At 36.1% G+C, this 72089-nt stretch overlaps 1 protein-coding gene across 1 annotated transcript; it reads right to left on the bottom strand.

The window, feature by feature from the left end:
* Window positions 1-17542: 17542 nt before the first annotated feature.
* On the bottom strand, window positions 17543-66633 carry LOC129267735 (MAP kinase-activating death domain protein-like). The gene is made up of 23 exons (XM_064105071.1): window positions 66556-66633; window positions 65549-65884; window positions 62613-62753; window positions 61718-61916; window positions 60897-61054; window positions 59068-59100; window positions 54816-55012; window positions 54034-54290; window positions 53141-53240; window positions 52039-52216; window positions 51387-51768; window positions 43898-43960; window positions 41259-41396; window positions 31478-31672; window positions 30697-30965; window positions 29518-29674; window positions 28824-28944; window positions 25242-25306; window positions 23313-23464; window positions 20529-20636; window positions 19856-20020; window positions 18892-18967; window positions 17543-17706 (listed from the first exon to the last, which is right to left on the bottom strand). Exons 2-23 carry the CDS (start codon window positions 65870-65872, stop codon window positions 17543-17545), a joined length of 3642 nt encoding a protein of 1213 aa, XP_063961141.1. The 5' UTR covers window positions 65873-65884; window positions 66556-66633.
* Window positions 66634-72089: the final 5456 nt, after the last annotated feature.

Below are 72089 nucleotides of genomic sequence, written 5' to 3'. Positions count from 1 at the left end.
TGGTGTTAAATTTAAAGCCAGTGGACCAGCAGACCAATTAACACAGAATAGTTTGGTGTTGGTGTCTGGTACATTAGGTATCACCTTCAATGATAGAGTTGGTGTTAAATTGAAAGCCAGTGGACCAGCAGACCAACAAACACCGATTAGTTTGGTGTTGGTGTCTGGTACATTAGGTGTCACCTTCAATGATAGAGTTGGTGTTAAATTGAAAGCCAGTGGACCAGCAGACCAACAAACACCGAGTAGTTTGGTGTTGGTGTCTGGTACATAGGTATCACCTTCAATGATAAGAGTTGGTGTTAATGTTAAGTTTCAATGGTTGTTGATTCTAATAAGAATCCTGATTGGTGTTCGGTCAGTCATATGAAGGATGTTTGAATGGAATGGCTTTCTTGATTGGCCACTGGAATACTGTTAGAGCTGGCAATTTTTACATCTGAAGGGCATTTTGGCTTTTTAAAAAGCATTTGATTTTAATGAAGTAGTAATTTACTAAAATATATTTTATATCCTTTGTCTCTTACTTTGATACACCCTTCAACATTATTTATAGCACAAAGTAGCAGTAAATGGAGAAAAAATACAATTCTTTCAAAAACATAAGGATAATTATGTTGGTGATGATGATGATGATGGTGATGATGACGATGATGGTGGCGGTGATGGTGAAGATTGTGACTATAATAATGAAAATGATGATGATACTTACTATAAAATGACAAATATCCTACATGTACAGCGCAAATATATTCATAATACCATGTTCTAAACCAGGTCCTTTTCAAAATTCCTGCTCTTTGAAGTGCAAGGCAAGCAAATTTAATCTTCTTGATCAACTAATTGGGGCAAGTACTAAAAATTAACAAACCTAGAAGTGGCTAAAGCAAAAAGGTGTATACTTGGCAATGTAAGTTTGGCAGTTCCTTTCGGAATACTCCCCAGGGAGTGGGAAAGTACATACATTGTTTTCTGGTATGCCAGATCCTGATGACCAGGGGTGGTATTCTGGAACACTGTCATAACTTTTGTCATAAATTTTGTCATTTCTCTCCGAGATGTGACACCGCTATGATTGTCACAAATCGGTATTCTGAACATTGTCTTTTTTACCTGTCATATCTCTCAAAGTTCCCGCCCATCTTTTCAGAAGCAAACCAATCAAAATCATTGTTAGTTCCCGGTGGGAGGCCTTCTTGCCAATAGGAAGGCCCCGTGACAGGTGGGCGTATCCCTGATACAGTAGCTGGCATCGCGCAACTGCGCGAATATTGATGCGCTTGATTACAAAGAGAGACAGGGAGTTATGAAGGATTTTAGAGGAGAAGTAGAAAAAGAAGGAAAACAGAGAAAAAAAGGAGGAATTAATATGTAGGGCCTAACTAATTGTAGCATGAAAATATGATTTTGAAAATGGTCATGGATGATGAGTGAAACTAATACCACAATCTTATCTAAATAATATCATTATATGCTTGACATTCAGTCGGCAGGGTATTGGGATATTTGGTACTAAAAGATATGACAAAATTTATGACCGCTACCCCCCTGTCATAAGTTTTGTCATATCTTTTGCTTGTATAAAAGGATTACGCGCATTTAAGGCCGCATATTTTTGGTGGGCGCTCAAGAGAAGAGACAAAATTTATGACAATTTTTGTGACAAAAGTTATGACATCCACCAGAATACCGATTTTGTCATATCTCTGAGAAAAGATAAAATATGGAGAAAAGACAATGTTCAGAATACCGCCCCAGGATAATAATATACATGTATCTAGAAAGCACTTCGAAAACAGGAACATAGCCATTCAAATAGGCAAATATAGCATTCTAATTATCATAATACACATAAATTTAATTATGGCTCTCTTATTATTTGTCTTAAGGCGACCGCACACCTTACGATTGGTCTGCGACTCAATTTTGGAATAAAACGTAGTAGAATTTGATGCTAATATTGAGACTTGGAATGTCTTACTGTGTTATGTTCCAAATCATCGTACAAATACCTATGTTCAAATCTGTGACTATGCTATCATTCTTCTTAGAATAAAATCAAATTTAATATCTAGTCGTAATGACGTCATAGCAGTCGTAAGATTGGCTACGATTTGAAACTAATTTGGCCTTTACTCTAATATAAAGGCTTGCAATCTTTCAAAATGGTTATATTAGTATTCTTTCAATTAATTTTAATCTCAAATAAAATGATATGTTCCATTCACATTTTCAGAAAATGAGCAAAATGCGATTTGTTCCAAAATCGGATCGCGAACAGTCGTAAGGTGTGCGGTGGCCTTTAAACTCTGCTTTCTTTTTTTTCTCGTTGCGAAAAAAAATATTCCCAAATATTTGAATAGAACTCATAATAAAGAATGTGAATGAAAAAAATAACTTTAAAAAAATACACATATACATGTATATGGAATGATTACCCGATAGAGGCTGATTTTTAAGATGTATTGGATCATAAATTATGACTCTCAACCCTACCTAAGAGAATACAAATGTTTTGAATGAACTCCACAATAAAGTTATTTAAATATCAGGGGGAAAAGTGGGAAAATATACCCACCACTTTGGAGTGAAAACCCAAGTTTTCACTGAAATTTCATCACTAGAAATACAGGTCTTGATAAATCAGTAAATTCAAATGAATGCATAGCACAAATTACCATCATGGAAAATAAAGTTTTGTTTAGGCCCGTTCAGACAGTTTGAATATACATGTATGCTTAGATAAATGACATTGAAATTACGTCCTTGAAGTATCGATACACAACTATTGCCTTATCTCATTGCAAATATTTGTTCAAAGATGAGTATAAATTTGCATCACTTCGAAAGCAATTACACCCTATCTTCATAACTAATTCATGAATATCTTTCCTTGTTCAAATGTAGTTGATAGTTAATGGCTGCTTGATGAATATTGAGTAAAAACTTGGCATCACTTGAAAATTATCTTGGCAAGTGTGATTAAATTCAGTCAGAATGAGGAAATGCAGACTGCTGACTGCATGTTGAAAAATAACTGGCAAAATTCTAGTTATCCACCACTCAGTACTACAATAACTATGCTTTGAAACAAAGTCTATGAGCTGACATCGTTTGGGAAGGCATTTATTTCAGACCTCTTCCGCATTTGGACCACATTCCAGTCCTGAACAATATTTGAACAATATCCTAGATCTCCTGTGAATTTGGACCATATTCCAGACCTTAGTCAGATTAGGACCATGTCCCAGATCTCTTCCTGATTTGGACCATATTCCAGACCTATTACACATTCCAACCTTTATTCCAGACCGCTTCTGAATCTGGACCATAATCGAGACCTGTAACACACGTGACATATGATATTTATTTGAACAGACAATAAAGTCCTATTCACTTTAGCCAGATGTCCTGGGCTACAGTTTTATAATCTGACAGTCCATACACCGTGATTAAGTGTCAATAGGGACTTGCATAATATCAAGGGTGCTATAAAGTATTTCAGCAAAGGAGGGCTGTTCTGTCCTTTAAAAAAAAAATCCTTGTTTTACTGAGTTAGACTGGATCAGGTTATGACAATATGTCCCCTTTAACTCTGCATGAACTCGCGCTTGCGTCCAGCCATCCGAGCCTCGAGTTCCTTGCGTGTGATCGTCTCGGAGTTCTTCGCGGCAGCCAGGTACGAGAAGACGCACAGCATCGCATAACCGATATCGTGAGCCATGGCTGAACGGAACTTGTGGCGGACGACATTCTTCTGCTGAGGATCTATGGACAAAAGCAAAAGAAACACTAATTATTAAAGCTTTCGTTGATTCACTTGCACAAAGATTTTTCACGTTATACAGAATTTGTGACCTATTGGCCCAAATAGCAACTTCATTTCTTAAGGGTATGGTTCCATATTTCGGGGCTACACATCCTTACCCATTCCAAATCTGAGTGCCCCTCCCCCCTCCACAGGATGGTATGTAGCCTGCTCAATTAAAATTAATATTGTCCACTGGACTCGAAAAATAGTGACACTATGCATGGGCACACGATGCCATAATGATCACTCACTAAACAGAACTTCAATAATCAGAAAGTTATCAATACTTACTGCACTCTACAAGCATGAAGATGTCCTTCTTGGTTTTATATTCTTTGATATCCTTCAGTTCAATAAACGCCTATAAGAAAAAGAAAAATATATCAAGTCAATTATACACAGTGAAAGTGAACCATAAAATGTAAAATTGATTACATGCTATGAGCAGTTGAGAAAAATGGAACTGTTTTTCCCCATGAAAAAGTGCTCATAAAACAGGACAGTATAAAAAACAATTGTATATCTTCAAAGTGACACAGTCGGTCTTCAAAAAAAGTAAAATAGTTGAAAATGAGATTTTCTGTATCAAAGAATAATGGGTCTTCTTCATATTGTGATAATGAAGATGTAAAGTATGATGACAGATGAGATACAAGAGTTTCTTCTTTTTTTCTGAAAATGTTGAAGTTTCACTGAGAGTGAACCGCGAATATCAAACCTTGATTTTCCTTAGATATTCTTTGAAGCTCTCATTGAATTTCTTTTACATTCAATCAAGTATTTTGAGTGGGTTATTGGTGAACAATTTTGAGAAGTTACAGTTGCGCTAAAAAGTTCATGAACCCCACCACAAAACGCACTCCTTCATGCCGAGTGCTGAATGTAGAGAGCAATACTACAATGTTTGGCTAGCCTAGAAAAACAAACTTTATTGAATGTAATATTTTATCACCTGACTTCACATTGTAAAATATCGAAAAGATGGCAGAAATCAAATACTGTTATATGTTCATTTTCTGGTGGAGTTCACTAAACTTTTGAGCACCACTGCACCTACATGTATATGTACACAGGACTTTGTAGAGGGGCATTACTTGGGCCTCTACATCAAGTGGCCTTTTTTTGACAAATTAGTACAATAAACTGGAACTTGGACAGATGAGACATGTAGACATTTATAATCGCTTTCGACATGGGTCACAGAATAAACACAAATATCCTTTACTGACGAATACAATATATGTGATAAGTTCAATGTAGAAGGTTATACTGACAATGATCTACTAGCTTTCTGCATGGGAGGAGGGAGGTTGGGGCAAATATGATATTGGTAATATTCATAAAGATGGGGCCTTAAAGAGAGAAGGGAGAGGCAGAGGTGGAACAGGTAGGCCCTATACATGACTAAAAAGGAGACTTTTTGGAAGAGAGAGAGAGGGGGGAAGTGGAGTTGGGACAAAACTAACAAGGCAGAGTTGGATCAAATAAAATATTGGTAAAGATTTTAAAGAAATTGTCTTAGAGGAGAGAGGGGATGGGGGGGGGACTATATATATATATATAATCATTGATTTTTTATCACAAAGATATATATTAATAAAAAAGAGAGAGGGGAGTAACCGGAATCGGGACAAAATTGAATAGATGGCCAATACAATGTCAGTAATGATTATAACCAATCTTGAAAGGCATAACCTTTCCTTAGAAGGAAAGAGAGAGGACACAATTTAAGAAACATGATATTTATAATAATTATAAAGTATTCCTCTAAAAGAGAGAAGGGAAAGGGACACAGTTAGGACAAATAACAAATTGGTATTGATTAGAAAGGTATTGCCTATCTAGGAAAGCGTAAATATCAATACTCAGACAGTACAATAACTAATTAGATGACTGTTACAAAAGCAAGAGGCAGATCATGAAGATCTAGCCAGGTTCCACAAACAGAGCAAGTCTTTTCTAGAAGGACGCAGAGTAGTATTAAGGTCACCATTATCACAAATACAGCCCACTGGCATATCTACACATGTAATTCAGGATGAATACAGATTACACAACATACATATATTTCTCTTGAGACCCACTGGCCTTAATTAAGAAAAGTATATTTTAATATTGTGATAAGACTCCAGACTTCAAAGTAGACACCCAAAGACTCATGATTATTTTCTTTCAACATTGTAAAGGGGAAGTATTACTGATCAGATAAATAATGTCCCTATCAAAAGAAGTGAATGAGGCTTGCAGAAATCAGCCTTCAAAAGTGATATATTTTCCAACCATACTTCTGCCTTCATCAGACCTCCGTCGAGCTACATGTACTATAGGAGGGGTGTCATGCCTGTCATACATAGCTGACAGCAGCTACTACACGTGCCATTCAATTCGCACACATTCGCGTCTTACTGTTTTTTAATCTATGTTCACATGATTGTGAAAACATTGTACAGATAAGCTAAAGTGGTAAATAGAATAGCCTGTATCAAATGTTGATCTAGTGGCATCACATCCTGCTAAAAATACAATATATATCTGGGATATCGCTATTTTGCTATTTATAAATTGATGTCAGATTCTTGAAGTTAATTTTTCTATTAAAAACTAGTTAATTTTTCTTACATATAATATGAATAGAAGCACAAAATGGTAAGATTCATATACTGATTAGCATGATTTAAGTAGGGCAACAGGTTTTTAATATTGTTCAACTAAAACAAAAACAACATATATATGTGACAATTCAGCATAACTCAATACTAATACATTTACATGTATTTTTTTTAAGGCTGTACATTTGTATTAGGAGTCTGAAATATCACAATTCATACCCCAACTTCATGGAAAGACCCATATAAAATAATAAATATTGACTAATTAATCTTTTATTTGGGCAATAAATGAAAACAACGACCTCTCAATCATGTTGAGACATAAAAAGCCTATTAGTATTAGTTTCCTTTGAACTTTGCTTTTTGGATAATAGTAGGATTATATAGTCTCAAGATCAATTTGAGGCAATAATTTTTTCTATAAAACTCATAAGTAGTCAATATTTGTACTATAAGGCAGGTCCAAGCTACATGTTATTGTCCCCTCTGAAGCCAAAATTGAATCTTTGCCTAAATATAACATATTGTATGTCATTTTAAAGATTATACTCTGAAGTTTTTTGCCCTATATTTTTTTTCTGAAATCTTAAAGTTAATGAATGCCAAGGTCACGATTCCTAGAAATCACTAATTAGCGTGATGTACGGGACATCACATTTTTTGATCTGCAGATAATGCAAATTATATATTTAAAAATATTTCTGTGGGGACTTGTAGTGCTAAGTTAATGCAAACATTTGAGAATTTTTTTTTTGAAAATTAATTAATTAAGTTAATTATCATGTGTCCAACAGGCAGTGTCCCATAAGTCACAATTTAGCATATGTTTTTTAAGATTCTAATTAAGAAAAAGTTGAACAGTTTTCTTCACACTTTGGAGAGTTCTAGTTTATATTACTATACATCCAAAAATTAAAGTGAATTTACTGAATTAATTTCATGTTTAATTATATCAGCTAATTAAAGATCCAGACCGGACCCGAAAATGAAATTGATAAATTATATACCAATCGAAAGCTTATAAGCTACTAAATACAGCAAGGTATGCTTTATGCATTTTCACCGCTTCCCAGCTGAGTATTTTGCTTGTGAATATTCCAATTATCGGGCTTCGAACCCCGCTTAGAAAATAGGCTTTATTGTGCTTTTCACCTGCCTCGAGACCGTGACGTCACGTTGTGTAAGAAGCGTCGTGATTCCATAGGTTTGTACACAGAAAAACTGGGTGATTTTTTGCTTTCCAGATAACGCATTTCATTCTCTTCACTTCTATCACAGAGGGATATCACATATATTTTTACCCACAAGCTTGAATTTATGAAATCTACAGTTTTGAACTAGTTTTTGCCATATTTTATTTCCTGCTTATTTGGCGCAGATTTCAATTCTATCTGCATTTAGATTATGTATAACAACTTTTCCTGACATAGCAATTTAGGCCCAATAAGAGCCAAACAAAAAAATCACAAAAAAGGTAGTGAATATTTGTAGGTTTACAACAATTTGAACATTGAATAATTTTGAGTGCCATTTTCATCTGAAAACGAAAAAAAAATATGGATTCATAACATGGAAATGGAAGAAAATACCCAATGCTTTTGTACACAAACCTATGGAATCACAACCCTCCTGACACAACGTGACGTCATCATTTCCAGGCGACGTGGGGGGTGCTCAATCGAAGCGTACTTTGGAGGAGCAGTTTCTTTGATTTTTATTTAATATTTGTCAGAAATGGAAGGAGATATATGTAATATTTTTGGTATATTTGTATTGTATGAATCATTACCTTTATTTTGATATATGACTGTTTTTACACCGGTCAGGGTCTTTAAGCTTTGTGACGTACGGGACAAATGTGTGACGTACAGGACGCACCATAGGATTTCTATGTAATTCTAATTAGGTTTATTTTTCAATTAGGAGCAAAGATAAAGTAAAATGAGATAAATAATATTATATCAGTGGTTGAATATTGGTAAAAGGCTGATAATAAAGTTATGATTTGTAATAAATAACAAGGGTGCATACAGTATATTAACATACTTGTTAACATATGTTATTAATTAAATCTTTCATAAAATATAAGGTCATAAAGTTTCATGTTTTGTTTGTTCATATACCAGTAGAAATATATATCAATCATAATAATCCATGTAAAACTTACTTACTTTGGTTTACATCCAGTTAATTATAAATTTTGATGAAAAGTCACTTTTCCCATTCGTTTAACACATGGAATTATTTGTAAGACATCTTTCATAATATAAGGTCGTAAAGTGTTTGCTATGTGTTGTTTCAGTGTATGCTAGTAAAGAAATATATATCAATCATGATAATCCATGTAAAACTTAACTTACTTAGCTTTACATCAAGTTAATTATAAATTTTGATGAAATTTCACTTTCCTCCTTCGTTTTACACATGGACAAATGTCCCGTACGTCACAGCGCGGATGTTTATATTTTGAGCTATTACATAATAACAACAATGAGTTCTATCATTTCATTCATGGCTAATGAAACTTGATAAGATACAAGATGAAAACATGATAATGAGAGATTTCCAGCTTATTCCAATTCACAGAGTTTTAATGACAAACCTTTTTTTCAAAAAAATCAGCTTTTGTCTGGTCCCATACGTCACAGTGCATATTAATTAAAATATTACATCGTTAATGGAATTGTAGATCATTAATTTTTTTACTGAATAAAGAGGGCACAACTGGCCTTCCAAAATCCATAAAAGATTCTCTGTTATGCATTTATTTTTTACGTTACACAACTTTAAAGTCTCTAAATGTCCCGTACGTCACAAGTCAAATAGCTTGGATCTGCCCTATACATAATGACATAAATACATACAGACTCCCACTCAAAACAAACAGACAACGTACAAACAGATATAAACATTTCGCATTGTAAACACATCGACGCAAATTCACAAGGGCCTTTATTGAAAACAAGAAGGATTATTTGCAATCTAACTTCCTTCTTGAAAACAAATGGAAAATACTTGAACACAAAACAAATATAAAATGAAAACGTGGGGGAGAGGGGGGGGGGGATTAGTTTTTTCTTTGAATTCAAACCCATCAAGAGTGGGGTGGTGATAATTACAAGTACTTTGGTAAATAAGCAAAGGTGTGAATTACTTAGGAAACAAAATATATTAACATATAGATGTGCACTCAATTTTTTTTCTTGGAATAAATAGAATGGCGCATTATAGTAGCGATTGGAATCCCCCCGTCTCCCCTACTAATTTAAAGTGATTGGTTAACATTGGTTTGACTTTTAAAAAATCTGAGCTAGAAGGTCACACTTGTCACCTGTGTCTGTGATATGTTACAAAAATGAAGCCCAGAAAAAAATTGCGTTCGAAAATAATTATTTAGTGCTTCAAAAATTGAAATATAAAGTGACCAAAAACACCATCTTAATATCATCCCATACACTTATGTGTACTATTTAGGCGTCTATAAGACGCCTATTTACAAAATCGGGGTTTGCCTTGTAGTTTTAGCTTTTCATTCTCAATAATGGTTGTTTTCAGGGTTTATTAGTTCTAATACATGCACTTGTACACATGTTTTATCTTGGTTTAAGAATTTTTTAAATCGGCTGCTCACAAAGTTAAACAATACCTTTAAGGGTTGTCCAGGGTTTTCATGCAGTAAAGCTAAGAAAGCTTATAGTGACAACCCCTGCAATTTTATTCAGTGATATGTCATGGTCATAGAAAATACAACTTTGTTAATTGTTTTGCTGGTAATAAGAGACAGTTACTCTTCTTTTTCAAATATCTCTTTGATACAAATGAATTATTTTGTTACATACCGTGTTTATTGTATTATCTTTGTTCGTTTGTTCATGAAGGAGTTGCATAGATGAAATGAAATTTTATGTTCATTCACACATGATCTTCATTATTTCAAAGAGAGGAGCATTATAACTAACCCTTTTGAAATTATGGGGGAAGAGAAATATATTTCATCAAGAGGAAATACGTGTCACCTATCAAAGTCTATCTATGTGAAGTGTACGGTACTCATAAAAAGATAAGTAAGTCCTTTTGTTTTCGTCAGTTTCACTTCATTCAGTGGCTCTCAAGCCTGCCATTAATTTTCCTTTGTCAAACGAAACCAAAAAAAAGCATCAGGAACTAAACTGATGTTATGTGGAATTGTAAAGGTTGTCACTTTAAAGAGAAAGGGACATTTGTGGGAAATATATAATAATTGTTGTGAGCTATCGTTTTTTTTTAATATTAATGCATCAATCTATGAAAGAATGGTACAAGATATTGAGTGCTTTTCAAATTACATGAATTAATTGGCATGAGCTTTCATTTTTTTTATCATATTCATGAAAATATCAATCTATGAAAATGGTACAAGACATTGAGTGCTCTTCAAATTCTAAATAATTGGCATGAGCTATTGCTTTTTTATGATATTTGTGAACTTCAAGACTTTCAATCTATCAAAGACATGTAGAAAACATTGAGTGCTCTTCAAAATAAAGAAATAACTGTCGTGAGCTCTCGTTTATTTTATCTATGAAAGAATGGTAGAAGACATTGAGGGCTCTTCAAATTCTGTTATTCACAATAAAGAAAATTGTCTCCTTGGCCTGGTATAATGATGACAGGAAAGAGTGCTTGAAATTGCGAGTGTTCTCTTCAATTAATCAAAGTAACAATAATAATGCACAGTTTTTGTAAAGCATTTGTCACATTACTAGTAAGTTATCACAACTTCAAAAGGACTTTGATGGCACAGTATTGTGAATCTAGCCAGAAGTTAAAGGTAAAAGAAAGAAGTTGCAGCAAAGAATTATCTCATTAGAAAGTCTGTTTAAATCAATGTTGATTGTCACCATATTATCATAGATCGAGATATGGTACATGTACATCAATGTAAATTTATCTTTCTGAAATCATGAAATCTTAGCTAAAACCCAATAATTCTGATGACCACTAACACAGACAAGCATACTGTATGTGGGCCAGTTTAATAATATTGCTTGGAAAATACCCAACATTTGATGGAATTCCATCCTTACTTTGCTCATTTCTCAGCATTTATACATTTTCTTCCAGAGCTATTTGGCACGTGTTTTTTTTTATTAATACAAACAGACACTTGGGTAGTCATTTCATTGGATTCTGTGCAAACTCATTTTGAGATCATTACCACAACTGGCATTTATCTTTTATGTTAATTTAGATGTCTCCTTTAATGCTATTTTCCACGAAGTAGGTTATGTAGTCTGATTTCTAATGCACACGTACTTTGGTTTCATTTTTAGTCTCTTCTAAAAATAACACTTTATTGCAGACATGGAGGAGAAGACGCTCTTCAATCATATCAGTGATGGGGTAGTCTGTAAGCACAGACTGAAATTTGTAATGCAGTAATTTTTTTAGCATGCAAGAAGACCACAAGATGGCGCTATTCTGGTCAGATCTGTAAATCATCAAATGAGTTCTACAAATTAAATGAACACTCTTTTCTTTGCAGGAGTGCTCTGGGTTTTTTTTTTTTTTAGATTTTAAGGAGCACCCCTTGTTTTTAAGGAATATAGGTTTATCAATGAGTACTTTTTAAATATTTTCTTATTGTAGGATTTACCTACCCTGCTTCAAAAGGTACGGTGCTTTGTTTTCAAAGAAGCACTCTGTATTTTAAATAGTACTCTGTTTTTAAAGTACTCTGATGCTCTTCAATCATATCAGTGATGGGGTAGTCTGCAAGCAGACTCAAATTTTATAATGTGGTAATTTTAGCGTGCAATAAAACCACAAGATGGCGCTATTCTAGTCAATTTATTAAATCATCAAATGAGTTCTACAAATTAAATGAACACTCTTTTTCTTTGCAGGAGTGCTCTGGGTTTTTTTTTTAAGGAATACTGCTTTTTAAGAAGCACTCTTATTTTTAAGGAATATACAGTATGTTTATCAATGAGTACTCTGTTTTTAAAGAATTGTTTTTATTGTAGGATTACTCTGCTTTAACAAGGTACACCCTGTACTTTGTTTTCAAAGGAGCACTATGTTTTCAAAATAATACACTGTTTTTAAAAGAGTACTCTGTTTTTAAAGGAGTACTCTGTTTCCGTTTATATCTGCTTTTAATGAACTGCCTTTTATAGGATTGTTCTGTTTTCAAAGGTACTTTGTTTTTGAAGGATTACTCTCTTTTTCAAGGAATACTCTGACTTTAAAGAAGTGCACTGATTTATTTATAGAGCACTCTGTTTTTAAAAGCATCACTTTCTTTTAAAGAGTACTTCATTTTTAAAAGATTACCTATTTCTAAAGGAGGAATCTATTCTTAAAGGAGCATGTTCAACATCATAAGACGACTATTTCACCTGAAAGGTACTGCAATTACAGTTATCATTTTCAAAACCCAAATCTTGCACTTCAAGCTTTTTCCTAGGCAAACGGAAGAACTAAATAACAAAAGAAATGTGTAAGGTTGACAGTGGACTGTTACACCACTGCCTAATTTTTGTGTACACTATTGTACATCATTTTCTTTTCCCAGCCTGATATTGTACTGTTTTTTGTTTTTTTTCATAATTTACTACCCCCCCCCCAAAAAAAAAGCAGCTGTCATCATATAGCATTTGGCTAATTAAAAGTAAAATAAAAGCAAATATGAAATACTGAAATGGGTACACATACATGTAGAGTCTAAGCAATAAGACATACTTAGAACATTTCATGTTATATATTTGTTGTATATATAAGGGTTAAACGTTCAAAGTAAATAATAATCAACTAATATTTGCATCATCATATACACAGTTGCACCAAAAAAAGCAGAAAGAATTCAAACTGAACATAAAATACTCCAAAACACCAATATGCAGAGTGATGTGCTAATATGCCTGTCTGATCACAATTTTCACAAACTTAAGCGGTGCACACAGAAAGCAAGACACAACACGGATAGGGTATCTTGTGTCTGGTCCAACTAGGGTCTGGGTAAGTGTTTGGTAAAATATAAACGAGAGGTTGGAAGAAAACCAAATATATCAAACTAGGTTTCAAAAATATACAACGTGGGGGTACTGTACGTAAGTTTACTGGAGGCGCGAAGGGTCCACAAGACACAGTATACAGTGTATCAAAAAAATATATATGAATGTATAATATACAGTCAATCGGTCCTACCTCAGATGCCTTCATTTGTGTGCACCAAGAGGGGTAAAGTTAGGAAGGAAGGAATGATAAGGGTTAGAAAAAAATAGGTCTGTCATGTCACACAACCTTTGGACTATAAACTTCACTTCCGTTTTTTTTTTCCACCTTTTCTTTCCAAATCTTACATTCGCATTTTTGTTTCGTTCCTAGCACTTGTCAACCCATGCATAGCTGCCGAAAACATTCACGAAGCTGGCGTCAACTTGCATTACAAATTTTGAACGATTCTCTCGACATCTTTCAAAAATTCCTACATTGTCAACCACTTTAATAGATTTCATAAAATGAACAAAACTTCCAAACTTCAATACAATTTGAAAACTGGAAATATCAGAATTTCGACCATAATCAAAATATCCATTTCTTTCTTTGGTTTGTAAGAAGTCTAATATGGATTTCAATTGAGATGTAATCCATTTTGAATAATAAAGCTCACCTTTTTTGTCAAAAATTTCATTTTGAATTTATTTCCTGTGAGCCAGCATACCAAACACAGTAAACCAGCCTTTTTACCAAACCGTAGACTAGTCTTTGATCTCAGACCTTAGAGGACCATTCACAGATGACACGGCAAGCAGCTTGTGTGGCATGACACAAACCCAGACGACAATGTGACACAAATAATTAAAGGAAAGCCTGGAACTTAGTCTAAAGCATCATGCTGTAAAAATATGTACATGCATTAAAATGAATTTCTGTTTCGCATTATTGGAACATAACCCCTCTTGTGCAATCTTGAGGTATTGTATATCTTCAACTATAACTAAATACGTTCAAATAAAAAGCAGAAGGTCAATGAAATAGAACTTATTTTCCACTATGGATTATTTTCTATCATTGAAATCAAAGACTGAAATGAATTCAATTAAGTGATAAAACAGAATGTAGCGTTTACCCCCACGAACAATAATTATCAATTAAGGTTTCAACGCGAAAGCGGCTGTAATAAATTTGAGGCAAATTATTATTTGACACACATACATGTGAATGATCTTGTACACGGAGGATGAAGGAATTAAAAGTAGAGGAGAAAGGATAAAAGGGTAAAATTACCTTTTAACTCGTATAGAATTAATAATTTGTTTATAATGGCTTTTTGGCTTATAATGGAGGGGGCAAATGGGAAGAACCCTCATTTCGGCTAGTACATGTATAAACCTATTAAACACAATAAAACAAGCAGAGAATGATCCGTTTAATCATTCCACAACAAACAATAAGTGTGCATTGATTCCCAAACCTCAAACTTCATCATGTAGCGGTTTTCATAGAATTTGGCTAAACTTTGAAATTCAATAACTTCATTCTTTGATATCAGATTTTGATGAAATTTCCAGGGCTTTGCTTCCTGAATTTTACTCTATTCATAATTACTTTCCACCCGGAATACCCCTTTATTCTTAAAAAAAGAAGAAAAAAAGATTATTACATTTTTCAAGTCTGAGGGGGGTTCATAAAACAAGTTGCCAGTGAATAGTCATGCAAAATCCTAATATCAGGGCCCCGTCTTACAAAGAGTTGCGATTGATCCAATCAATCAAAACTATGGAAAGCCAGCAGATTCAACATATAAAATACATGTTTATCTAAAAAAATATTCTAGATATGAATGTATATCCATAAATTCATTTAATTCTTCACAATTTGGTGAGATCTCCTTTGTTAACAAAGGACATTTTGCAAATTTCCTGTAGAAAAAAATATGACACTGATGGATTTCCATAGAGTTACGATTGATTGGATCAATCGTAACTCTTTATAAGACGGGGCCCTGATCGGCTATGAGAATATTTGTCAGGTGAAATCACTGACAATTTGTATATGACATGCTCGCCTGTACGAGTTCTGTCTATATAAAGATGTCCATATTAAAGACATAAGAAATTTGATTTGAATTAAAGAAAATCCAATCTAAAGTGTTCACACGACACGTATTTACGGCATGGTTACAAGGTGATTGCTATGGATTTTGTGCATGTAAAACTCACTCTCTATAAAGTACAGTCATTCCATCCCCCCCAAAAAAAAAAAATTATAATAATAAAATGGGTACACAGACCTTCTGAAAGGTATTCAATTTCGACTGATAATAATGCATTCAGGATGCTTCAAGACAAAATGTAGCGATGAGTGAAACACTATATACCTCAAAATTATTGATTTTTTAATGCTTTTAAATTTCACTGAAGTGTACCCATTTTTTATGTAATGGAAGTAGATATAACAACTCTTCATTTTGGAATACCTAATTGATATCTGACACTATTCTTCAATTAAAGTGATTGGTTAACATTGGTTTGACCTTTAAAAAATCTGAGCTAGAAGGTCACACTTGTCACCTGTGTCTGTGATATGTTACAAAAATGAAGCCCAGAAGTTATTTAGTGCTTCAAAAATTGAAATATAAAGTGACCGAAAACACCATCTTAATTTCATCCCATACACTTTTGTGTACTATTTAGGCATCTCTAAGACGCCTATTTACAAAATCAGGGTTTGCCTTGTAGTTTTAGCTTTTCATTCTCAATAATGGTTGTTTTCAGGGTTTATTAGTTCTAATACATGCACTTGTACACATATTTCATCTTGGTTTGAGAATTTTTTTGATCGGCTGCTCACAAAGTTAAACAATACCTTTAAGTCACAAATCACATTTATACCCAATGTGACTCAATGAGAAGAGAATGTACATTCATTCAAAATGAAACCAATTCTTCCTTTGAAAATATGGAATGTTTACAACGGAAATTATATAGCAGTCTTTCCTTTGTGATGCTTTTGTTTGAATATAAAACCCATGGGCCTGTAAAATAAATCTTAACAATTGATAACAGGGTTGATTTTTACAACTGGGCCCCATTATACAAAGAGTTAGAATTGATCCAATCAATCGTAACTCTATGGAAATCCATCAGTGTCATAATTTTTTCTACAGGAAAAGTGCAAAATATCCTTGGCAAACAAAGGAGAACACACCAAACTGTCAAGAAATCAATCAATTCATGGAAATACATTCATATGTAGAGAAATTTTTGAGCAAACATGCATTTCATATGCTGACTTCGCTGGCTTTCCATAGTTGCGACTGATCGGATCAATCGCAACTCTTTGTAAGACAGGCCATACACAATAACCAATGGAATCGCAGAATCAGTCCCATGATCAATCACTTAGCTTTATGTTACAGGGGCAGTGTTTCACAAATCCAATATAAGAACAAATACTCTGATAGCCTTATTTAGCAAAGAAAAAGATAATTAAGAGGGCATGGAATAACATTTTTGACTACTACTTGGGGGAACCATGCTTTTAAGCCAAATTCTAAAGACCATTAAGTTTGCATTCTTTGACGAAGCATAGGAACATACTTCATAGAATTAATATATAATTCAGGGGAAAGTCTATGTATGTCTCTTTTATTGCACTTGATCATCTTAGCCCCCCCCCCCCCCCAAAAAAAAAAAGTCAACTTGACGTACGATAGCTCTATGAAACCTTGCCTAACGTTTTGGGGAAATAAGTATGTTTTTTTTAATGAAAAAAAAACCATCTATATAAAAGTATACTTTTGTTTTCCATTCTTATAATTTTGCAGAAAGCTTCCTTGGCGTTCCCAAAAAAGAAAAGTATAAAATATATATGAAAGTATATTCATCAATATAGAAATTAACTTCAGTTCCTCATTCTTCTGATAGTTTTGTGAAACCTTGCCTAGAGTTCAGGAAAATAAATATGCAATAAACAAAATCAATCCAAAAATATAGTCATCAATAGAAGAGTTCATTTCCATTTTGCATTCTTATGATAGTTTCAGGAGAACTTATTTGACAATCAGGGAAACGAAACATGCAAAAAAAAACATGACTGATGATTCATTCATTAATACATCTCCTCATTTGTGCATTCAAGATGCCCGTTGCTGCAGTTCTAACCCGGATACCTTAGGCAATGCTGTACTCACCTTTGACTGAGGGAACTTAAGTCCGACCCCTTCCATTGTGACTTGGAGCAGACCACCTTCTCCTGTTTTCACGTCTTGGATCGGAAACTCGCCACCTAGCTCAGGTTCTAAAAAGAAACAAGGCGATAGATGATTCTTAAAATGACAATATAGGTACATGTAAGCTTAAAAAAGACCACACTTTAAGGCCACCACACACCTTACGACCCGACTGGTCTGCGACTGGCTTGCGACTGAGTGAGGGGAGGTGTGACGTCACAGCTCTTGTCAGCTTAAGAGTCGCAGACCGGTCAGAGACAAGTCGCAAGGAAAATCGTAAGGATTTGACATGTCGAATCCTTATGACTGGATCGCAAGCTCAATCCAAGTTCCAGCCAATCAGACAACAGAGTTGCACGACGCGTATATGATAAACAACGCGCATACGCAGTAGTAAGCGCATTTTCTCAGTTGCTATGGCAAAAAGCGCATGCGTGAGTCGCAGACAGCATGGTAGTCGGATCGCAAGGTGTGCGGTGTCAAGGCTTATGACTCCCTTGCGATTCATCTCCCCTCACTCAGTCGCAAGCCAGTCGCAGACCAGTCGGGTCGTAAGGTGTGCGGTGGCCTTTAGATCACCAGCACAGCTAAGCACATGTGGGGCTAGTCTGCAAGCACAGACTCATATTTGACACTAACTAATTATATGATGTCTAGATTGAAGACTAGATGCCAAACTGTCTGTGCCTTGGCAAGCCAGCCACAGTAGTGAATCTAGTCTCACTAGTTCAGACTCTGCATTATGGACTATGCGAATTGCAAAAACCAAGGAACCAGATGAATGTATTATCATTATTGCTAAGAAAATGGAATGCCTAGATGCTTTTTGCTTAATATTTCCCAGCAATTTCACAATATCTTCCAGAATGCTTTTGCACATATACTTGGGTAGTCATTTTATTGGATTCTGTATGAACATTGTTCAAATCATAATAATAATAATAATAACGGTATATTCAGTTCCGAAAACTGTTCTCCCAGTGGGCCCTGCTATTATTATTACCCGGCTAAGCTAGGCTTCCTATTTGGTGCACACAGCTTTTTGAGGAATTACTTCCTGCCGGTACCCATTCACCTCACCTGGGTTGAGTGCAGCACACTGTGGATGAATTCCTTGCTGAAGGAAATTACGCCATGGCTGGGATTTGAACCCACGACCCTCTGTTTCAAAGTCCGGAGACTAATCCACTGGGCCACGACGCTCCATAACTACAACACACATTTATTTCTAAGTACAGAAGTAAATAGCTCACCTGCAGTCATACCATTCTTCTGCCTTGAAGCTGCTTTCTCCATGCTCTCTTTGATGCAGAAGTAAAGCTCTCGACACTGCAATCAAAAGAGAAAATAATTTGCGCTCAAGTTACATAAAGGAATCGGGAAGCAAACGTTTTGAGGTGATTGATTGCACCTACATGTATGACAAATCTACACAAACAAATCTTTCTACGGCGACCGTACGGCTAGTCGACAACAGCCGTTTTTATTCATTTTTATTCAAACCACCTATACATGTATGTAGCTGGTACAAAAAAAAATTTAAACGGCTGTTTTCGACTCACCCTAGGGAAATATGACTGCACCATAATGCTCATAGTTGGTGTGCTTCACAAGAGTTATACTAAAATAAATCCTATGACAAAAGGGCTTATGATTTTGAGAGCATTCCAAAATGTGAATAGAATTATGCGGGACACATTCAGCAAAATTCTTTTTGAGGTTTCGCAGGAGTTTGGGGTTTTCCCTTTTTTTATACATCATTCTTTATGGTGGTGATGATGCGATGATGATGATGATGATGGTGATGATGACGCTGATGATGATGATGACGCTGATGATGATCATGATGATGATAATAATCATGATAACAATGATAGTAATGATAATAATAACAATAAATGTAGTAAGATTTACATTTACCGGAAAGCTTGTCTGATTATCATTACTTGATTACTTGAAAAAAGTTTGAGTATTAAATCCTGAACAAATGTTGGGTAAAAGAGAAAATGCATGTCTTTTTTAAAAATTCTCTTCTTTTGTTGGGGGGGGGGGGTAAATATTAGGTGGAAAACATTTTATGTGGTTAAATTTCCACATAACATTGGGTAAAACTTACACATCATTTGCAATATTTTACCCAACAATAATGCTTATTTCATCTTTACCCAATGTTGATTAAAAAATTTGTCAAGGGTAAATGTACAATGGGATACTGACCTTTTTCGTATAGAATTTATCCAGCTTGGTGGTACTTGTAACCTTCCTCCATAGACACAATACTTTGGTTTTAGGGCAGTAGGTCATGTTGATTAGCCTCTCGTACCAGCATCTATCGCACACAGCACCATTACCTGATCGGATTATTACACAGTCATCGCACACCTGGGAAAATATATTTAGTAGAAAACAACTGTTAACAAGTCTAATTGATACCATGAAAGTGTTTTAAGAATACTGTATATACATGTACATGTTCATGTACTGTAGGGGGGAGGCTATTTAGCCCCCACCATAATTTGTCAATCCATATAATGAAAAGCTTGAACCTCAAGGTTTTTATCCAGTATTGTTTCAAAATCTCAAACGACTTTTTGAGATCAAAGTCACCGCACTCGGATGTACAATTCCAAAGTTATACAACGTTATATTTTGTGTGCATTTCAGACCCACAAATTTGCTCAAGAACACAATTTTATGTAAAGATTCAAAGCAAATGTTGTTTTTAGCAAAGATTCATCACTATCTTAACTTCTTAAAAACTCTATATGAGTAAAAATCGATCAATTTCACCAAAATAGCCAGCCGAGGCCTACATGTACATGTAGTTACGATTAAGCTACAGAGATTCTGATCATAACTCTTTTTACGACTGGGATAAGTGTATCGTTACCTCCATGAAGAGCACGTCTCCTTTATTATCAGATCCAGCATGGACTACGAAGCTGTGTTTCCTCATCTGACGGCTCCCTGCTGGTTTCAGGTCAATGTCATTACCATACTGCAAAAAATAAATGAAATAAAACAAATAATCAAAGCTGGTTTCAGGTCAATGTCATTACCATACTGCAAAAATAAATGAAATAAAACAAATAATCAACGCTGGTTTCAGGTCAATGTCATTACCATACTGCATAAAAAATGATTCACAGCTGGTTTCAGGTCAATGTCATTACCATACTGCAAAAATAAATGAAATAAAACAAATAATCAAAGTTGGTTTCATTCAATGTCAATACCATACTGAAAACATAAATGAAATAAAACAAATAATCAAAGCTGGTTTCAGTCAATGTCATTACCATACTGCATAAAAAAATGATTCACAGCTGGTTTCAGGTCAATGTCATTACCATACTGCAAAAATAAATGAAATAAAACAAATGATCAAAGCTGGTTTCAGGTCAATGTCATTACCATACTGCATAAAAAAATGAGTCACAGCTGGTTTCAGTCAATGTCATTCCCATACTGCATAAAAAAAATAATGATTCACAGCTACATGTATTTTCAGGTCAATGTCTTTACCATACTAAAGAAATAAAACAAATAATCATAGCATTTGTAAAAAAAAAAAATCCCCATTTCTTCTGGACATATTTCACTTAAAGTGATCATTTCACTTTGCTCTGATTTAAAAAATTCTCCTTTTGGTTCCTGAAAATGGGCTAAACATTAGGCTTTTAGTGTAAAAATACCATCCCAAAAGTTTCAAAGTATCATATTTACAGGATCAATTTTAAAACCTTGGAGATGCAAACCAAAGTTTGAAATAATTGGGAGTTGGTTTCAATGACTATATGTGTATACAGGGAATCTGTGCACCACAACACATTAATTCTAGATGAACACAGCATGACCTACATACAGTGTGTACAAGGTATACACTGAATGTACAGTGCAGCTAATAGTGTGTGTATAGGAGATACACACAACAGAAGGCAGTCAAAATAGCCAACAGACTTTTTGAATTGGAGAAAACTGGTCATAAGCTGAACCCGTCTACTAGACGGTTCTCAAAATCAGGCTAATAAACTGCTACTTGTATCTAAATTAGAGTTTTTCATCCTATATTGTTGTCTATTTCAGGGTTTTTGAGGACAAATACAGGCACTCATACGCACGTTTCAACTCAATTTGAGAATTTTTTGAATCAGCTGCTCACAAAGTTAAACGATCCCTTTAATTGTCTCTAAAACAAATCAATAAGTGAATTTCACTGACTATTTGCTCCTGGTGGGTTTTTCGTCTCTTTATTTATGGGACGACATGTGATACAGATTTCACAAAGAGCATCATGTACAGAGAGTTTGTACAATCATTTCAATCAACAAAAAGATATTTTTTTGCCATCATAAGGGAGAGTTGTTTATAGTGACATCCTACATAGATGTAGCAGTGTCGATGGCAAAATCTCCATGGCTCTATCATTCTCCACATTCAAATGCTTTTATGAACTTTCTTATTGTTATTGCTAGATTCCTCCTAAAAACTGCAGCTGCATTGAAATGTCTAACAAAAAACACGAATCTTGAGTGGCATTTACAAAAGTTTACACGAAACTCTGTTTTTTTACCCTTCTTATAATGGGCAAACATCTTCCACAAATGACATTGTCTACTGACAGCATGCTATATATTTTCCTTATTACTGAGGAATTTATAGACAGAGATACACGACATCAAACCATTCAAGTGGAGAAATAATAATAACTAAGTCTTACATGTATATAGCGCTTTTCATGAAATCCGTATCAAAGCAGTTTACAATGTAGAACACAAGAAATATACAAGCAAAAGAAAATTAGAAATTATCAAAGACACTGTAAATGGGGCTACGTTGAATATGCTTTCTTCATGAGATACATCTTTAAATTTGATCTAAACGATGTGATATTTGGGGTACAACAAAGGGAAGCTGGAAGAGTATTCCAAAGACATGGGGCAGAGCTTGAAAAGGACCTATCACCAAAAAGTGCCTGGATTAATTCAGAGAGATATTTTGGAGCATGTCCATGAAGAGATTTGAATGTTAGGAGTAGAATTTGATTAATATAAATGAAATGACACAACAGATAATGCCCGTCCCCCCCCCCCCCCCCCCCGCCCAGACCTGCCAACCTCTGGGAATGAAAAAGTGTATTCTGTGATTTAAAAAAGTGTATTTTTCCCAAAAAAAGTGTATTTCATAATAAAATGTGTGGCGCACTCGCTCATCGCGGCGCTCAAGCTGCATGCAAGCTACAATGCGCACTGCTCATGCAGATGGAAAAAAAAAATTTTAACATGTGTATATCTCACCCTGGTTTTAACAATGTGATTGAAAAAAAAAAAAGTTACCAGAAATTACATTTATCTATTAACCATATTTTTGTAAGTTTTATAAAATAGAGACATATAGAGATGATTTTTTTTTTTTACAAAAGTACTGCCGTATTTTGGTTGCAAAAACGTAATGGTTGGCAGGTCTGCACAACAGATAATGCCCGTCCCCTCCCCCATCTCCGCACCCCTGAACTAGTCGTTAACTGCTTGAATCTACGCCAGTGTAAGTATGTATTACTTGAACTCACTTTCTAAAAAAATAATCAAAAAGTGGTTTATAAATAATTGTAGAACTCAAAACAAAATTTGGGTAGATCACAACAGTCGGCAATACTAGGCACTGAGGGACTTACCAAGTTATTTACTTGGTCCAAAAGGTCGTTGACATCTTGGCTGTAAAGTAGGCCAACGTGTGACCTTCCAAGCAGACGTCTGACTCGTCGTTTGACCTCTATCTTGGGCACCTCCATCTCGATCATGTATGCAGTCATGTTGTAAAGCATGTCTGCGGGGAAAGAAACAGATGAAGATGAATAGATATGACGAAGATGAAAATTATTCAAATAAATTAATACATTGAATGACATACTTTAGTTCTGGACTTGGGACTAAATTATAAAAGCTTTTGTCTCAAAGTGACTGGTACATGTTGATAATAGAATAGCCTGTGCTGTGAGAGTTTGGAAAACTAAAATGCTAAGAAAGTGACTGAAATATACTGCACACATTAAACAATGTATAGGACTACATTATGCTCATATTTTTGTCAATTAATTTCTCTGATTGAGTTCACTTAAAGGTATTGTTTAACTTTGTGAGCAGCCGATTTAAAAAATTCTCAAACCAAGATGAAACATGTGTACAAGTGCATGTATTAGAACTAATAAACCCTGAAAACAACCATTGTTGAGAATAAAAAGCTAAAACTACAAGGCAAACCCCGATTTTGTAAATAGGCGTCTTATAGACGCCTAAATAGTACACATAAGTGCATGGGATGAAATTAAGATGGTGTTTTCAGTCACTTTATATTTCAATTTTTGAAGCACTAAATAACTATTTTTGAACGCCATTTTTTCCGGGCTTCATTTTTGTAACATATCACAGACACAGGTGACAAGTGTGACCTTCTAGCTCAGATTTTTTTAAAGTCAAACAATGTTAACCAATCACTTTAAACTAATGTTTGTTTGTGGTAAACACTTTCTCAGCTGGGATTCTGACAGTGCCACTGCAACGGGGTGGGATGCTCTATTTATTCCAGGGGGCCGTTTCATAAAGCTGTTCGTAAGTTAAGAGCGACTTTAAGAACGACTGGTGAACCTTTCTTACCCGCTTAACCATTGCCAATGAATATACCATTTACCACAAGAAAGGATCACCAGTCGTTCTTTAAGTCGCTCTTAACTTACGAACAGCTTTATGAAACACCCACCAGGTACAGAATGCATTCAAGGGCCCGTAACACAAAGCTTAGCGATAAATAGCAAATATGAAAGAACACTTCTGATTGGTTCCTAGTCGGCATTGAACCAAATGCACATGAAACACTGATTTTGATTGAATCGCTGATGTGGTTTACGGTACACCATGTGGAGTGTTATAGAAACAGTGGATAGAAGAAGAGAAGAAATGGATAGGCGAGAAAGTGGAGATTTGAGAGTAGAGTATTCTTTCTTGAAAGTAGTCCTGAAAAGGACTGTAAACCAGGAAAGATTGATGAGTTGAGAACAGCTTGAGTAGTAGAGCTACATTGTAATGAGGAGATGCTGGCTTGAGTCGGCGAGTAGAGATGATGAGTAGTAGAGAGACTCGACGTTTCGGACAGCTTGACTGTCCGTCTTCAGGAGACTCATCAACTCATCAATCTTTCCTGGTTTACAGTCCTTTTCAGGACTTCTTTCAAGAAAGAATACTCTACTCTCAAATCTCCACTTTCTCGCCTATCCATTTCTTCTCTTCTTCTATCCACTGTTTCTATAACACTCCACATGGTGTACCGTAAACCACATCAGCGATTGTACATGCCACCATGCAAACCTTCAAACAACATCTGATTTTGATTGGTCAGTCGATTTGGCAATTGATTGCTAATCTTTGTGATACAGACCCCAACTCAGCAAAGTTGTTGTAATGTACCTACATCTTGTTATTTCACTCAAATGAGGATCTATGAAGAATGGGAGTCATTTCAAAGATGACTGGAAAAAAAAATAGTAAAAGGCTCAATTAGATTTATGCATAATGCTTACTGAATAGGATATTAAAAAATGATTACATACCAGATAAGAGTTTATCCTCATCTTCTTCTAATCGCTTTCTTTCCTCTGGGCTTAGTGACACATACCTGAAAAAAAAAGACATTGGCAAAATAAAAAAATACATACTGCACCATTAGAAAGATACACAATTTACACATGGGCAAAATATTTCTATTGATTAGTGAGTATTAAAGGGATGGTCCGGGCTGAAAATATTTATATCTTAATACATAGAGTAGAATTCACTGAGCAAAATGCCGAAAATTTCATCAAAATCGGATAACAAACAATAAAGTTATTGAAGTTTAAAGTTTAGCAATATTTTGTGAAAACAGTCATGAATAATCATTAGGTGGGCTGATGATGTCACATCTCCACTTTCCGTTTTCTTATGTTATTACATAAAATCATAATTTTTTCATTATTTCATACTTGTGTGAATGATATGTCTCCCTTATAATGAAATAAGTTGCAGCAATAAATATCTAATGCACTAAATCAGTTGTCAATCCAATTTTTCTAGTTCTTGGAGGAAGAAATTTGAATAAATCTAATTTCATATAATAAAATACAAAAGAACAAGTGGAGATGTGACATCATCAGCCCACCTAATGAATATTCATGAGGACTGTTTTCACAAAATATTGCTAAACTTAAAAATTCAATAACTTTGTTATTTGTTATCCGATTTTGATAAAATTTTCGGCATTTTGCTCCGTGAATTCTACTCTATTTATTAAGCTATACATACTTTCAGCCCTTTAAGTACAATGTACATGTAAGTTAATATGAGCCATCAGTGTATTCTTTTGGAAACCGGGTTCGGATGGCTGTGCTGCTAAACCTGATGCACAGATTGTGCACACATGATGATGGTTAAAACGTGCTGAATTTCCTTGTTCATATTGTCATATCAGGGGGGGGGGGGGAAGCTTAAGAAAATACCCTTCCTGATATGACTATCGCAACAACTCCATCAACAATATAAAACAGAAAAAACAGCAATAGAAACAATAATTCATAAAATTACCTTGAGACTTCTTTTATTACGCAAAAGCGCCCTCATGCGCTGACAGAAATCGCACATGTACATGACATACCTCCCCCCTTAAAAGAAGAAAGTTATAGCAATTTAACTTTCTTTCAATTAAAGGAGCATGTTGAAATAACATAACATTATAACACTCAGAAGAACAAGGAATATGACCGCACATGTACAAGACAATATTTCTGTACCCATATAATAAGAATCCTAAATAGGTTCATTATTGCGGACTGAAATAATCGCTAGAGGGTATTTATTTGTCTCGCAATCTACTATGGTCAACAAGGAAATTAGTGATCACTCTCGCAAAAAGTGTTCACTAGCTTTCTAGGTAATTCGTGATCACTCTCGCAAAAAGTGCTCACTAGCTTACAAGTTCACGAGCGAGACAAGTGACTTGATAAAGAGTTGCAGCGGCACTCGAAAGCTCGTGAACTTGTAAGCTAGTGAGCACTTTTTGCGAGAGTGATCACGAATTTCCTAGAAAGCTAGTGAACACTTTTTGCGAGAGTGATCACACATTTCCTTGTTGACCATAGTAGATTGCGAGACAAATGAATACCCTCTAGCGATTAATAAGCATCCATTTGATGCAATACTTTGACTAAGGAGACTAGTGCTACACCAGAGATGTTTGCCTTGCACCTGTGTGTCCAATCTCAAGAAACTTAAACATGTAACTAAAGGCCACCGCACACCTTACGACTGTTCGCGATCCGATTTTGGAACAAATCGTATTTTGCTCATTTTCTGAAAATGTTTATGGAACATATCATTTTATTTGAGGTTAAAGTTAATTGAAAGATAACTCTTATAACCATTTTGAAAGGGTGCAAGCCTTTATTTTGGTGTAAAGGCCATATTAGTTTCAAATCGTAGCCAATCGTACTACTGCTATGACGTCATTACGACTAGATATTAAATTCACTTTTATTCTAAAGAAGGATGAAAGCATATTCACAGATTTGAACATAGGTATTCGGATGATGATTGAGAACATTACACAGTAAGATATTCCATGTCTCAATATTAGCATCAAATTCTACTACGTTTTATTCCAAAATCGGGTCGCAGACCAATCGTAAGGTGTGCGGTCGCCTTAAGCCTTCCCTCATGTCCATCAGTTACAGAGCATATTGATTATTTTCATACGGATACAAATAAATGGAATACAATGCGTTGTGAAAGGACACTGGCGCTAGGTCAGGTATGATTGTTTCTTACCCGAGTATCTTATTTTAGGAAACTCAAATACATGACCCCAAGTTTTCCATCATGTGCATCAGGTATAGAGCATATTGGATACACATGACACTGCCTTGTGAAAGGACACTGGCGCTAGGTCAGGTATGATTGTTTCTTACCCGAGTATCTTATTTTAGGAAACTCAAATACATGACCCCAAGTTTTCCATCATGTGCATCAGGTATAGAGCATATTGGATACACATGACACTGCCTTGTGAAAGGACACTGGCGCTAGGTCAGGTATGATTGTTTCTTACCCAAGTATCTTATTTTAGGAAACTCAAATACATGACCCCAAGTTTTCCATCATGTGCATCAGGTACAGAGCATATTGAATACACATGACACTGCCTTGTGAAAGGACACTGGCGCTAGGTCAGGTATGATTGTTTCTTACCCGAGTATCTTATTTTAGGAAACTCAAATACATGACCCCAAGTTTTCCATCATGTGCATCAGGTACAGAGCATATTGGATACACATGACACTGCCTTGTGAAAGGACACTGGCGCTAGGTCAGGTATGATTGTTTCTTACCCGAGTATCTCATTTTAGGAAACTCAAATACATGACCCCAAGTTTTCCATCATGTGCATCAGGTACAGAGCATATTGGATACACATGACACTGCCTTGTGAAAAGACACTGGTGCTACATGTACATGTAGGTCAGGAATGCTTGCATCCCCCTACATGTATGTATCATCTCTAAACAAACTCAAATATTTGACCAAGTCTTCCCTCACGTGCATCAGATACAGAGCATATTGATATTCCACGGTTACTCATGTTACATTTGGAGACACCTTGACTCATACTTGGAGCTGTAACTCCATTTTTATTGATAGGAACTAAACATCTCTTTATCACAACATAGTATGCAGTCTGACTATCCTTTGTATAAAAACAAAACTTGGGAAATTCCATTATGCTCCTGGCAAATCTTTGAAATGTGTCGGTTACTCATGTTGCTTGATTTGGACATGCATAAAATGAAAAGTGGACATAAGTGAAAAGTGTCCTCATGCAAGGCTTTTATGAAAGTTGATTATATCCATTTCAAAGAAGTATATTAGGGAGACAAATTTGTATATAATTAAAAAAATAAAGAACACATGGTTTTTACTAGGGGTGCAGACAAAGTGGTTACTCACTTTACGGTTCAGATGGGCTATACAGTACAAAGACACATTGAGCTCATGTCCACCAACCTATGGAATTGCCCCTATTGATATTTTCAAAGAGACACATTACACATAAATGAAATACAATGCTTGTGAAAGGACACTGGTGCTAGGTCAGGAATGCTCACCTGTGTATCATCTCAGCTGGTCCCTGATCTAGCCCGACAGCGTCCCGCTCAGCAGCAACGGCATCCAGGAAGGAATCCTCCCAGAATAACGGCTGATCCCACAATGGCGACCGATCTTTCACTGCATAAAGGGAAAAAAAGGGACTTTTTTCAATATTATTGAATTAAATTTGCCCCTCAATGGCTACCAGAATTTTACTGTATCTCAGTAAGGATGTAGCTGGGAATTTCCAGGATGATACTTGTAGTGACTCAAGATTTCTAATTATATCTAAGTAGCTGTTTGTAATGTACGTGTATATAATATTTGTTATCTAAAGGAACTGTTGCTGGCCTAGCGCCATGAGCGTCTCTGGACGGTGTGCGCGCTAAATAAAATATCACTATTATTATTATTATTATTATTTTAAAAAAAATTAATGTTACAGAATAAAATTCATTAAAAAAAAAGTATCATCAAAGAAATCATGTTTGTCATTGGTTTCATATGTGAAGCATGTTTTGTATCATTTATATATAATTCAGTAATAATTTTTTTTAATGATTACTTTTCTATCACTGCCCTTTGAGTACATTGTTTCAATTAAAATGAAAATCAGATGTAAAATCTTGACATGAAAAAATAACTGTGCATTAAATATTGGCTTACAATTTCATAAAGCTGCAAAAATATATAACACAATATCACTCTTACCGACAAAAGCTTCAAAGACATATCTCCTTAGTATCACTTCTGAGGTGTCGGAGTCGGTCGCTATCATGTCGCCGCCATGGTAACGGAAGCCGGCTGACTTACGACTCTTCATGGACCAACGGGCGGGTGTATTGCGTTTTGACAGGGTCATAGATGACTGAAGATTTGAGGAAAAATAATCATGATAATAACAATAATAATGATAATAATAATTATAATGGTAATTACAACAACAAAATCCATAATTGTTTGTTTGAAATAGAAATCAGAGAAAATAGAAAATTAATTTTGTCCAATTGATCATGGGTCTGGCAGCCACTGAGCAGCGCCAGATCGACGTTGCTCTACCCCTTGAATAATTTTAACGCCAAACAGGGTAGCAGCAACTCCCACCTTTAACGTCTTTTTGTCTGACACAGCCGGGGCTTGAACTCCCAACCTCCCGGTTGTGAGGTGGACGCTCAACCAACTGAGCCAAGACACCAGTGATATTGTTGAAAATGATGATTAAAAAACAATGAGTGAGTATAAAGCAACAAATAGCATGGGACATAAGTCCACATATAAGGCCCACTGCTATTGCCTTTTCCAGACAAATAAGTCTCATCTCCCTATAGTAGGCATAGTTTGCATGCATGTAATATACACAAATGTAAAGAAATCTTTAAAGCAAATATGAACCAGGAGCCACCTAAAGCTCTCAACTACTCATATCTGGCAAGGTTCGTAACCCATAATGCATCATTCTCAGCAACATAGTCTTGTAATATCAACCAAAGAATGGTAACACACTGTAATTTACAACTCATATTCATACCGCAATAATTATGTTACCAAGTAGCTATAAACGAGTACGGTATTTTTCCTCTAAAGAAATTTTAGTTTCTCTATACAAATGAAATTAGAGGCTAATTCAGTTATCTGAAAGGAACATTTTAAGACTGGCTATTTATGCACACAGCCAATGGTAGACCACACACAGTTCGATCCCCCTTAACGACTTCCAGTAATCATTTTTAGTACCATTCCTTTCCCTTTGGAGAGGGGAGCATAATTAATCTCTTTATTGTTTTAGCTGTTTCTGAGGAGTATTTGTATAAAGCAAATCATCAGTGATTTTCATTGACTAATTTGTTCGGAGCCAATCAGATTTCAGTAGCTTATAACCTCCTTACATACCCCGTTCAACTCCACCTCCGTGTCCGACATAACCGGCCTGATCGAATGGTGGGCTATCCTCGACCTCCTGCTCCGGACGTCGATGCCGCTGGTGGAGCTGGTATCGCTGTCGTTGCCCAGAGTGTCGGAGGAGTTGAAGCTAACCAGGGTACTGGCCTCGGAGAGTTCGGAGTCCATGCTAGAGAGCTTCTCCACTAGCTTGCTCCGCCGGTGGGTGGGCGTGTCCATCAGGTCTCTGATGTCGGGGCTTTCGGTGCTGCTAGGTGGTGCTGAGGACAAAGCAATATCAAGTGGTGAATTTCATGTAAGCCTGATGATCCTATTTGACACAATATTTGAACAAGTTGCATTTTGCATCAAATGTGAAATATGTAAGAATTAAAATTATGTCACTTGGAGGTTTGGCAAAATGCTAGCAATACCAAAATCAAGATTCTGTTTTGCTGAAAGCCTTTTGGTTCAAATGATTTCACGTCGCAGCCAATGATAACATCAATACAATTTGGAAATGAACTTACTTTTATTCCTACAGTAAGGTTCTAAATAGACTAGAACTTTGATTTCAGTGTTCATACCACTCTCCGGAACTAAAACGTTAAATTTATGTACATAGAAATGTTCATATCAAATGTTATTACAAATTCTTTGAAAATCGGGTCATAATGAATCGCGCAGTATGCGTCGAACTTTAGTTATCAAACGTAGGCAATTGGGAGTTCATATATGATTTCAGTCAGACTTAGTTTGTCTTTGTGAAACATGCCCTAGGACATACATGTACCTATAAATGTTATTGCAGACTCCCCTGTATTGTACAGATTATTATTGGTGATATCCTTGAGCTCTGATTGGTTGCCCTCCTCCACGCACTCACTCCCCTGGTGGTTGTGGTTGCTAGGTGATGGCTCTATCTGTTGGTTTGTGTTCCTGTTTACTCCAGTAAGCGGTGTCATATCCAGCTTGGTTCCAATAACACCTGATGAACAAACATATGATATATTGTATAATCCACTTGCAGGCATAATGCAACCACATTGTCTGTGTCGGGTCTATGCAATGTAACAACACACAATTAAAAAAAAAGTCTTTAAAATATTGATCACCCTTGTAACAAAAAAATATACTTAATTACATTCATTTATGATCTGTTTTCATTATAATCTTTTTATTCACCGAAGCACTTAAGCATATTTTTGTGAGGCCCTCTTTTGGTAGAAAGTAAAAAACATCCCCTACAAACTTTTTTTTTCAATTATATAAAAAAAGATTCAGATAAAATTTAATTTCAGGCCAAAGAATATACTCCAATTTTGCGTTACTTGCTATTTTCTTTTATTGACTACAATTCATTGTGGCTTTTTCATGACAAAAAAATGCCATCGGATATTCATTGACAAAAGAAAACCAGTAACACAAGACCGGAGTGTAAAGATGGTGGCTGCATTTCGTAGTCTTCTGTATCAAACTATTGCTGACGTTTCACAAAACAGCATAAGACTCGTATAAAGGCAAAGCCAACAGCTGCAGTCTTTGCCTCGATTATGGATGACCGAACAAGAGGTGTACAAAATGTAATATGCATTTCAGCCTGTATTTGAACTTGTAAAAAGAATGGGGGCTGGAAAACAGTGGGGGTTGGAAAAGGATCCTTACTGACAAGGTATTGAACACCAATCTACATACATGCAAATCTAAAAGGGGTATGAGTATGATGACCATAGATATAAATAAACTCTAAATCAACTATAAAAGGAAAATCAGTTCCAAATTATGAATATTTATATACAAACAAAACTAGCTGGTATAGGAAGGATCATTAATCTAACCTTGTAGGATAGGGAGTTGGTTATAAAGTAGTCCATGAAGTAACAACCAACCAAATAATATTTTATGATCTGTGTTAAAATATATATTTACAATGTAATATGATAAAATAATGGCAATGGTAAGGAATGTATACATTCTGTTTATTAAAATTTCAGCTAATACTATCAAAATAGAAATAGAAATAATTGTAGCAGTCATATACATGTTGTACATGTATGTATTCAAATTGTTTTTAGAAAATTTGAAAACTTTTTGAGCAGCTTAATGAAGCACCCCCGGGGCCAATTTCATAAAAGAGCAAAAACTAATATAGCTTTTGCATTATGGCAACTACCATGGAATCCTTGATTTTGAGTGGCTGCTGAGCCATGTTACCAGGGTAGTTGCCATAATAGCAAGGTTACAATAGTTGTAACTCTTTGTGAAACAGGTCCCTTCACTTCTGAAAATTTCTTCCTGGGGGAACCCAGCACCAGGTCAGTTGTCCTCCAATATGACGCTGTCCTAGAGCCATTCCCAGTTGTTAATTATCTTTACTATACCCCTGCATAATATATTCACTACTATGTGCAATATATTTACTATCACCCTGAATAATGATTCACTATCACCCTGTGCAATATATTTACTATCACCCTGCGTAACATATTCACTATCACCCTGTGAATATCTTTACTATCACCCTGCGTAACATATTCACTATCACCGTGTAATATCTTTACTATCACCCTGCGTAACATATTCACTATCACCCTGTGAATATCTTTACTATCACCCTGCGTAACATATTCACTATCACCCTGTGTAATATCTTTACTATCACCCTGCGTAACATATTCACTATCACCCTGTGTAATATCTTTACTATCACCCTGCGTAACATATTCACTATCACCCTGTGTAATATCTTTACTATCACCCTGCGTAACATATTCACTATCACCCTGTGTAATATCTTTACTATCACCCTGCGTAACATATTCACTATCACCCTGTGAATATCTTTACTATCAACCTGCGTAACATATTCACTATCACCCTGTGTAATATCTTTACTATCACCCTGCGTAACATATTCACTATCACCCTGTGTAATATCTTTACTATCACCCTGCGAAACATACACATGTATTCACTATCACCCTGTGTAATATCTTTACTATCACCCCGCGTAACATATTCACTATCACCCTGTGTAATATCTTTACTATCACCTGCGTAACATCTTTTATCACCCAATATTCCATCATTTCTATCACCCTGCATATTATTTTAGTATCACCCTGAGTAATGTTGTTACCATCACCCTCTGCTACATTATCACTATCACCTGGGTAATATCTATACCATCACCCTGGGTAATATTTTTACTATCACCCTCTGCTACATTATCACTATCACCTGGGTAATATCCATAATATCACCCTGAGTAATATCTTTGCCATCACCATGTGTGTTTTATCTTTGCTCTCACCCTGGTTAACATCTTTAATATCACCCTGCATTACACCATTACTACTGACACTGCATAATTTCATAACCATAAGTCTCGTTACATCACTTGTATTATCCTGCACAATATCATTACCACATTACCACTATTCAGAATACAAGGGTCTGTATCCTGAACTTGGATTTAATGTAAACTCAGGTCTAAAGTTGTGGTTTAACTATGGAAAGCCAATGGTGACACAAATCAGTGGAAGCCCGGGTTCAATTTTTCAGCATTTTTGACAATCAAACCATTCTTCCCTTTCTGGGAATGATAACTACATGTACATGTATGTAAAACTATTGCTTTCTTCAACTGCAGAGCATGGGGAAGGATCACTGTACACATACATGTAGGAAACATACAGTGTAAATCCATTTTTCACATTTTGGCTCTCTATGTTATAATAAAGGGCTGTACTAGATGCATTAACTTACGAATAGCTTGAGAAAAAAAAATCTTTATGTAAAATTGGAGGGATTGGCATATCACAGATTTACTAAACTAAAAGATGGATTGAAACTTCAAAATTTACAATACATGTATGTAAAACAAAATCCATTCATTCTATAAAACAAAAATAAGAAAATTTATTAATGGCATTTGATCAAATGGTCACTGCCTGGTTCCAGTCACTTATACATGATTTGAATCAAACTTTATTATAAAGGGGTCTTCCTTTGTCATGGGAAAGGGGATTTCCCTTGTCACAGGAGAGGGAATTTCCCTTGTCATGGGAAAAGGAATTTCCCTTGCCATGGGAAAGGGATTTCCCTTGTCATATGAAAGGGGACTTCCCTTGTCATGGGAAAGGGAATTTCCCTTGCCATGGGAAAGGGGATTTCCCCAGCCATGGAAAAGAGGATATCCCTTGCCATGGGAAAGGGGCTTTCCCTTGTCATATGAAAGGGGACTTCCCTTGTCATAGCAAATGGGTATAATTTGTACATCTATGGGCATCAACTACAGTACTACAAACATGCATGGAGCAAGCAATATGGTTACTACATGTAGTAATAACAAATAATGTGCAATTGCTGTGTTAACGCGGAGTGAATAAAAACTTTAATTCAATAATAACAACAATCGGCACAGCATGCAAAACATACAGTATACACACAAGCAGACATTATACATAAAACACACAAATGGACATTACAGAAAAATAGCACATAACAGCACAGACAAAGCAAGTTACCATTATCTACAACTAACACCATGAGAAATCCTAGATAACCGATTCACCAATAGTGTAATGAATGACCAAAATTGACAAGGGATAGGCACACAACTTTTCTGGCTTGAAATTAATCTGGTTTCGCTCCTTGATTTGGGAAAAAAATTCTTTACCCATTTTCGTAATGTATTTCATTTAGATTTACCTGCTTATCCCATTATACTATTGCCACTGGCAATAACATTAGCATTAGCATATAATTCAATAGGTAGTTAAAGCGAAATGAAATGGATATATCTTTGACGTATACAAAATTTGACTTTGAAGATGGGGGTGCATATTGAATATGTATTCCCATCTGAAAAAATATTTCAACATTAGGCGATTAAATTCAAGTCAATTTTAATAAGCACTCCACTATACATGTACAATGCTGACTATTATCAAGACTTTTACTGTTGAGAAACGGTTATCCTGGATGTATCAAGTTTACAAATAGAGGTACATGTACATGTACAAAATACACACAGGTGAAAAATGCGAGGAAAATGTAACCAAATAGAAGGAAAAAACCAACACCATTTATCTCGTCACATATACTACCTTCGTCTGTGAGCGGAAAGAGAATAGAAAACCGCACACAATCCGGGAAATTGCATTGTGGGAGATCAAGACGAAGAGAAGAGAAAAAAGGAGGAAAATTCAACAAAGATATTAGAAGGTCGGGACAGGTAAGATGTCATACTTTTTAGGTAAAATAAGACAAGAAAAAAAAGACAATGTTTAAATAAGTGCATGTATGTAAGAAAATAAATTTTTTCTTTCTTGAATTTCATGTAAATAAATACTGCCTTGGTATTGATTGATGTCATAAAACCATGTCTTTGCACATTTTTTTTCTTATTTTCTCATTATTCACTTGACATAACACTAAAAATATTGAGAAAGTTTAAATAAGTGAATGTTCAAGTACATAAGAAAATAAATATCCTTTTTTTTTCTTTCATTTCATATAATAAATACTGCATTGGAATTGATTGATGCCATACATGTATATCTTTGCAAATATTTTTTATTATTTTATCATTGTTTCACTAAACATGAAGCCAACAGCCAAATTCAGCATTCAAGGTCTGAAATAAATCCAAAGCCTAACTGCCCCCCCCCCACTAGCATTGCATATTGTTGTGCCCATGATCTTTCCCATTTGTCCTCTAATACAAAATTGCACCCTTCAGAAAAGTGGACGTCCCCAAGAATATAAAAAATTATGGACTCTAATTCTTGTATTCAAGATTACATTCTGAACAAGAGTTGTTTTATACTATTACTAGGCAAGATAAAAGGTAGTGAAAGCAATATCAAAAGAAATTGATATGTCTGTAAAAATTTGCATAGTCTCTCTCGCTTGTTACAATCAGACATGCCAACCTTCTTCAACCAAAAAAAAGTATTCTTATAAGGAAAAAAAATATTTTTTGACAAAAAAGAGTATTTTTGAAAATTTGTAACAATCGCCAGCCTGTTGTAATGAGATCGGTGAAGAAACATGTGAAATGACTCTACTTGAAAACTTTATAATTCATCCTTTAAACATCTGCTCGTAGGCAAGAATTTACTTGTTCTTTTCATGCAACAAGTTACTGGCCCGACAGTGATTTTTACCAGTCTAGGACTGTCGGACCGGCGCTACTGTCACGCGCTGTGTACAATACATACTCCATGATCGGAAATTTTAAAAATAAAGTAACAAATCATACCAAAAAGTATTGGTGTATTTATAGCAAAAAAGAGGAACAAATACTCTAAAAAGGGAACGGTTGGCATGTTGTATAATGTAATAAGCTAATGTATGGTTTATACATTCATTCCGTGAAAGATTCTACAGCGCACTTTGGTCTAAAATCACTTGGTCTCAGTTCCAGGGGTGTTACATAATGTTGCATACTATTGTTATCATCATTATAAAAAACAAGTGGAATGCCTCTGGCCGTCTCACCTGCATCACGCGATTCAACATAGCAGCAGTGCTGATTTTGAAAACTACTATAACTCGCACAAGATGTTCAGTGATACTTGGTTACTCTTATTTCCACGTTTTATGAACTAGACCAATACACTTATAGAGATACATGTATGATGGCAATTCAAAAAATACCCCCAACGTGGCCAAAGTTCTTTGACCTTTCATGACCTTTGACCTTGATCATGTGACCTGAAACTCGCACAGGATGTTTAGTGATACTTGATTACTATTATGTCCAAGTTTTATGAACTAGACCAACACACTTTCAAATTTATGGCTGTAATTCAACAAATACCCCAATTTGGCCAAAGTTCATTGACCCTAAATGACCTTTGACCTTGATCATGTGACCTGAAACTTGCACAGGATGTTCAGTAATACTTGGTTACTATTATGTCCAATTTTCATGAATCAGATCCATAAACTTTCAAAGTTATGATGGTAATTCAACAGATACCCCCAATTCGGCCAAAGTTCATTGACCCTAAATGACCTTTGACCTTGGTCATGTGACGTGAAACTCATGCAGGATGTTCAGTGATACTTGATTAACCTTATGTATAAGTTTCATGAACTAGGTCCATATATTTTCTAAGTTATGATGACATTTCAAAAACTTAACCTTAGGTTAAGATTTTGATGTTGATTCCCCCAACATGGTCTAAGTTCATTGACCCTAAATGACCTTTGACCTTAGTCATGTGACATGAAACTCAGGCAGGATGTTCAGTAATACTTGATTAACCTTATGGCCAAGTTTCATGAACTAGGTCCATATACTTTCTAAGTTATGCTGTCATTTCAAAAACTTAACCTCAGGTTAAGATTTGGTGTTGACGCCGCCGCCGTCGGAAAAGCGGCGCCTATAGTCTCACTCTGCTATGCAGGTGAGACAAAAATTGGCAAGTTACACATGACTTCCCTCACAACTAGGGAGCATTTCATTAACATTTTTGCCTGACAAGTTGTCAGATCTGACAACTTTCCTTGATTTTCATTGGCTGAGAAGCATCAATACTAAAGGTAACTGCCGGATGGATAAATCAGGACTTGTAATTTAAATGTCGGACAAGTACTCCATGAAACGCTCCCCTTTTTTGTTGTGCTAAAATCAGATATACTTGTTTTACACTTTTGAAGGGCATAGATTTATTACAACCCTATGAATCAACTTTGAAATAAATATATTGAATTTCTTATTCATATTTTTTTAAAGTGACAATTAAGAGAATTCAACTTTAACTGATGCCAATAAAAATGATAGATAATCTGGCAGTTGTTTTATATTTGACCTGCCACCCCAAAACCAACAATTAGTCGACCAAAATGAACATTGAGATTTTTATTGAGCTTGGAAATTCATTTCCTAAGATTTAAAATGATATATAATATATTAAAATTGACCAATTACAAGTACTCAAGAGCTTACAAAAAAAGGGAAAACAAGGTTTGAAATTTGGGGGTCACTCAAGCATGAGAATGCATACTGTGTAATCTCAGTGAAAACTTCCAAGCAGTCCGAAAAAGTAGTGTCCAAGAAACTCTTGTATCTTTTCTTTTATTCAACTTCACGGCTTAAAATTTTCACAGTATGAAGAAGAAGAATTGCTCTTTCAGATAAGCTATTTTTTAATTTTGGGTTTTTGGAGACTAACTTACTATTTTGGCTATTTACAGAGACCCTTACCTGGCGACTTATTTGTGGTTTTGGGGTGGTAGGTTACATATAAAGCTGTTTGTACATTTCAACAACTTTACAACAACTGACTATCCTTTCTTGTACTAAATGATAGCACCGGATTTTCATTGGTGTTAATTAAGTTCTTTTAAAAAAGGATCACCAGTCGTTTGTAAAATCGCTTGTAACTTACAAACTGCTTTATGAAATACCTACGTGGTTGGTTTTTTTCAAAAAGCTATTGTAAAGTTACACAAGACTTTACACATGACTGAGGGAATTTCATAAAGCTGTTCATAAGTTAAGAGTGATTTTGAGAACGACTGGTGGTCCTTTCTTTTGGTAAATGATATTCACCATTCAGTGTTCATTGGAGATTATTTTGTGCGTAAGAAAGGATCACCAGTCATTCTTAAAGTCACTCCTAACTTTCACACCAACAGCTTTATGAAATCTTAGCTGCTAAGTCAGCTACATACATTAGAGAGGGTCGCAAGTCGTGCATAACGTCATGCGCAACTTAAAGGTCAAGTCCACCCCAGAAAAATATTGATTTAAATATATAGAGAAAATCGAACTAGCATAACACTGAAAATTTCATCAAACTCAGATGTAAAATAAGAAAGTTATGAAATTTTTAATTTTTGCTTATTTTTCACAAAACAGTGATAGGCACAACTCAGTGACATGCAAATGAGACAGTCGATGATCTCCCTCACTCACTACAGTGTATTTCTTTTGTTTTTATTGTTTGAATTAGACATTATTTCAATTCTTATAGATTTGACAATAAGGACCAATTTGACTGAACCATATAGTATTAAACAATGCTAATTCCACATGTTCAGTTCAGGGAGGAATTAATAATTGTTTCACTTGACAATGAGGAGAAAATTAGAATATTTCATATTTCATATAATAAAATACAAAAGAAGAAGTGAGTGGATGACATCATCAGTCTCCTCATTTGCCTACCAGCCAGGATGTGCATATAACTGTTTTGTGAAATTAAGAGAAACTTTAAAATGTCATAACTTTGTAATTTTACATCCGATTTTGATGAAATTTTCAGTGTTATGCTTGTGGGATTTTTCTCTTTTTATTCAATTCAACTTTTTGTTGGGGTTAACTTGTCCTTTAAGAACAGCTTGATCATTAATTCCCACTGCCATTATTCATGCCATAATTTAAACGGTGGCCTTAATCATGGAGTAATCATAGTGATCATATCAGATCGTATCAGATCAAGTCATCGAAATTGTACTGATCATGGAAACAATTTTGAATGGTTCAAAAATTCTTGCATCGGTTCAAGAAGCCCAATCGTGGCATTTATAACGTATCACACCACAGTGGGAACATGGCATTATGAAACAGAGACCTGACGGGCAATCTCTTTTCTGACTTAACCCACACCACACTTTTTGTAAAAAGCAAGTTGATTTATTAAAAAAATAAACACTAAAAACTCTGAAAGCAGAGTAACAAAACAAAATTTTAAGAAAAAAACATTGATATTTATATTCAAGAAACACCAAGCATTTAACAAGACAGTGTGACGATGCATAATGCATTTATTTGATTTTGTTTCTTGCAGTTTCAGTGATTTCTGACAGTGGCCAAATTTGCAAACGACACATCCTGGAATCTAAAGTGATCCATACAATTTTTGCAGTGAGGACCAATGAAACAATTAAGTGTGTATGTGTGTGTGTGATATAATCAACATGCATTTTATTGGCAAAGCAATGCATGAATGATGATGACAGTCCATAGTTTGTACAGCTCAAATAAAAAACGATCAAAAGCACTTATTTTGCCCTAACAAAACAAAGTTGGAAGAGGTGTTTTTTCTGAGACAAACAAACAAACAGGCCCAAATTACTTTCCCTGGAGACAAAAACATGCATTTATACACCATTAATTCTTAGAAATACCAAGAGATCCTTAAAATATGAATTAAATGTCATGCTATGAATATATTGTACATGTATTGAAATGCATGTCATCCAAGTCCAAACGAGTGGAAATATTGAGATGATATCTTTGTAGTAAGGAACTATCTGCATTAATGTCTGTGTCGTGAATCCATTCAGGGTATTCATTCCGAGAATTCATGCTAAATGAATGATGTAGATGAATACATGTAGCTACAGTCATACCGTCGAAGCCGGCTCCAAACCAACAGATAGTATGCCATTGGCAGTAATAGATTTGGCCAGTTCAGAGAGAGCTACGCCGGTGTGACATGAGCACAAAATATAACCAGTACATCTCCTGGACAGTACTATGTATAAAATGCAGGGACTTTTGCTGATCATGATTAAAATGCAACATAGGCAAAAAGGGGATGTAAGCGTACCTGTCACCGCGATCCCCGCGGCTATCCCGACTGCTCCGTGGACACCGGCCCCCGTGCTGCTCCCGATGGGGATCTCCGACTCGTCGATGAGCTCGTAGGCGCTGTCGTTGCGGTTGTCTTCCAGGTTGGAGGAGTGAACTGAGTGAGGTGGGTGACAGATAGCAGTGGAATACATGTATGTTATGAAAGTGAGGTGTCAGGAGTGGGATGCAATGGTGATGTCACACAGTTATGGGTGAACAATCCAAACTGTACTCTACAGAATACATTATCTCAAACAGTTATGGGTGAACAATCAACAGCGCCCTCTACAAAAAGCAACATTTCAAACAGTTCTAGGTAGTTACAGGTAAACAATCAAAAGTGTATTCTACACAATACATCATCTCTAACAGTTATGGGTGAACAATCAACAGCGCCCTCTACGAAAAGCAACATCTCAAAAAGTTATAGGTAAACAATCGGAAGTGTATTCTACACAATACATCATCTCAAACAGTTATGAGCAAACAATCAACAGTGCACTCCACACAATACAACATCTCAAACAGTTATGGGTAATCAACAATCCTCTCTACTCACAGCATCTCAAAAGAGTTATGGGTTTAATAACCTATGATTTACAGCATCTCAACCAGTGCATGTACATCACTTCATATCAGTCAGACTCTCAGTTTACACAACTTCAGTGCTAAAGTGAAATACTAACAGCACTGACACTGGGCCCGAACAGTGCAACATACATGCATGTATGACACTCTATTGCATAATAGCCTACATGTACATGTACGTTTGAAACAAAATCTTGATTTCAAAGACAGTTTTACCTGTTAGACAATCAGACGTCTAAATTTAGGATTCAACTTTAATTTTTTTTTTTTTTAGTTGCGATCAAACGCAGGTGCCCGGATGAATTATAGTGATAGTGTTTCTGACACAATAATCCTAGCCTAAACACATCACATTCTATGGCCTGTATTCTGGGTCCCATAACACAAAGGTTAGCGATTGATCGTACGCTTAATTTCTATGATTGATTGTAAATTGTAGTCAATGCAATCGATCGTAGAAAAATGTTCTACGATCATTGCTAAGCTTTGTGTTACGGGCCCCTGGACTTTGGTTTAATTCTATCTCTGGTTAAAAGTTGTGGTGTAACTATGGCTAGCAAATGGTGACATAAATCTCTATAATAAACAGTACAGGTTCAATTTATCAGCTCATTTGATTCTCAAATAATTCTTTGTTGTCTGGGAAGGATAAATTGGATAGATGTCCTCACCACTATAGAATTGCGAAAGCGCACAGCAAACATAATAAGCATGCAATGTAAACAAAATTGTGACATTCTGGCTTCCCATAATTGTAGCACCGAGTTAGTCCTTGGTCTAACTAAAAACCAGATTTCAGGGTCCAGTTTCATAAAATCTTGCTATAATAACAAATATACAATTTCTATACCAAATTTACTTTCAGCCAATGAAATTGAAGGATTTCAGTAGCCTATAACTGTTATTGCAAATTTGTTAAACAGTAATAACAAGTTTTATGAAATGGGTCACAGAATACAGGCCAATCTTTTTAACCTTTAAGACTGGTGTGTCAATGAGGCAATTGTAACAATTGTGGAGTGCACACTGTACATGTACTTGGATTTATGTGACCGCATGTCAAAAGCATTGCCTAGTATTGACATGGTGTGTTCAAGAATTGATTAATCCATCAAATGCAACTTCTGTGTTAATGCACAAAATAAAGTGATATGATTGGACAATGCAGTGAAATGATTGGCCAATCTGACGCAAGCGCTGTTGGTGCAACCATACATCTCAATCAGCCATGTGTTAATGCACAAAATAAAGCAACGTCATTGGACAATCCGGTGAAATGGGTGACCAATCAGATGCAAGCACTGTTGGTGCAACCATATCCCTACGTGTTAATGCACAAAATAAAGCCACACCGTTTGGCAATCAAGTGCAATGTCGTGTGAGATGTGCCTGTGTGTGCATGTGTGTTTGTGTGTACATGTATATACTGTACATCAATACACAAAATGAAGGTTGGTGGACATCACTACATTACAAGTATAAACAGACATGTGCAGTGGTCAGTATAACAACACAAGGATGGGGATTAGGCACCAGTGAGTCTTGAGCTGACAAAATGTAGAGGAGGGGCTTGTCATTTATGTATCAGCAATGGCAATTCCATCCACTCCTTTGTGTGATCATAACATGCTATAAAGCGGTCTTGAAAACCACATCACATCGCGAGGTGGTTTTACAAACTGGTCTTATAATCCCACATCGTAAGGTGGTTTTACAAACTGGTCTTGAAAACCACATCGCAAGGTGGACCCAAACTGGTCTTGAAATCAACATTGCGAGGTAGTTTTCCAAACTGGTCTTGAAATCCACATCGCGAGGTGGTTTTCCAAACTGGTCTTGAAAACCACATCACGTGGTGGTTTTCCAAACTGGTCTTGAAATCCACATCACAAGGTGGTCTTCCAAACTGGCTTGGAACGCCACTTCAGATCGCTTCAAAGACCACTTCAAAAGTCCCCATCATACATTAAACTGATCCCCACTAAACTGGTTTAAGAAAGTAGATGAGAACGGCGTCCTAGACTCTACCTTTTACACCTCCCTCCTCAGTGCTTGTGCTGCAGCTACTGACTGACTCACTCTTCTGCCAGCCTAAAAAAATAAAATAAAAAACAATATTTAGATATTTGGAACAGTCTTCTTATAAACAGAAAAATAAGAAATTAATGACCCATAAAATTGTAGCTCATGGTACCTCTACCTGAAAATTGAAAATTCTGCTTTGTGATTGTAGTGTTTGCCAACGATAATTTAGTTTTTACTATTAAGGGATTCATAAACAAAGCATCTCCAATCGTAATTTTTCAAAAATGTCTTTTTCTATATTTTATTTTTTTCATTATAAAGGTTTTCATATTTTTCCATATTTTTTTTTTATTTACAATTAATTCATTCATTTTTGCAAAATAATACATATTTCTATTTTGGGGACACATATATAATGATTTCATGACAAACAAACTTTGTTGCACACAGATTCTTCAGTATTACATGTAGCAATGGATTAAATGTAGCATATTATAAGGAAATGGTTGTATTAAAAGGGAATATATATCATATCAGTAAATTACATGTATTTATGGAATTCTGGAAAAACACATCGAGTTGCGAATAACCTCGGGAGCATTTCAAGAAACAAATAGTCAGTGATTTTCATTGACTATTGTTATAAGCTACTGAAATCCTTGCATCTGATTGGCTGAGAACGGATAACTCATTGAAAATCACTGACCAGAGGGTTCATGACACACTCCCTTCATGGGATGAGCTCCGCTGGTTTGACTTTCACGAAAAACACATATTTTTATTGATACAGGTGTAAGAAAAAAACAATGGTCAACTATAACAGGCAAAATGTTCTTAACCCGTTAGAAACTGAATTATTTCGCTATAACACATGGGCCCCGTCTTACAAAGAGTTACAATTGATCCAATCAATCGTAAGTCTATGAAAATCCATCAGTGTCATAATTTTTTCTACAGGAAATTTGCAAAATGTCCTTTCTAAACAAAGGAAAAAACACCAAATTGTCAAGAAATCAATAACTTTATGGATATACATTCATATCTAGAAAAATTCTTGAACAAACATGCATTTCATATGTTGACATTGCTGGCCGTCCATAGTTGCGATCGATCGGATCAATCACAACTCTTTGTAAGACGGGCCCATGTTTTCCATATACTCCAGCCTGCATTGTGTGGGTTCAGTCTCTCACAGGTTAATGATTAAGATCTAAAGACAAGGTACACATGTGGTTCAATCTAAAAGGGGAATTGAGAGTGGTGGGGGAGGGGAGAGGAGCAAGGGGAGGGAGGGGTGAGAGAGGAGGGTGGGGAATGGCAAAAGAGAGAGGGGGAAGGGAAGGGGAGGGGAGGGGCAAGAGAGAGAGGGGAGGAGTGGGGAGGGGTAGGGAGGGGAGAGAGAGGGTGTGTATGGAGGGGCAAAAGAGGGGAGGGGCATGAAGAGGTGGGGAGGGGCAAGGAGAGGGGGCGAGGGGAGGGGACTTACAAGAGAGAGGGTTAAGTGGAACAGGGATAGGTGGGGGTAGGGGAGGACAGGGACATTTAACCAGGGTACGCAGTTAGACTAATATTACAAGGACTTCCGGACCTTAAAACTCAGACACAACTAGAGATAACCTTTTTGTTACAAACAAACATGTCAACTGTATTACCCATGTACAATGTATGTTCAAGTAAATAGGAGATGTTGCTAGATAATTATTTTGCCAATGATTGCAAACATAGCTAGATAATATGATTGCTACAGATGCATGTCTTTTGGCCAATGATTGCAATTTCGCCAATTGCATGGTTCCAAATATTGATTGTGAATTTGAAACTTATAGATCAAAATGCAATTACACGGTGCTTTTATGTTGCACGAAGCGAACTGGCAGCAAATTTGCAATAAACTGAAGTCTTTATAGGCTTGATTTGAACGTAATATTTACTTGCAACTATTGAGCGATTCATGAAGCAAAATAAGCAGTGATTTTCACTTCCTTATTTGCTCTAAGCCAATGAGACACAAGGATTTCAGTAGCTTATAACAGTTGCCCATATAAATCAAAGACAGATTGTTTCATGAAATGCTCTCCAGGGTCCCGTAACACAAAGGTTAGCGATTGATCCTATGCTTGATATTCACGATGGATTGTACATTGTAGTCAATGGAATCAATCGTAGAAAAATGTTCTACGATCATTGATAAGTTTTGTGTTACGGGCCCCAGGTCTTAAGTTTCTTGCAACATCAACATAAATTGGTACTACTCAGACACTAAAACCAAACTATTCTACAAGTAATTTGGGGCTACAGGTTGGTTTCGTGAACACAAAAAAAATACAGTAGGCCTAATTCTGTCACAGGGGTCATTTGGGGTACGAATCACAATGTTAATGTCAAAATACAGTACAAAGATTGTAAAGTAATCAAAACTATGTTGCCCAAATTCACAAAGGAAAATATTTAAACTCCTACCCACTAACACTTCAATAGATGATATGGTGGATTATTTCCTACCAAATGGTTAAAACTTTCTTTCTTTTAACTCCTTTCTTTCTCCTTTCATAATAAAGGCAGGGGCAGACCTGCCAACCTCTGGGAATGAAAAACTGTATTCTGTGATACAAAAAAATGTATTTTCCCCCAAAAAAGTGTATTTCATAATAAAATGCTTGGCGCACTTGCCCATCACGGCGCTCAAGCTGCATGCAAGCTAAAATGCGCACTGCTCTTGCAGATGAAAAAAAAAAACCCATTGAAACTTGTGTATATCTCACCCTGGTTTTTACAAAAGGATTGAAAAAAAAAACAAGTTACCTGAAATTACATTGATCTAATAACCATATTTGTGTATGTTTTAGGAAATAGAGACATACATGTATAGAGATGATTTTTCTCAATAAATTACGATTTTGTAAAAATAAAAAAAATAAAAAATAAAAATAAAAAAAAACGTATTTTGGTTGCAAAAACGTACTAAATACGGCTAAAACGTACTGGTTGGCAGGTCTGCAGGGGTCATTTCATTTCCTAAATTATCTCAAATGAAAAATCACAAATGTTGATATACATGTAAGTCTAACACAGCATGTACAAACATCTACACAATGATTGCACAATTAATAAAAGCCATGAGCGGGAAGCAAGGTCACATATGATAGGCTTCAGTGAATTATCATTGATCAATTTATTCAATGATTGAACACATTTTTGCATAAAACTTCCTGTATAACAAATGAACTACAGGAAATATTGAATTATACCTTAAAGTTACTCAAAAATCTTTACCTATTTCAATGGCCATCAGCAGGTGATCAATTTTAATCACAAACATGGCACATATTTTAAATCTTACAGAATATGAATTTTAAACTTTTTGTCAGAAAACCTAAATATGACTTGAAATAAGTGTCTATTCATGTATTTTGTATTTATGTTGATTTACGAAACATACATACATGTATGTACTATGGGCAGATATGTGTTGTATCATGTAAAAAAGATGAATTTCCTAGTCATGGACACAAAAAAACACCTAAAATTAAAGAATTATTTTAAGTTATCACTTGACAAACTGTTAGCCTGCTCTGGTGAAACAAAAAATTGAATGAATAAAGATTGAAAATGTGAAAATCACAAAATACTACATATACTCAAGACTCATTCTTCAATAAATCATTAACTCTTAAGATGCTGGATGACTTAAAATCTCTAAATTTACATGCAACATTTGGTGCCAATTAACGGCAATGGTATGTCAAGTGTTAAATATGTGTTGGTCCAAACAATCCATCCATGGCATGACAAAAATGGAACGGTGTAGCATGCAACATGCACACAAAGATGAACACATAGAAACATGCATGCAAGCTGAAGAAATCATAATAAAATTTGGCATCTTACTCTCTGTGTGTTAGCGATATGTCGAGAAGAAAATAAGAAGAAAAGCAGCAGAGGTGCAAGAAAGAAGGTTAATATTCACAGATTTTGTCATACATGTAGAAATAAAGCTCTCAAATGTATAGTCACTATTGGGTTCCCATACACAAAGCATAACAATTGATCATATATTGACTTTTATGATTGATTATATATTGTTGGTCAATGCAATTAATCGTTAAAATATGTCCTGCGACCAATGCTAAGTTGTGTGTAACAACTGGGGCCCATTTCATAAAAACTTGTATAATAACAAATGCACAATTTCCATAACAAGTTTACTATGAGCCTATATAATTGATGGATTTCAGTAGCTTTAAACTGTTACACCAACTTTGTTATTATAACAAGCTTTATGAAATGAGCCCATGGACTCCATTACACAAAGTTTCATGATTGATTGCATATTGATTTTTACGATTGATTTATACATTGTCGGTTAATGCTATCTATTGTTGATATTTGTCCTGCGATCAATGCTAAGCTTTGTTTTACAGCCTGTAACAGGTACCTGATGGTTCTGGGATAGCACTCCCGGGATTAAAACCTCCACGGGGGTGTTTCATATGGTTCCGTGACATTTACTCCGGCAACAATTGCTCTCCTTTAAATTCCACACACTAATCGAATGGCCAACTTTCACCGTGGATTTAATACTATACCCTATCCCAAACCTAACATAAAACCCTTTTGCAACCCCAACCCTAACTATATATCTTAGACGAAATAAAGCCAGAAGCAAATGTTGTGTCACTGTTTCATAAAGCTGTTCACAAGTTACAAATGGCTTTATGCACAACTGGTGATCCTTTTTTTTAAACTAAGTGATTCCTATGAAGTAGTTGACATAGCAGCTGCACCAAGAACATGATCCAGTCGTGCCTAATTAACTACTGTATTTACTCTATCTGCTTAAAACTAAACTCTCCTAGGAACTGTTTTCTGTGGTGACATTGTAAGTGATTTTCTAGAATGGCAAATTTTGCTCTCAGCCAGTAGCTTAATTATAAAATGATACCTGTAGATAAAAATAATATAGGATTTCTATAGCGCACGTATCCATCTTCTCAGGTGCTCAAGGCGCTCCTATATTACCCCGGCTATAAAGCTAGTCTACCGACCCCGGTGCTCACAGCTTTTTGAGGAATTACTTCCTGCCAGTGCCCATTTACCTTACCTGGGTTGAGTGCAGCAAAATGTGGGTAAATTTCTCGCTGAAGGAGAACACGCCATGGGTGGGGATAGAATCCACGTCCCTCAGATTGAAAGACGAGTCTAAACCACTAGACCACGACGCCCTGACATTATTATCACTTCAGGAAATGCTCTCCAAGTAATTCATAAGCAAATATTGACTGGATTTATAATGGATATGCATTATACTTTGGCCTTATCTAAATCTCTATTATATTTATTGATTTCCTGAGCCGGCATGCGAAGCATTTTATAATTAATTTCTAGGATAGAAAGTATAAAGTGATACATGTAGCTTATCACATGTTTTCAATTGATCATAAGCTTTATTGAATGACTGTTTCTCACATACGCTTTGGCTGTATTATATTCAGCAGTTTCAGGCATATGAGTATGATTGTGGTGAGAAAAACTTAATAAATAATAACATGTAGCTATTGGTTTGCATTCAAATCACCTTTAATGTATGTATAAACACATGCTGGCAAGCAAACCAAAATTAATAACAGGCAGATAGTATATGATTCTTGAAGAGAAAATTCATCCTGGCGATAAGATGGTTTTAATAAAAACAGACAAATTTGAGAAAATATATTGTTGAAGGTTTGATGCAAATCCACTGATAAAAATTATGCTTTTTTTTTTTTTTTAGTGTTTGATTTGTGATGTCACATGCCAGCACTTCCACCACATATCATATGATATGAATTCCATAAATTCCCAATTTTTAATGGAACATTTTGAATGAATACAAATATTTTTTTCTTATAGAAGGGAATATGAAATGAGGTATTTGATGATATATTCCCCACACAAATAAAATCACATTCAATTCTTCTGAGAAAATTACATTATTTGAAATTTATATCACACAACATATAGAGAAGCTGCTTGTCAATGGCGTCACAAAATAAAACGATCAAAATTCATAACCGCTTTTCATAGACAGATTTTCCTCAAACCTTCACCAATATTTGTTTCTGCTTTGACTAAGCCAATTTATCGCTAGGGCAAAATTCGATTTTAAATTCTGTAGAGTAGAAAGAATAGATCAACTTGATGGATCAATTATCATCAATAAAAACACTTCAATTTGTATAATTTAAAGGAAAATGAAGCTAATTCTAACCTTCTGACAGAATTGATCTAAACTTTATGGAAGATGTCTAAATTGTTATCAGAGATGTACCTGTTCTATTTAGAAATGAATACTAATGCTCTTATTCTAAATAATGTTAATTTGAAAGTACATTTTACAATGAATGAAAAGATTTGGACAAATTATTATTTGATAGATTAGTTTGTCAATAAAATAAAGAGATTTGTCAAAAATATCTTAAGTGCCTAAACACACCAAATGAAAACGTGCAAGATAAAACAACAATTACAATACCCCAGCAAAATGAAATAGACTTTCAACATGCCTTCTTTCTCAAAATCATTTCAAATTATTGTAACATGCAATGTTGATGGCAGTATGTAAAACATACCCTTTAAGAAATTTTCTAATTCAATTTTTCCTTGTGTTTTCTTGATATATTGAGTTTAACAAAACATTTTAAAGGCAGGAATTCATTCATTGTTTCAAATAAGTGTAATATGTACTCTTGAAACCAAATAAGAAAACTTTTTAGAACTTTCATTTCATTTTACCTCTTGTTTTCCAGGTATAATTAATTTTAAAAATAAAAATAATATCAATTTGCAAAGGACACCTCTTGTAAGACACTGTACAAGATGAAGTCTTATATGCCATAGTCACTCTGGTTAAACAAAACCGACCCCAAACCAGTCAAAGCTATTGCTATTACAATATCCTCAATGACATACCATCGGACGGTTGGAGTAGTCTGAAAGCACAGACATTTCGTTGTTGCACAGTGCATAATGCAGGGTCTGAAGTAGCAAGACTAGATTCAGTCCATGTACTATGGCTACTTCTGCCAAAATTGACACAGACGTGGCCCGTATTCTCAAGAGAGGTTTCAAATGTACATGTACCATGGTACAAAAACCATGGACTATGCAGATATCTGTACTTATTACGCTTATTTCATCGCGTAAGCTAAGAAAGGTTGAATTATACATGCGCGCTCTTGGAAAAAGAGCGCCTCATTGAAGTATTATAATGTGAGAAATCTGCATAGTCCACGGTTTTGCACCACGGTATAATTGAAACGTCTTGAGAATATGAGCCACAGAGCATGCAGTCTAGTCTTCACCCCAGACATGGTATAATTTGTTAAAGTGTCAAATTTGAGTCTGTATGTGCAGACTAGTTTTGGAATTGGTTTGGCTGGTATGACCGGAGCATCACTTTGCTGGGGTACCGCATTGTAGGTCAGTGATCTAAAGGTTAGTAACCCCATCTCACCTATGGCCGCTATGAAGTTATCCTCATTCAAGCTATGAGACTCTGAGGGCCTTGAAGCGATTGTTAACATCCCGCCACCTCCACCACCACCACTACCACCAACACCGGGATGATGATGCCCTCCTTGCTGCTGCGACAACAGCTCGTCCAAAGCATACTGACCGTGAGGTGCTCCGGATTTCAGGCTGCCCCCGCGGTGGCGCCCGTCCCCTTTCTGGGTCAGCTCGGGCTCCTTGCCGAAGTAGTGCGTGCTGGCGATCTCCAGGAGGGCGAAGGCGCTGGCCATGCCACCGGCGTTGTGGTTATCGAAGGAGTACTCCAGGCCGGCGAGGACGGCCTTCAGGACAGAGCACAAGCCCTTGTATACAGCTTTGTTCACTTTCTGCATATCAGCAAGAAATACAGGAAATTACAGTTATGTTATTATGTAAATGTTGACATTAAATTACAAATTACAATGAATAACAATACTCTTTAAATCAGATTATGAAGGCGAATGAAGCACATTGGTTTAGACATTCACATTTTCAATGCAATTTACAATAACTGGAGTAAGTTGCTAACAAAGGTGATTCATGACTGGAACCAATCGTAATCCTTCTACAAGCAATGCCTCTCTAATAGGGGTCAAAGCCTCAGGTCCCCTACTTACCACATCTTCAATGTAGTCCCCCGTGACAGCCGAGTCTTGTGGATAAAGCTGGCTGATGACTTGCGCCCTGAGATTCTCGTTCTGCATGAGGCGTTTGAGTCGTGACCAGTTCAGCCAACCAACGTTGTTCCCTTCTAACACTCCCCTGACAATCTCCTTCAAGAAAAGCTGGTCCTCACTGGAAAGAAAATGAAAACACACTCATGGTTTCCAAGACTCCTAGGCCCATTGCATAAAAGTTGCTATCATGGTAACTTTGCCATCCAATGGTACATGTATCTTCAAAGGCTACAATCAAAGATATTACAAGGGAAGATCGGACAGTACATAGAGCATGCAATGAAATGCTCGGGAAGAGTGCCCTACAGCGCGAAGTAGCAACCTTTTTTTACCTTTGCGTATCGCGATACGGTTGTGTACAAAAAATGTGAGAGAAATGGTGAAGGGTGAAGGAATGGACGACTTTAACATTTAAAAAAAAAAATTATTACATTTTTTTTTTCTTAAATTAAAGATGAATACATTTAAGAGTATTCTGAATAATAAAAGGCAGAATTATTCCCATGCGCCACCCTTGAGACCTCTAAAATCCCCTCTCTCATTTTCCCCATATGTTTCATACACAGCCGCATGCCGATGTGCGATGCTTGACTTTAATACTCAACGCTAGTGGGCGCCCTTCCCAATGAGCATTAATCGAGCATTTCAAAAATCGCCAAAGTGTCTGATCTTCCCCTTGTAGTATCTTTGCTACAATCTACAATGGTTTCATAGAGATTAAATATCATCTGCATTTAGGGGGGTGTTGCCAGAAAATATTTGCAATCAATTTCAAATTTAGATTGCAATTTCACAACTGACAGATCAACTATAGCTGCAGCAAATCAGTTTACACTTGTACATGTATTTGCAGCAATCAGCAGATCAATAATCAATTGCAAATTTGCAATTATTAATTTTAAAGACATTTGGGAACATTAAATAAATTTGCGATTGATCGTAACTGTCTTGCAATGCCCCAACAGTCAGACTTAATGTAAGTCCTTGTGAAACACCTCCCAGAACAGCAATGCATTTTTGTATTAGAGCGCATGATACTGACCTGTTGGGCCTTTCACTGGTAAGTGAAGAGCGTTTCTCAGGTTTCTTGGTTGAGTGATGTCTGATGAGCGATGTCCTTTCCACAAGTGACCTCCTTGTATCTGGAGAAAAGGAACAAAACATTCCATTAATGCAATTTACAAAGTATGAAGCACACAGCACTGGTGAATAGATGATGGCTGGGGGTACTGGAACCCCCTCCCCCCCCCCCCAAAAAAAAAGAATTGAATAGAAAAAATCTCCACAACCAAGAGAAACAAGAAAACATCATTACCATAAAACACCACCAACATCAATATCCCCATCACCATCATCGTCATCGTCATGATCACCACCACCATCATCATGACCACTACCAACACCATCATCACCACTATCATCATAATCATCACCATCACCACCACCATTGCCATCACCATCATCATCATCATCATCATCAAATCATCATTGTCGTCGTCTTCGCCGTCGTCGTCACCTTCATCACCCAGATCATCATCATTATCATCACCACTACCATCATCACCACCATCGTCATCACTATCATCATCAAATCATCCTCATCGTCGTCTTCCTCGCTGTCGTCGCCGTCATCATCACCACCACCACCACCATGATCACCACCATCATGCTGTTATATTTAAGAATGATACCATCACTGGAGACCTTCATATCTAAACTGAAGTCTTATCTTTTCTAACAGTATTAGTTATTGGCACTTTGACACTCATCCAAACTTTCTTTCTTTCTTTTCTTGTGCGCCTCGGAATAGAATATTTCTAGATAGATGGCGCTATATAAATGTGCCTATTATTATTATTATTCGTCTTCCTCGCTGTTGTCGCCGTCATCGTCATCATCACCACCACCACCATCACACACCATTAGGGGACCAACCTCTTGTGAGCGGCGAGGAGGTCTTCTTTTTCCTGGTCGGCAATCCCATCCCGGAACCCATCCTACTCCTGTTGGGGCCCGGGTCCGACTTGACGCTAGGGGAGTAACCATTGGGGTCCAGGCTGCTGAGGGACGTCGGTGACCCGATGGGTTCCTTGGCCGTATCCAGGGCCAGGTCCATGATGCCCCTGAGGATGGAGGGCTTGGGCTTGGTCTTGGTGGGCGTGGTCGGAGCCGAAGAGTCTGAAGAATCCGACCTGTATAGATGGATTAATTGATCAAATTTGAAGTTTTTTAATGACACAATCAACACTTGTCATATAGATGAAAGCAATACAGGTAGAAGCCTGATCCAGTCTTTTTATTGATGCTTTACAGAAATTCTTCATTATCAAAACTGACACAAGGGTTGTTGGAATTGAATGGGTCAATTATTGATCTGTTGTTAACAATTGTCCTAATAAGGTGAAAAGTGCATTAACCTTGTCCTACTAAACATGAAAATTGTATTGAACTTGTCACTAACCTAAAAAGTTAAGTGAACTTATGTTACTAACCTGAAAACTTCATTGAATTTTCCTACTAAACTTCAAAGTGAATTGAACCTCTTCTTCTAGCGTGAAAAGTGTATTGAACTTGTCCTATTACATTCAAAGTGCACTGAACTTGTCCTACTGAACTCAAAGTGCACTGAACTTTTCACTTACAATGTACCTGAAAAGTGAAGTGAACTTGTCCTACTGAACTTCAAAGTGAATTGAACTTTTCCTAAATTTACTAACCTGAAAAGTGAATTGAACTTGTCCATGAAAGTTGGCGAGGTTCGCCCCCCTCTGGAGCCAGCCTCTGAGTCGACGTCGTTGGAGTCTCTGCGATTCTGCTTCGTCATTGCATACATATTGTCAGAGTCGTAAACGCTGCTGTCCAAATCTTGATCCGTGTCGATACCGGACATTGACATATTCTGGGCAATGCGCATCTGTCAAATGAATCAATAACATAGATTTGAAAACAATAATGGCAATGGTAGATATAAGAATGAATTTACATGAAACTATGCACGGGGCATAATAAATTTTAGAACAATAATGACAGTCACTGTGGCAAAATAAGATGAATCTAAATGGAACAATGCGCATCTGTCAAATGGATTTACATTAAACAACATACATTTTAGAACAACAATTACAACAATAGCAGAAATAATAGAAATGAAACAATGTGCTTTTGTCAGATGAATCATTAACATACATTTTAGAACAATAATGGCAATGGCAGAAACAAGAATGAATCTATGGACAGGGCTACCAATAATATTAATAACATCAGGAATTCAACTAAGAAATGACCAGAAGGCTTGAAATAATGTATGTTTTGTTGTTGGTTTTATTCTTATTTTGTTTCTCAATGGTTGTCTCATCAGAATCAATCTTTGGCCCCGTTACACACAAGATGTTACAGGACCCTACAATTAAATGCTAAGCCTTGTAATTAGGAATTTGAATCTTGGTCCATTTTATAAAACTTGTTACAAATTTGCAATTTCAGTTCTAAACTTCTGAAATCATTTGATTTGATTGGCTGATCGTAATTTGTCATAGACACTTTCCACTTGTTATTATAACAAGTCTTTATGAAACCAGACAATGGTGTCCGTTGTTATAACAACAAACCTTGCAATAACAGTTTAAAGGTACTGAAATCATGCAGCTTGATTCGCTGATAATAAACTTGTAATAGAAATTGCATATTTGATAACGAAAATTAACAAGATTTTATGAAATGGGACCAGTGTCATCCAAATGCCCTGAATCATCCCATTAACCTTGCTACTTATTATTATGTGCTGCACTGAATAAGAGTGTTTTTACTGCTTATTCAACACAAAAGACATCAATACTTCATTAAAAAAAACATGTATCATTAAAATCATACTTGATCATTACCATTCTGAGTATATCACCTTGATGAATAAAAATGAAGTGTACTTTATGAATACTTAAAATCCTATCAATTCAATTACATGTATAAACATGTATGACAATACATTCAGACATCATATTAAAATGAAAACAGAAAGATAAATGAAGACTTCATATATTGACAAATGATAAATGATAGACTAATCTATTAAAGCAAACTAGGACTACTGATAATAAAAACAAAAATATACACTAATCATCTAAACACTGCATGCAAACAATGATTAATAAACATGAAGGAAATGAACAAGATACGTGACGTGTTATACAGTTTTACAATTAAAAGGAAAAAGCCTCATTAATAATCAAGCGTATAAATACAATTACAATATAACTGTATGTTCAACAGATATTTCTGAAATAATTATAACAAATTTAAAAGGAATTTAAATGAAATGCCACAGCAAGCCTTGAAATAAGCACCTGTGAGCCGGAGGCAATTTTTTTTTTTAATTGCCCCCGGCTCACGGGCTTTTTACAGGAACCGGGGGCAATTTTCTGGAACCGGGGGCAATTAAAACAAAATATATATATATATATAACGGTGAACCACACCTCAAATTTGTTTATAGTAAGCGCAGCTCCTGCAATTTTTTAATTAGTACATGAATAGCATGCTAAGTATTAGGCTTATTCAAACATTTAAGAAATCAGATTTAAATGTTAAAGTGTGTTTTGACACCCTCACTCCACATCCCCTTTACAACCACACACACATGGGCTTATTTATTTTCCATCTTTAATGAACCACGATCAATGAACCCCCCCCAAAAAAAAAAAAATCTAAATAAATGAATAAAATAAAAATATAAAAGAGAGAGAGAGATGGAGAAAGAGAGAATTCAGATCAAATAATAATAAATTTAGGAAAAAAAAATAATTTGAAGGTTTTTTTCATGGTTAGAATCACGGGTGTGGGCGAGTGTTTGTGTGTGATTGTGACTGTGAGGTGCACTTGGATTGCATATAAATTATGTTAAAGAAATTTAGAAATTAAATCAATATCTAACTCAGTCTATTCCAATTCCAGCACATACATGTACATGTAGCCACAGGCTATGTACATGTATTGTAGGTTCGTGTACCTTAAGTTTTTCACAAGTTATTTGAAAACGCAGATCTGCACAGAAAATGCCCTTCATTCTGGGAGAGTCTAAATTCGGTGAAAATGTATTCATTAATAACTTAAATATTCATCACAATGAAGAAATCATAAAGTTTTGTGACAGTTTTCAAAAATTAACATGAAATCTAAACTCTATCTGAAACGGAAAATCACCATCACTTAGGCCATTACTGATAGAATTCTCACCCAGAGCTCTGGCAGAGAACATGAGCTCAAACTGGCTAGCTTACACCACACTCAAGTGTACGGCGTCCTCCTATTTTTTTTTAGATGGAGCCTTGTTTAATGATATATTGTCTGATATTTACCCCTCTCCAAGAAAGAAATTAAAAAGCTACAATTTACAACTATAAGCTAAGTGATTTTGGATTATTAAGGCTCCGTTTTGACAAGCAAAGTCGGCGACTGTGAGGATAAAAGACTCGCACATCGCATGTGCTGTGAACAGGGATTTATCTCCTGTGCAATTCGAATGACTATATCGCAGAATTGTGATATCCGAACTGGAAATGTGTGCATTAGAAATTGCACATGGTGAAGTATGGAAAAACCGCTACCGGAAGCAAGCGCCCACATGTATTACAGAAAAAAAAAAGACGGACGTAGCTCACTTTTTATGGTACAGAAAAAAAGACGCACTTGGCAATTTTAAACTGTGTTTATCGTAAATTGAAAGTTACTTGATTTTGGCTTTTCAGCTATTTAAATTACATGTATGATATGGCTTCACTGCTCACTCACGGCGGGCGCAATTACCTGGAAAATATTTGCGCCCGGTCGTCAAAATTTTGATGATTTGGGGGCTTTATGGGCGCAATTGATGGCTTTATGAGCGCGAATTTGCGCTCAGCGCCCGCTTATTTCAAGGCTTGTGCCACAGGTACATTCTATCTTTCTTCACAATGTATGGGTTTGATGTAAGTTTTGGTGGTTGTTGTTGTTTTGGGGAGGGTTTTTTTCATATTCAAGGTTTCATCAAGAACTTAAAAACATTGTCTACCAGGTATTTGTTCTTTTCATTTTATTCCAGTTTGTCAGCACTAAAACCAAACTCAAGTAGTCGTACTAATCAAAAGGTTATAGAGAAAGTCAAAACAAAATATTAATTAAACCCCTCCTTCTTCATGATCCTGTATTTAAAGGTACTGTAGGTATTACACATGTACATGCACATTATAGATTTATGATCAAGCAATGAGATGTACATGTAGGTATTCACACAGGCATTTAATACAGACTTAGGGGTTGCAAGATAATATTTGCTATCAATTGCAAATATTCTCTCGCAATTTTACAACCGATAGATCGACGTAAGTTGTAGCAAATCAGATTACACTCCTTGTTTCAAGGAGCAGATTAGCAATCAGTTGCAAATTTGCAATTAATTACAGGACATATGATTGATTTAGGGACCAATAAAATAGACTTGCAATTGATCGCAAGTTTCTTGCAACACCCCATTAGATCTTTGTGAAACATCCCCTGATTTCATAAAATCATGCTATACATATTATAAAGGCAGGAAAATGATTTTATACAAATGTATTATGATAACACACAGCTACATGCACTAATGTATACAGATGAGAGTAAAAATACTGAATAAGGTACATACATTGTATGTACATGTAAGAAGCAAATATTTTTTCAGCACATTAGGGGCCTGAAAGACTTGCGTTTAAACGCAACTCAAAACATGCAAGCGCAAGTCCCGAATGCATGATTTTGATTGGTTAAAAATCAACTTGCATTCAATTTTGGAGTCACGGTGTGATCACAACTACTTTTGCAACAGGCTACAGTGCATTATAAAATGAAATATGACTTGTTAACAGTGTGAAAACAGAGAGAGCAGGCAGTTTTTAATTCACATGACATTCAACAAAGTCAACGACAATAGGACAAATGGCTAAAAATTGTCTGTACCCGAACGCTAAGAGGCAACTCCTCGTCCGAAGACTGCACAAGGCAATGTGGGATAGGTCACATGATGTTGATGATTGATCGCCAAGTGAATAACAAAGAAAGTGTGCATAAAATTATAAATATTATAATTTATATACCCCTTTTAGTGCCAAAGTTTTTATTAAATATTAAATATGTTGCTTGATATATTAAGCAAACAATATGATCAACTCATTATCTGAGCACTGCAGATGTAATGCGGTGAGTAAATGACAAACTGCAACTATCTAAAAAGCTAATAAACTTCTCAAAATCATAATACTTTGATATTTAAACAACAAAATAAAGGTATATGTATATCAGGATTTGGGTATATATGTATATACATAAAATGCATAATGATGATAATAATCATAGGGTGTTTATATAGCACTCATATTAACTTTGCACAAGGTGCTTCTATATTACCCTGGCTGGGGCTAGGCTCGCTACATGTATGTCTTATTGAAATATTCTACTAAGTCATAACTAAAGGGATATCAGATTTTAGAATGATAAATTTAATTTGAATGATATACAGTCAATCATAGAAATCAATCAAACACCCAGTCGCTAAGTTTTGTGTAACAGGGCCCTTGTATGTTGATGATTGCAAATGTCTGGCTGTTCCTACCCAATACTGGTTCTGGAACCCACTGTAGAAAGAAATGCATCTACACCCAACTCAAAATATCAAGCACAAGTCCCTAATAAGTGCATTTCATTGGCTGAATTTCAAGTTGAGGTTGATTTTTGGAGTTGCATTTGATCGCAACCATTACTGCATTGGGCCACTTTTGTGTGAAGGAGTAAAATACGGTTCTGTAACAGGGCCCTTGAATGTTGATAATTTTGAATGTCTGGCTGTTCCTGCCCAATACTGGTTCTGGAACCCACTGTAGAAAAAAATGCATTTACATGCAACTCAAAATATCAAGCACAAGTCCCTAATAAGTGCATTTCATTGGCTGAAATTCAAGTTGAGGTTGATTTTTGTAGTTGCATTTGATCGCAACCATTACTGCGTTGGGCCACTTGTGTGTGAAGGATTAAAATACGGTTCCGTGACATTTGCTGAGGCAACAATTGCTCCGCAGTAAAATCTGCACGTTGAGCCGAAGCTAAAACGTAACCTCCACAACCAAATACATCCTAATCCCTATCTTAACGTTATTCTGAACCCAAAACTCTACTACAATCCTAACTCTAACCCTATGCCCTAATCCCAACTCGAACCCTATGCCCTCTGAGGTATTAACACCGGAGCAATGTCACAGGAGCATATGTCAAGTCACCTGAAAGGTACTCAGGGTGCTACATAACTTTTTAGAAGCACTTGCCCAGTTGGGCAAGTACATTTTCAAACTCTATTTCACTTGCCCAAAAAAAATCCTTGAAAAGAAAAGTTTTACCTCTTCAAAAGGAAGTTTTGCAGTTTTATAAACCATTGACCATTTTCTCTCTTTTGACATGAACTGACCTACCTGCTATGACCCAAATTAGGGTCAATATCATATATCAACCCCAATTTTGGTCATTCTACTGTGAGAATTTTGCTTTCCCAAGTCGGGCAAGTAGTTTTTGGTATTTTACTTCAAAACACTTGCCCGACTCTAACATTTACTTGCCCCGGGCAATCGGGCAAGTGCTTATGTAGCACCCTGAGTATTTCCAGTGCCCTTTATTAACAAGCTTTAATAGCAATTAATTGTTGGGCTAATTTCTACTATGTGTATAATCAATCATTAAAATCAACACTGGGATCAATCGCCAAGCTTCATACCACTGGGCCCAGCTGTGTTCATACTCACATCGGGTGACGTTGGGTTATCCTGGCTACTGGATGAATCGCTATCCGCAAATTGGTTGTTATCGCTCTGGACCATGTCAGGGGGGAGCTGGAGCGAGTCAGGAGGACGGTAGATCGAATGTTCATCTATCTCACTAATCTGGTCTGGCTTGTCTGGATCTAGCATGAATACAACATAAAAATATATATTTATACTCGTACACAATTCTGAAAGACTGTGAAATAGTAACATACGATTCATTCACATTTATGAGCATTTATTTCAGATGGCATCTCCTTTTTCACGCGCTGTGGGGAAACGATGCACCCAAACTGCACGGCTGGGAGGGTTTCGTAAAATCAAAGCATGAAGACTCAACTTGCATATTTTGGTCTACATGATTTCCTGAGCAGAACAAGAGCGTATTGCACAAATAATCCAATCTGATGAATATCAAATAGGCTACTGTATAAAAAATGCTGATCAATATGGTACTGTATTGATTAATTTCATGTGCATGCGCGAAATATATGTGATGCACAGCCTAGAGGGCAGTGATACCGAATGATGTCGTTATGAGCTACGTGTCGCATTTCTGTGATCGCATCAATTTTCTGAAGTGGCTACATTAACTGAATCAGTGATGAGTGACATGATTTGCTCAAATACATTACGGTTTGGAGAATATATGATATGTATCATATTGGACAGCATTATTTCATGGAATAACAGAAATATTCCACTCATGGGGGCCAATATCTCTAGTATCCCATTCTGAGCTATCCAATATAAAAATATACTGTATCTATATGTACCATCACAACATCCTGAAATACACATACCTTGTACGTCCCCTTTGATATCACTGTTCATCATGTCCACCACAAACTCGTCCAACGATGAGTACGACGATGACGAGCTCCCCCCTCCGTCCTCCCTCTCGCTCTCCTCCCCGCTCTCATCCGTCGGGTTGGAGGAGTCGGAACCCCCCTCGGAGGCGCTGGAGAGGGCTGCTCCCAGGGTGCAGTTCTCAAACTGAACCTGTATAAAGTTTGATGAAGATTACAAAAACACACTTAAGTGTACATGTATGAAGTGGTTTATTGTTTATCTCATTGTCGATTCTGAAGAGGATGGCAGAGATAAAATTTCAAAAAGAGGGAAAGAGAGAGAATATTTTACTATCTCCTTGTTAAGGTCATGTCATATGTTCTATTTCTTTTCTTTTTATTTTATATCATGACTATCAATAGTTTGTACTATACACTGACCTTGAATTCCATTGGTTGGAGCTGTTGCATGAACCATTCGGACTTGTCCCCAATAAGACGAGGCTGATTTATTATCATTTATCATGTCATGACTGAACATTGAATTGTTTGTTACTATACACTCAGCATGAATTATATTGGTTCGAGCTATAATTCCCAGAACCCTTTAGATTGTCTCCACTGAGATGAGAGTCATATCATCTACTGTCCCATGCTTGCTATTTACTATGTCATGACTAATCATTGAATAGTTTTTACTATACTCTGACTTTGATTGGTTGGAGCTGTTACCTGAACCACTTAGACTTGTCTCCAAAGAAATGTGTGTCTTATATTATCATCAATATCCAATGTTGGACCTGTTTAGTTATTTCATTTTAGCTACGCTAATATGATGGTCATTTCATAATGTATACATTTTACTATGTGATGACTAGATATTGAATAGTTTGTACTATACACTGACCTTAAATTCTATTGGTTGGAGCTGTTCCCTGAACCATTTAGACTTGTCCCCAATAAGATGGGGGTCATATACCCCAGTCTGTATTCTCAGAAATGTCACATTCAGAGGGTTGAGGCTGCACTCTCCAAAGTATTCCACGGCCTGAAAACAACAATAACAAAGATGTAAATTAGCTCATATAAGCAAAGATTCCTTTTTTGAAGATATCATGAAATAAAAGTATAATTCATAATGGGTTATGTTATTATTTCTAGCACCATTCTAGATCTCTTTCATGAGAGAATGAAAAAAAAAAAGCTTGAGTTCACAATTTCGTATTTGATATGCAGCTGTATATTTTGGCTATTCATCATCAGAGAAAACACAAATGTTAGAAATGGAGGTAAAAGATTCTGGCACCAAAAAACGAAAGAAATTGCATTAATTTTTAAACATACACCAATGAAAATAATGTGTTTAAAGTGAGGATTACTTTCCTCTCTCAGGAAAATATGGGTACTTTAAGATCAGAAATGACCTAAATTTTCAGGCTATTTTTCTTCATCATCTGGTCATTAGCCATGACATTACTGGGATATTAAAACTTTGTATCTTGTCAGAAAAGGTTTGTTTTTAGAGATACATGTATATGATATAGCTAGCAACACTTATGACTACCAGTAAGAAGAGTTCTCTAAAGGAATTTGACATATAAGGGCGCCACCATTGCTATATCCCCAAAAGTATAGCACATATTATATACCAAGTCTCATGCTTTTAATAGCACGAGACTCCTGCCTTTGGGACTCATGCTCATCCCTGCAAATCTTTTTTTCCGGGCCTATATCACCATATCCCCATATTCATTATACACAATGCCTGTGATCTCATGCTGAAAATCTCACGAATAGCTGGGGGCCGTCTGTTCATAAGTTACAAGCAACTTTAAGAACGACTGGTGAACACTGGCGTACCTAGGATTTTCCAGGATTTTCGTCAGAGGGGGCAAAAAGTTATTTCAAGCTCGTCAGGGGGGCAGTGATACATGCATGGGTGGTGGCTCGTCAGGGGGGGGCAGACTGCCCCTCCCCCCCCCCCCCCCCCGTAGGTACGCTAGTGCTGGTGAACCTTTCTCGTGGTTCATGGTAGATACCAAATGTTCATTGGTGATGATCACTTTAGAAAGGTTCCCCAGTTGTTCTTTAAGTAGCTCTTTATGAAACACTATCCCGGGTCTTTGAACTTGGCATCCCTGATATTTTCTGAGCTACCCTCAAAGTTCTAAAGTTTGACATACAATGTCTTTACAACCTACATGTACAGTGATAACATTAATACATGTATGTGTTTCTACTGGAGAAAATTCCTCCTAAAAAAGCAAGGTATTTTACAAGTGACTCTTTAAGTGGGATTTCCAAGAACTACAGATCTAAAAGGACTATTAGGCATTTTGGTAATCGACCTTGATTGACCACTCCACATGACTCATTCAAAAAAAATTCAAAGAAACCTATGGTCCCTTTGTTCTACGCTTCAGCTGGCTTTTTATGGCTTCTAACTCTCCCCACAAGCCTTGGCAAGGAAACACAAAGGATTTCAATAAAAAATCACTGTTATGGAAAGGACGAAAGACCTTTCTATTCATGTTGAGGGAAACTGAATGGGAGGATTAAGCTTCCAAAGTCAAGGCTGGATGGGCACAGTTCACTGTTTGATGGTTTATCTACACCCGATTCTTGTCATCTACGATCGTCTGGGCCCTACATGTATCTTACAAAGAGTTAGAGCTGATCCAATCAACCACAACTATGGAAAGCCAGCAATGTCAGCATCTAAAATGCATGTTTGTTAAAAATATTTTCTAGATATGATGTATATTCATAAATTCATTTTTTTCTTGACAATTCAGTATGCTTCTCTTTGTTTTTAAAGGACATTTTGCAAATTTCCTGTAAAAAGAATTATGTCACTGATGGATTTCCATAGAGTTACGATTGATTGGATCAATCGTAACTCTTTGTAAGATGGGGCCCCGGTCTCTTTTGGTCTCATTACATGGTCTTATCCTACTTAGAGTTGACTGGAGTTGAAATAATACTAGTGGTAAATACCATTAAATACTGTACCGCATCTAAAAATTTGAGGATAATGGGAAACGGTTGGAAATGCAGGGAAATACTACAAAACATACATCTTTAGATATTTTCAGGTAGTGTCCAGGTGTTTCTCAAGCATATTCCCTGTCAATTGGAAAATTTGCTGAAATACCATGACCAAATAATTCATATTTAACACAAAAGTCTAAACGGATATACAATGCAAACTTTAAATCCATCATCTGTTATCCCAATTTCCAATATGTAGTCAGAAACGCAGGCAAATACTACAAAATGTACTTCTGGAATATTTAAGGTATTGCCCAGGTGATTCTCAAACATACATGTATCCTAGCATTCCCTTGTACCTCCCTGCACATGTTAAGTGCTTCCCAGCATTTACAAGTTTTTTCCAAGTATTTCCCGCCTAGGCAGGTAATACCTAACTTTTGGGGCGGGGGAATTGCCGTCCCTGTCTATAACCGTAATTTCCTTCGGCAAGAAATTTATCTACATTGTGCTGCACTTGACCGAGGTGAGGTGGATTAGTACCCGGTAGGAAGAAATTCCTTGAATGCTCGAGCACCCGATCAAGGTAGCCGTGCTAAAGCCGGGGTAATAATAATAGCCCGGCTGGGAGAACAGTTTTCGGAACTGAAGTGGCTACCCTGGGTAAATATGCCGTTATTATCATTATCATTATTAACCGTTTCATCTACTAACCATTAATTTTTCTTGACAGTTTATCATTGACAATATCGTCTAATTTCCAGTAAGGTTATGCCCATTTGTCTAATATTCACTTAGTTTCACATCGGTCAACTGTTAATTGACTGAACTTTTAGTTGACAGAAAAATTACCTGGCTGCTTGCGAGTTGATCCGTAAATGCCGATCGATTTGGTCTTGAGCAGAGGAAGGTCTGGACCTGGAACGCGACCACTGGTCTAGGATACAGTCTCAGGGTCCTAGTGTGTTCCGTCAAGTTCCCTAGAACATTAGCCCCATTCAGGAACTTGGCCATTGCGACCCTGGTGGCGACGTCCACGGCATCGACGTCGTTCCCGTAGACGAACGGCTTGAAGTCCGTTTCGCCGGTGAGAGCGGAGCGGTGCTTGCTGATTGCCTCGAATTCCCTGGAGCTGGCCTTGTCAAAGTCTTTGATTGGTGGAGGGTTGAGGCTCATACTTGCTAAAGCCTGAGAAGATGGATTTGTAAAATAAATCATGAAAACTAGTAGCATGCATTTGTTCCCTTTCTCTTCTATCATCTTCGTATTTATTCAGTATTAATTTTTATTCTTTCTATAACAATCTTCTCACTTTTTTCAATTTCCACATCTACTTTCTCCCTTTTTGAACCCTTTGTTTTTCCTGTTTTTCATTCATCCACTTTCATTCCTCTTCATCCACTTGTTTCATTTCTCTCCTCTTTATCTTCTTCTTCCTCTCCTTCCCCTTTCCCTATATTTCTCTCTGCTCATGGGTTCTGTTTCATAAAGACTTGTTAGAATAACAAATGCACAATTTCTATGACAAGTTTAAAATCAGCCAATCAAAATGAAGGATTTCAGTAGCTTTTAACTGTTATTGCAAATTTTTTAACATAACAAGTTTTATGAAACGGGCCACTGCTCTTTCTAATTCTCAGACAAGTCCTGTTCCTGCGCTCTTTCTTCTCCATTCTTTTCCCAATTTCCATACACGCCTACATGTAGGTAGTGATATGCACTAGATACAAGAACTTATACACACAGTCTGCCTCCATGGGAATTTGTTTTAAGTGGTCACTATAGGCAGGTGACTGCTATAGAAAGGTGGCCACTAACGAAGGTTTGAATGGAGATATAAGAAAACAATCCATACATACCTGTCTGAGGTGTCTCTTGAGATCACTGCCCTCTGGTTCAGGGAAGGCAGGAATGTGGCCAGCTCTGCCTGCTACAGTGATCTGAAAATGTGTAAGAAAAAAAGAGAGAAAAATTGTTATTGTACATCATAAATGTAGCCTAATATTTGTGCAATTCACAAACTCTTGATATGGCGGGTACTATGTATACACCTTACACGTACACAAATATAACCAAAAATATCAAGTTAATGAGTCATTAAAGAAGTTGGTTGATACTGGAATATCTATCATTAAATAATCAAATATAGTAAAAGAAATATCTCTCATTAATAAATGAAAATGCATGTTGAAATGACCTCTATTTAGTGAGTCATTAGACGGTTGGTCGATGGTAAGAAATATCTCTCATTAATAAATGAACATTCATGTTGAAATGACCAATATTTATCTAGTCATTAAAAGATTGGTCGATGGTAAGAAATATCTCTCATTAATGAATGAACATCCATGTTGAAATGACCTCTATTTCATAGTGAGTCATTAGACGATTGGTCGATGGTAAAAAATATCTCTCATTAATAAATGAACATCCATGTTGAAATGACCTCTATTTCATAGTGAGTCATTAGACGATTGGTCGATGGTAAAAATTATCTCTCATTAATAAATGAACATCCATGTTGAAATGATCTCTAATTATTGAGTCATTAGAAGATTAGTCGATGGTAAGAAATATCTCTCAGTAATAAATGAACACGTTCCATGTTGAAATGATCTCTAATTATTGAGTCATTAGACGATTGGTCGATGGTAAAAAATATCTCTCATTAATAAATGAACATCCATGTAGAAATGACCTCTAATTATTGAGTCATTAGAAGATTAGTCGATGGTAAGAAATATCTCTCAGTAATAAATGAACACGTTCCATGTTGAAATGATCTCTATCAATATTGAATGATTAGAAGATAAGTCGATGGTATTAAGAAACATCTCTCATTAATAAATGAACATGCATGTTGATGGCCAATATTTATTGAGCCATTAGAAGATTGATCGATGGTAAGAAATATATCTAATTAATTAATGAATATCAATCCACTATTGAGTTATTAAGAGATTGATGGTAAAAATATCTCTCATTAATGAATATCCACGATGAAATGACCGCTATTAAATGATGTTATCATGAGTCAGATGAGGGGGCGTACCGAAACAGATATTGGGTAGATAGCAAAGAGATACATTTAGTACAAGTCATATATATGGGCAACTTCACATCAACCACACATGTACAGTACATATATATGTTTAGACTCAGTCTTATTATCTTCTTGAATTTATGTGACTTGGTTTGCCTAATATTTCACCAACAATATTTTTTCCATGGAAATAAAACACTTTTAGACAAGAAGTTTCATCATCTAGCACTATTTCACTTTTAGTAGAAGCACAGGACATTGTCGAGTGATGTGGCCTCGTGGATTAATCTCCCTACATTAAAGTAGAGTGTCGTCTAGGTTCAATTCCCAGCCATGGCTTTATTTCCTTCAGTGAAATCGAGCCTGCCAACATTTGAAAATGAAAAAAAAAGGAGTCCTAACTGCGCGACACATACTTTTCTGCTCGATGTCACTTTTTTTTTAAGACATGTGTAACATTCTTACATTAGTACATTGAGAAATTACAAGTGTTGGAAAACTATATACAGTAGTTAAACATGTCTAAATTTTTTTTTTTAAGTGACATCGAGCAGAAAAATCTGTGCCGCGCAGTTAGGACTCCTTTTTACTCTTACACCCATACACACACCCATACCCCACCACACGAATACAGTCATAATATACATGTATGGGCAGATTTACTTTTTATCTGAAATAAATGGAAAAACAAAGTGCTCCTCTTTTTGGTTATAAAAAAGCTTTAAAACGGGGTAACTCCTGGAAAAAGGGGTAGTTGGCAGGCTTGAGAAATTGATCCACATTGCATTGCACTTAACCCTGGGTCCCGTAACACAAAGGTAATAGCGATTGATCGTACGCTTGATTCTCACAACTGACCATACATTGTGGTCAATGGAATCAATCGTAAGATATTCTTCTACCATGATTACTAAATTTTGTGTTGCTGGCCCGATGTAAATACCTCCTGACACGAAATCATTCCTTGAAGTGCAAGTGTGAGAGGCTGACAGGGCTGAAGCCTAGTCTGCTGTGCAAACCCTTCACTCAAGTTAAGGGTCTGAATGTGCAGCCTAATAATGCCTTGTGTACTGAGAAGGCCCTCAGCAAGTTTTGTAAAAATAATAATAATAGCTGGATTTATAAAGCGCTTTTTGCCAGAGGATTCAAAGCGCTGCTATTATTACCCCGGCTTTAGCTCGAGCTACCATCACCGGCGCTCAGTGCGTGCAAGGAATTACTCCTGCCGGGTACCCATTCACCTCACCTGGGTCGAGTGCAGCACAGTGTGGATAAATTTCTTGCTGAAGAAAAACACGCCATGGCTACGATTCGAACCCACGACCCTCTGTTTCAAAGGCGAAAGTCAGAACCACTAGACCACGACGCACCCATAATACAGTACAGTACGTGCTAGTCTTTGCATGGAGACCCACTTGTTGATCAAAGTTTCAATCAGGGTCTGTGCTTGCAGACTACATGAAGCTAAAGTGTGTTATAATAAGTCCTTTGGAAATGCATAGAGATATCATATCATAATGTGATGCGCTACACATTAACTGTACATTAAGTACATTAACATTTTTTTTCAAGAGCATTATTGAGGGCTCCAAATTCACCGCTTCTGACAGTCACTGAAAGCATAAAGTGCCATTCAGTTCAGCCGGATGCCAGACGCTTAATATCAAACCTGTCATTTATGCTGGTATGAATTTGTCAAAGTGCAATATTTCTACATCACTATTTAAAGATGAATGCCAGTTGTGGTAACGATCAAAATTAGTTCGAACAGAATCCAATAAAATTGACCACCCAAGTGCTTGCATGCATAAATAAAAAGTATTTGCCAAATTTTGGCTCTGACGGAAAAATACATAATTGCTGAGAAATGAGCAATATACATGTAAGCACGAAATTCCATAAAATGTCTGGTATTTTTCCAAGCAATATTAATACACTGTCCCACATATATGCCTTTTGCGTTAGTTATCGTCAGAATTGTCGGTTTTCAGCCAAGATTTCATGATTTCACAAAAATGAGTTGATTTCAATAATGTACCACGTCTGTAGATCTATGATAGTATGGTGGTAATTTTCCTTGATTTTAAAGACTTTCTCATGAAATGATTGTTTGCTGCAATTACTTTCTTTTACCTTTTAAGAGGGAGTAATAAATAAACATGTACAGCAACATTACCGATACAAATGATTTTTTCTTTCATTGCTCATTGCAACATGCCTCCATAATCAATTGAAAATTATGAAGATTTTGGTTCTTATGAATCAGACATTTCCCCAAAGCATATATTTCAACATACATGTAGCTATAGTGACAGTGGACATGTCCCCAAAGCATACAATATAGCTGTAGTAACGATAAATGAATCAAAAGGTGGTTTCAGACCACCTCGAAGTTCGTCAGTTCCAGGTATTTTCTGATCGGGGAAAATTTTACCCGATCAAAAAATACCAGGTAATATTGGCAATGTGAAAGCAAATTACGCGTAATCTCCCCGAAAGAAAATACCCACTAAATAGTAGGTACTTGTCAAAATTACGAGAACTTTCGCGGGGATTTTTCCAAGGTCGCTGGTATTTTGGCAATGTGAAAGCAATTCACGGGAACTTTTAGCCAAGCGTGTAGTTGGGCACTGGCGCCTTGGGTGGCTGCTGAGCTAGTGATTTTGAATCTCGCGCCTTGCCCGTTTATCAGATCATACTGCGCATGCTCGTAACTTCAGGAACTTATCCCGAAGGGTATGTTTCGGGGCGGTGCGAATGCAGGAATAATTAATGGGTATTTTTTAGCCTAAAAAAGTTCTCGTAATTTGACGGGGATTCTCATGATCGAGGCGGTTTGAAACCACTTAACGAAATAATATTGGCAGCTAACAGTATTCTAAGGTATTTAGCTGAAAATAACAAAGTGCTTTTACTTCCCTATTCCACTACTACTATTTTCCACTGCTATTATTGCTAAGTACTATTCAAAAGCATACTAAACCAAATGTCTGGAACAATAACTTGTTGAAATTTTTAAGAGCAAAAAATGATTATTAGCCATTAAAATCTTATTTTCCTCCATCTTTTTTTGTTTTGTTTGGAAGAGCGATGTCATTTAGGGTGGCGCCAGCATTCTGAAAGTGTATATAGAAATTAGTATCAACTATCAATAAACTAAACCATAAGAACTGTATGAATTTCATCATTTTCATGTATTGAAATTTTCTCATGGTCAAATAATGGAATTCATTCATGCGAGGAAAATGGAAACAAACTTTGTTTTGATAATAATTACAAAGAAATATTGACATAAAATATAATTGCCGGGGACAATGACAGAGTTCTTGAATTAGTGTCTATTTTCAAAAATAAATTTACTTTAAATATTGAAGTGACACATGCATACATGTAGGCCCTGGTACTACTGTGTTATACACTAAAGGCCCTTTATCAAATCAAATGATCACAAGCAAAATATTTATCTAGTCTTCCCCTTTCTGATAATGTGTTGCATTTCTTTTGGCACATTCGCATATATAGTATGGAGAAAATAGAAAATATGACTGACAAGGGTTTGTGAAGGGTTCCTTATGGCCCTGGGAAATGGGGAGTGCTGAAGCCGCAAGATGCGCACCCCCTGGAAATTGGGTTTGTATGCTACAATCATTTACAATGTGGAAATTATAATACCCAAATCACCCCCCACTAGTTGGGACCAAAAACCCCTTTTCTATCTTCCACATCTGTACTTTAATATAGAAATACTGTATGTCCTTTTGAAAACTTGCCTAACCTTAAAAATATCTACATTCATAGCCAACGTAGGCCTGTTGTTAAGTGTGATTTGGTTATATACAGTACAAGTACTAGGTTCATTATATGTACACAGCTACACGAACAATTAACATCATCATTCATGATTGTATGCATAGAAATATGTACTGTAAGTTTGTCAACCCACCCAATAAATAGAAGGTATGCACTGAATGGGTCAGGCTGAATCACATTCCTAAGAAAATCAAGGCCCTGTGACACATAACTTACGAACTGATCATAGAGCTGATTTTTACCATTGATCATACACAATAGTCAATGCAATCAGTCATAAAAATCAGCCCCATGATCAATTACTACGCTTTATGCAACCGGGCCCTGATAGGGATTGATGAAAGGACAACCTTTCCAGCCGCTTTTCAAAGAAATTAAATGGAATCACTGAAACGGACAGGTTAAAGGGAAGAAAAGGAAGACAAGGGTGATACAGTATGTATATCAGACTGGTGCATGTATTTACTTTGAAACCTTTTTCATGGTTGAAATTCCTGTCCTTTGAAGGATAAGTTCAGCCATTATGACTAATTATCAAAG

The sequence above is a fragment of the Lytechinus pictus genome, chromosome 9 (assembly GCF_037042905.1).
Source record: "Lytechinus pictus isolate F3 Inbred chromosome 9, Lp3.0, whole genome shotgun sequence".
Classification (NCBI taxonomy): Eukaryota; Metazoa; Echinodermata; class Echinoidea; order Temnopleuroida; family Toxopneustidae; genus Lytechinus; species Lytechinus pictus.
Note: the sequence above shows the minus strand (reverse complement) of the source record. Positions and strands in the feature narration are given on the sequence as shown.

What these genes read in the sequence shown, in the direction of transcription:
- LOC129267735 (XM_064105071.1), bottom strand. Translation starts at nt 65,872, where the DNA reads ATGAGCCTCAACCCTCCACCAATCAAAGACTTTGACAAGGCCAGCTCC. An exon ending in ATCAACTCGCAAGCAGCCAG is followed by an intron (nt 62,754 to 65,548) that starts GTAATTTTTCTG and finishes TGTTGTTTTCAG; the next exon opens with GCCGTGGAATACTTTGGAGA. An exon ending in AGTTGCCTCTTAGCGTTCGG is followed by an intron (nt 55,013 to 59,067) that starts GTACAGACAATT and finishes TTCATTTGACAG; the next exon opens with ATGCGCATTGCCCAGAATAT.